The sequence below is a fragment of the Schistocerca gregaria genome, chromosome X (genome assembly GCF_023897955.1).
Source record: "Schistocerca gregaria isolate iqSchGreg1 chromosome X, iqSchGreg1.2, whole genome shotgun sequence".
NCBI lineage: Eukaryota > Metazoa > Arthropoda > Insecta > Orthoptera > Acrididae > Schistocerca > Schistocerca gregaria.
In genome coordinates, this window is record NC_064931.1 from 101,802,810 (window position 1) to 101,874,898 (window position 72,089).

At 42.1% G+C, this 72,089-nt stretch overlaps 1 protein-coding gene across 2 annotated transcripts; it reads left to right on the forward strand.

Annotated features, from left to right (window-relative positions):
• Positions 1–627: 627 nt before the first annotated feature.
• Positions 628–55,153, forward strand: LOC126298941 (pro-neuropeptide Y-like). 2 transcript variants are annotated; one of them, XM_049990541.1, is made up of 3 exons: positions 628–668; positions 50,020–50,221; positions 54,860–55,153. In XM_049990541.1, the coding sequence occupies exons 2-3, from the start codon at positions 50,028–50,030 to the stop codon at positions 54,966–54,968; spliced, it is 303 nt and encodes a 100-aa protein (XP_049846498.1). In that variant the 5' UTR covers positions 628–668; positions 50,020–50,027; the 3' UTR covers positions 54,969–55,153. The 2 variants fall into 2 exon arrangements, with proteins under 2 accessions (XP_049846498.1, XP_049846499.1); XM_049990542.1 differs by having other exon boundaries at positions 54,863–55,153.
• The last annotated feature ends 16,936 nt before the right edge of the window (positions 55,154–72,089 follow it).

The window sequence follows — 72,089 nt, forward strand, 5'->3', positions numbered from 1 at the left end:
TCCATCACAGGCATAGACGTACTCTCCGGTAGCATATGGAAGTTCCGAGACATGGTGCCAACTACATACCAAACAATGGCACGAGATTTAACTCATAACAGAATCAGTCGTTGACAGCGGGACACTTCAGACGCGGCTAGAAAACTGAGAAACATTTATCCAAGAATGTCGCCCGGAGGATCAATGTTCTCATATATGAAATGTGTTGTTTTCTAACTAAGTCATACCGATGGTAAACTGCAGTGGTCCATTTGTACTTTCTGAGGAACACGTGATCTATAAATACCACTGCTAATTCCGAAGTAGCACATTCTCCCTCATTAAAATATGCTACTTCTTATAGAACACCAAATGATAGCAGATCAAAAATTCAGAACCTTAACCATTGGTCCTCGGTTTAATACTATACCACCCACAGGAAATGACAAAGTTCGCTGACGGAATATCTCGGTGAAATTTATAAATTGTTTGCCAGTAGAATGAGTGATAAGGAGCTTAGGACGTGTCGGTGTGGAGGGGGCCTCGGGGCGGCGAGCGCACCAATGGCGAGAGGCGCGCCACCCACGCCGCCCCCTCCGCGCCGGAGGGCAGTATATAAGGGCGGCGGCAGCCGGGCCCAGCGTTCAGCTTCCCGCCTTCCCGCCCTCTCGCCGCTGCTGCTACCAGAGGTGAGTCTGCGGCGCCGCGCGCACTGCCCGATTTGCCCACTACCTTCAGCCGAGTATTACTTAGGCACTACGTACTCCACTCTGTATCCCCTCATGGAAGGCGTTCCCGGGGAAAAAAATGTATTACCTAGATTTTTCAGCTTGGCCTGAAATATAGTTTCCATTTGACAGGTAGGGGGCTCGAACCTTCTCGCTGTCGATACATCCGTGGGGCTATATTAGCACTGTTGGCTCTCACTGTGTCGTCAATTTTTCTTGCGCAAAGCAGTGTGCCTGCCTTTTCTCAAGTACGGAATATTTCCGAGCGTGAAAATCCCGCCTGTTTCCATGTAAAAACATGTCTACGCCCTAATTAAAATTTGCTGTGGTCGCAGGTTCGAATCCTGCCTCGGGCATGGACGTGCGTGATGTCCTTAGGTTAGTTAGGTTTAACTAGTTCTAAGTTCTAGGGGACTGATGACCTAAGATGTTAAGTCCCATAGTGCTCAGAGCCATTTTTTGAACCTAATTAAAATTAATATCATAGTTTTGACATTTGTAGAGATGTTGTAGAGATCTATGCGAATTTCAGAATTTTTGCGCGATTTTTCTATGATTTTTGTACAGACTTCAAATTTAATACTCGTTGTGAGTTAAATATTCTGTTTTCCGAAGCTTACACATAGATAACGCAATGCAATACGAAGGTCTGAAACAACCGGTTTCTGGCCGAGTCATTTTGGTAAGTAACATACAAAAAAAGTGTTTAATTGAGTTCAATAGTTTAGATATCATAAGTGTGATAATGTTTCCAGCACGTGAAAAATTTGTCCTTTTCTTAAAAGTAACTTAGCCCTTACCATAATTAAAATTTAAGAAAAAAGGTTTCGACCTTCTTGAAGATCTATATCACAGATGACTTTCAGATTTTTTTTCTCATCCTTTCTAGCACAAGGTCGTTCAGTAAATAATAAATCTATGCCTGATAGAAAATATATGTCGTCCTCACATTACAGTATGAGTTAAAATAGTTTGGTATTTAATGTTAAAAGTTGTTTACTTGTGACGCGAAGGCAGCAATCACAGCATTCCACTCTTCTTGGCGGCAGTAAATCTCTTTAAAGCCTCCATCTCCTACAAAAATCAAATAATTTTTCAACGAGACTTTCTTCAATCCGAAATATCTCGCAAACAGTTATACGCAGTCCCGTCGACTTAAATGTAAGAGTTAACTGTAAGTATATAGACGACTACACATCTCTTGTAGATAATTGTGTCCTGCAAGTTTGTTGCAGCCTGAGGTTCGATTAATTCAACGGGAGGGGAGGACCGCGAAGTCAAGAAAAAGCTTCCTTTACGTGACTGAGTTCCTAAAGTGGCGGTGTTAAAACCGACATTGATTGTTACAAAAACGAAGAATTAAAATGAAATAAAATTCATATTATTATTCCAGCCATTGTAATTTCAGCGTCACAGAGGTGAAATACCCTGGTTAGAGACGTGAGTAATTTGTGAAGGCCGTAATCTATTTGTTTAATAATTTTTGTCGTTGGTTAATTCAAAATGAAAGGTAATCAAAAGGTGCACTCGAAAACGTACTTTAAAAAAAGAGTGTGGATGGGGGAGAGGGGGGGCTGCTGCGAAGGGTCCAGAGTGACGGGGTTAAAGTAACAGATTTACACAAAACAGGGAATCCAGACTGCTAAGGGAAGACTGCGTGCCTATAGCCCTCTTACAAAAGCCCCCCACGATCTGACTTAAGGCGTGCTGTCTCACGTCCCAACCAAACCGGACTGGCACACTTCGCCGCTGTCAACTTCTGGTATTGTAATATGAATTTTAGTTCATTCGGCTTCTTATTTTTGTAACAAATTATATCGAAGTTAGTTAGTATCACTAATCCAGAAATTCCGATTAATTTTTGGTTTGTATAAGTTTTTCCTTGCCTTTGCGGTTCTTCAATTTCCTTAGAATTAAAGAGCCCTCAATCTGTAGAGATTTTTCTAGGAGAGATTTACTGTGCTTCTGAAGAGAAGAATGCTGTGACAGCTGCCCTCTGGAAGTTCTTGACGTGACAGCGACACAACTTGTAACCTGAAACGTCAGATGCCAAGTAATTTAAATCACACTATAATCTAAGGCGACAGATTTCTTCAATATCGGACGATGACTAAGTAGTAATCGAAAATTCAGGCTTTACTAGAAAGGGGTGCCGTATCATACATCATGTATTATCATTTCATACACAGCTGCAAGTAACGAATTAAACATCATTCTAGCTAAAATAGAAATTATACATAATATGTCCCATTTTATCTTCCACGACGCTGCGAAACCTACTGAAGGAGAATATGGCGCCCTTTGTAACGTGGTATGATGTAGTTGTGAATGACGTAGATGTTATGGAAATGGGTACCAAGTCCGACATTTGTTTATATGGGCGTTAGAAACCAGTTAATATCATACCCTTGCTGGCCGGCACTTTGGTACCCTTGTTCCAATGAATCCTAAATTCTTCTTAAGTAAAATATTACTGTCTCCAATCGAGCGAAATTGCTCAGTACTGAGACAGTAAAAGGCATGGATGTCGTTTCATTATCCAAATTATAACTTCCAACAAGATAAAGTAGTAACCAAAATAATACAATAATTTTCCTTCAGTTACAGTCTTAAAATGACGTCCATGTTGTTGAAATGTACCACGTTTTTAAAACATCTGCGATCCTAGTTACCATACTTTACCGTTTCTTTATTTAGAACTCAGCCATTTCAGCACTGATATTGAACAGTTAACTACCAGTTTCATCATTAAACTACTAGAATCCGTATATTTTCAGCGAAGTTGTAGCAATACCTGACAGATAATATCTCAGCGTGATAGGAACACTAAATCAGGGCGAACTACGGCAAGTAGAAAATGTAATGTGTTTATTGTGATTTTACGTTACAGTAACAGTATGTCTAGAGACAAAGCATAAGCTCAGTGAGATCTCTATTGGTAGGTGAAAAATGTTACTGTACATTTAAAAATAATTTTAAACTACAAATTTCAGCAGTGAACTTTCCATATTGTATCATCGGTCTTGTGCTATATCCCTAATTACTCTAGCTGCGATTGGTTTCTTCATTACAATCACAGTCAGTAACAATTTCTACAAACCTGTCTTTTAAACTGGTGCAATAAACGTGAATGAAATGAAACAATTACCACTGAACACGATAAAGATGCAGTCCACATTTTCCCATTACTGGAATTGCTAAATGAAATGAAAAATTGCTTCAGTTTTGTAGATTTTTGTACAGATTTTAAACATATCGGTCATACTTCGTAGGAATATGAGTAGCTTAACATGAAGACAATGGATATAGCCACTTTTTCTTAATGCAATCTGCCAAACACACTCTACGACGCTATGAGCAGCTGAGTGAAAGATGAGGTCGAGGTGTATCACGACATGTTCAGCCCTAGCACAGAAGAATGAACAAATCTCTCTGATAGACATCTGACAGGAAAAACCTACACGTCACGCTACATTTCGTTCATCGTAAGGTTAACACATAATTTAACCCAAAGAGGCATAATCATCGTTGCCCATAATTCTGAGCGCGGACATCCACGTGAGAATATCTATGACTACAAAGAGACTATAAAATAATGTAGATCGGGAACTAAGCAATAAATTGACTATTTCATTATTAAGGAACAGGAAAAATACCTGCAATTCTTGAACTACTCTTACCGGTATGGCTTAGTCAATTACACACTCTAGCTTGTACATTTCAATTTAGCAGTAGGTAAAACGTGTTACGTTCCTCTAACCCTCTCATACCCAGTTTTTTCTTATAGAACCCGTTTAATTTCGATTCACTAAACGAATTTTCTACACGTCTTTTTTAGATTTTTTACCGTTTCTAAAGATTTCATCGTCAACGGAGCTTAAAACCATCATCATCATTTATAGAGTATTTTTTTACTTCAGATCTTCGTTGAAGCAACAAGCATAACATTAGAATATTCCAAATGGTCTGGGATTCATTGGGAAACATGCCGCGTGATTTCTTTATTCGTACCACACAAAACATGGTCGGCTAGAACAGAGTAACAAATATCAATGGTTTTGCGCATTTTCTTGCTACTTCGAGTGCACTGAAGTGTTGGAGATAAAATTCCGTCATTTAATGGATCTTTACAACTTTCCTGGTTTTACAACTTCTATGACTGTAATTTTGTCGAACTTTTGATAGTGGAACCACTCTAGGCATCTTCACTAGAAGATTTCTCAAGAGACAGGGCTATTTCTTCAAACTGTTACCCGTTACAATAGGCATACTGAGTAATTTGTGAAGACCAGACACTGTCTGTTTAATAATTGTCATTGTCGATTAATGCCGCGTGAGACGAAGATCAAAAGAGACGCTTGAGAGCATTCTTTTGAAGGTGTGGATGGGCGTGCGCTGGGTGGTGGGAAGAGTGTAAATACCATTTCTTTAACAAAAGTAACTGACTAGACAATGCTAGATTGCACCGTTAGCTCTATAATATTCTGTCGGCCGATTTAATGACAGGGTTAAAGTAACAGATTTACATAAAATAGACTCTTCAGTTTCTTTAATGTCACAGCATTGATATGTGATGCAGTTTGTTAAGTTTCATTGCAGTTGTCCACTGGGCTTATCAGAAAGTAAGTATGGATTCCAGACAGCTAAGAAGAAACTGTGCGCCTGTAACCCCGCCACGATGCCACGTAATGCTCGTGGAGTGGCCACATCTCAAACGGGAACGGCAAACTTTTTGAATGCTAATAAGAATTTTATTTCATTCATATTCCTATTTTTGTAAAAAGTAATACCTAAATTAATATCAGCGCTCTAGAAATTCGGATTAACTTCAGATTCAGTTTATGTTAGCAATTTGTACCTGTATCCGGAGTTTTTCTTCTTGCTTTCGCGGTCCTCCACTCCTTTAAATAAACCTCAGACAGAAATAAGTCTGTAGAGACAACAAGATTACCTTCGAGATAGCTATAGCCGGTACCTCGTTACAGTTAGCTTCTACGCTTAAGTCGTCAGTGAGTGAACAGAACTGTTTGTGAGGAATTTTAGTTGAAAAAAGAACGTTAAAAATCCTATTACTGATTAAATCATATACTTTCCCCTTTCCCCTACCCAAGTCATAACCGATAAATAGTCTCTTGTCTTCCGAATTTGGTCAAAAAGTAATTTCCAGACAGTTATATATAAATGGGAAACAATTTTCAATTTTCGCTGTACATGAGAACAGTTATGAGACACAATGTAGCTGAACTTTCACTACTTTGTTGCATGTTATGAAAAAAATGACAGTATAAAGAAGAATGTTGCAAGCAAATTGTTATTCTCGTTAAGACACTAAAAGAAAAATATAGCATTAAGACAGCAGCTCTTCACTAATTTGCACAGGGTTACAGATGTGCTGATATATCTGTATGATATTTTTTGAGATATATTTGAAGTCATTTCTAATCATATACATTACAAATATGTATGGAGAGTTTTGCAGCACTCAAATGTAACATCACATTGAAATTTTATTTTACGTTGTTATTTTATGAGTATAAACATCATGCTAAATTGAAGATCAGTTTATATATCATTTTTTGTCATAAGAGAGTTTTCTTCATTATTAGTCGGAAACTCGGGAAATTTTAATTACAGTGTAGAAAGCATGAAATACGAGAGTTATTCAGAAAGTAAGGAACGATCGGTCGCGAAATGGAACATACAATGGAAATCTGATGAAGCTTTGCACCGATGCAATGGGCAATGTGTCTAGTACGCCCGTCGGTCGCATCATGTCACTCTTTTCAGTTCTCAGCTCACACTGAAAACGTAAATATGGCTATAAATTAGCGTGTCCCACCCAGTATGAGGGCCTGGCGAAAGATTTCGCCTGAAGCTATGCAATCCACATAACATAACTGTCATGCGGTTCGTTCTACACTACAATTCTCGGCTGCACTCTGCAGGGGCAATGAAGATGCTCCTGCAGCGTTTTCGATGGGATGTGTTTGGTCACCAACAATGCAGTCCGTAACGGGCTACCCCAGTAGGTTCACCTCTGCTCAAATGAACCGCTGGCTTCGAAGATAACATTTTGACACAGACAACGAGCTGCAGTACGTGGTAGAAATTTGTCGAAAAGCCCTCACAGCTTTCTTCTGTAACGAGGGAATTGAAAAGTTGATACAACGCTACTACACATGTCTACGTCTGAGCGGCGACTGTGTAGAGCAGTAGCTGGAAGGTGTAGCTAACCGTTGCAAATTAAACAGTTTTGATTTTCACTGTGATTTCCATTTCGCAACCTATCGTCCCTTACTTTCCGAATAGCCCTAGTAATTTCTACAAACGATTTAGTTCAACATATTTTTATTGTAGTTGTTGCTGCTAACCTCCAGATGAAATCCCTGGTTTCATTTCAGTTTAATTCTTTGAATCTTCACTGATGTGTCAAAACGTCACGACCACAGCCTACAGCGACATTGAAAGCCGCCTGGTCGCGCTGCGGGTATGTGACGCGGGAAGTAAAGTATATAAGCCCAGTAGAGCCGAATGTGCAATCTTTTTAATGATGATAGAAGCCTCGAATGGGAAAATCCACTTAAATGAGCAATTACAAAAAAGGACAAGTTGTTATAGCTCTGCGTCTAAGAACGAGCATATTGGAACCGCGGATCCTGGGCAGCTGTCTGCGTGCTAGTGTCTGTCATGTATGACAAGTGATTGAAGGACGGTGAAAATACGAATAAGCGACAAGCCTCACCATAGAACTTGAAGGTGGAAGACGTGGTCGCTTTGCAAAGCAGGATAGGCGGTGATCTGAGACAGATCTGACGAAGTAGTACAGTGCCGGTTCAGGCACAAATATTCTGAAGCACACCAGTTCTCTGCATGCTGTTGAACATGGGGCGCCACAACTAACGACCTCTACGTAGTCCCAACGTGACCCAACATCATCAATTACGATTGCAGTGCGCAGGCGATCATCGAGATTGGCCCGTCATCAGTAGAAACTTGTCGCCTGGTTGGTTGAGTCATGTTTCTTGTTACATCACGTCGATGACCGTGTACAGATACGCCGTTATCCAGACGAACGGCTGCGCAGAGACAAGGACGCAAACAGGTGGGGGCAGTATTATGTTAAGGGGGACATACATGTGGGCTTTCTTGAGCCTGTGGTAGCAGTCGTTGGCACCATGATAGTTGTGGTTTACGTGGCTTTTACTCTTCATGTTAGGCGCCTTCCCCGAAGGCGACGACGTCTTCCACCAGGATAATTCTCCTTCACAAGTTCACAATGGTTGTACAGTGGTTTGAGAAGCATGATAGTGAACTCCGGCTGATGTGTTGGACACCAAAATCATTTGATCTGAATGCACTGTCGGATATTAGATCCACGCCGACAAACCACCGGGAATTGTGTGATCTGAGTGTAGGCATCTGGCGCCCTATCAGGGACTTGTCCAGTCTAACCACTGCAGTATTGCGTTCCAAAAGTGGACCAACACGCTACAATTCAAGTGATCGTACTATTTACGTCATGAGTGAAAAAAAATTTTTTCACATCTTTCATTTAGATGTGTTACTTGCAGTTAATAAATGATCGACAATGAACTATCCTCAGCTTGGAATCTAAACTGAAGACGTACACGACCAGTCACATACTTATTGCGCATTGTGCTGATAAAACGATTAGCTGAAAAATACCACTATTAGAACACTGAACGTATTACGCATTAGCTACTCCGTCATCAAGCGCTGCGTATAAAACATTTCTTGGTTTTTTTACATCGATGTATCTTTATTTTCTCGGCCGCTGGAGAGATTGACGTACTGGGACATAGAAACAGGATGATACTTAACACCCAGGTACAGGCATTCATATAAAGCCTAACTTAAACTAAGATGCAAACTTTTGAGACCAATACTAATAATGTAATGTTAATATTACTTCTAAGTAAAAAATGTAAATGTGTGGCTAGGGCCTTCCGTCGGGTAGACCGTTCGCTGGGTGCAAGTCTTTCGATTTGATGCCACTTCGGCGACTTGCGCGTCGATAGGGATGAAATAATGATGGTTAGAGCAACACAACACCCAGTTCCTGAGCGGAGAAAATCTCCAACCCAGCCGAGAATCGAAAACAGGCCCTTAGGATTGACATTCTGTCGTGCTGACCACTTTCTTTTTATATTGTTCGGTACGTTTGGTCTGCGCGGGCGTAAAAAGACATTCATTCACGTTGATCGTTGATTCCTGTACTCAGTTTTTTATTACAGAGGGCGAGCAGCCCTGTGACCGAACACGCTGAGCTACCGTGCCGGCGTACTCAGCTACCGGGGGCGGACGTTACTTCTAAGTATGACTGAGCGATAATGTAGGAAACACTAATACCACATGAAAATGTTTCATTGCTCCATTATTTGTGAGTATGAAAAGTCACTGACATAAATTAACCTAGAAGCCCAAGTAACTTATGAATCATTAACGTTTCATAGCTCCGTATTATTTCGACTCAAAGAAGAGAAAAACGAAAAAATTGTTATGAGAACACTACATTTAATTGTAATTTTCATAAAATGCAGTAAGGCTCTAATTTATAGAGTATCCGAAAAGTCTAAACTTCGGTCACAACCGCTGTATAATGTGTAATTGTTTACGGATATGTACTGCAAAAGCAGGACTCGAACTGACGTAACTGGGCCATTTGATCGGCACCATGACAACTCCGCTGCCCGACAACCCCTCAAAGCTTCTACTAATTCCCGGCTCCAACTTACCAGGATGTATTATGCGTTTCGGTCGGATCCCACCCATATAAATTTTTCGCAGTAAGGTTTTCAACATGAATTTTAAATCAGTACCGGTGTACAGAACGCTTATCCTCCACCGTGCACCATATGGTGGCTTGCGGCTTACGTCCGTAGATGCAGATGTAGATCTTGTAATATTCAGCACATTTTGATTTAAAAAACCCACAGCCAAGTTAGGCAAGAAGAAGGAGCTGAAATAAGATGTCAGCCGGATATCATCCTCCATCAGACGATAAGTATTGAGTTGGCGGCAGCGTGAATGACGGCGCAGCCGCGGCATCCTGCCTGCTACTTCACGAAATATTTGAAGGAGGGATCCGCACGGCACTCTTGTTGGTTTGATGCTCGGTGTAAATGGCGATACTCCTCTGCCGTCCTGACGGCGCCGTAGAACTAATGTTGTATCCCTGTAACTTGGGGTATAAATTTCGTTGCTGGAGAGGCTCTTGCGCTACTGTATCTGATTAACCCTTTCAAGGCTGAACGTACAAGTTGCAAGTCATGAAACGTGTTCAGATGTAAACAGAAACTTACACTTTTCATCTCTTTAGCTCACAATTTTCATCCGTCACTCGAATTCAGACAGCGACAAATACACTCCTGGAAATGGAAAAAAGAACACATTGACACCGGTGTGTCAGACCCACCATACTTGCTCCGGACACTGCGAGAGGGCTGTACAAGCAATGATCACACGCACGGCACAGCGGACACACCAGGAACCGCGGTGTTGGCCGTCGAATGGCGCTAGCTGCGCAGCATTTGTGCACCGCCGCCGTCAGTGTCAGCCAGTTTGCCGTGGCATACGGAGCTCCATCGCAGTCTTTAACACTGGTAGCATGCCGCGACAGCGTGGACGTGAACCGTATGTGCAGTTGACGGACTTTGAGCGAGGGCGTATAGTAGGCATGCGGGAGGCCGGGTGGACGTACCGCCGAATTGCTCAACACGTGGGGCGTGAGATCTCCACAGTACATCGATGTTGTCGCCAGTGGTCGGCGGAAGGTGCACGTGCCCGTCGACCTGGGACCGGACCGCAGCGACGCACGGATGCACGCCAAGACCGTAGGATCCTACGCAGTGCCGTAGGGGACCGCACCGCCACTTCCCAGCAAATTAGGGACACTGTTGCTCCTGGGGTATCGGCGAGGACCATTCGCAACCGTCTCCATGAAGCTGGGCTACGGTCCCGCACACCGTTAGGCCGTCTTCTACTCACGCCCCAACATCGTGCAGCCCGCCTCCAGTGGTGTCGCGACAGGCGTGAATGGAGGGACGAATGGAGACGTGTCGTCTTCAGCGATGAGAGTCGCTTCTGCCTTGGTGCCAATGATAGTCGTATGCGTGTTTGGCGCCATGCAGGTGAGCGCCACAATCAGGACTGCATACGACCGAGGCACACAGGGCCAACACCCGGCATCATGGTGTGGGGAGCGATCTCCTACACTGGCCGTACACCTCTGGTGATCGTCGAGGGGACACTGAATAGTGCACGGTACATCCAAACCGTCATCGAACCCATCGTTCTACCATTCCTAGACCGGCAATGGAACTTGCTGTTCCAACAGGACAATGCACGTCCGCATGTATCCCGTGCCACCCAACGTGCTCTAGAAGGTGTAAGTCAACTACCCTGGCCAGCAAGATCTCCGGATCTGTCCCCCATTGAGCATGTTTGGGACTGGATGAAGCGTCGACTCACGCGGTCTGCACGTCCAGCACGAACGCTGGTCCAACTGAGGCGCCAGGTGGAAATGGCATGGCAAGCCGTTCCACAGGACTACATCCAGCATCTCTACGATCGTCTCCATGGGAGAATAGCAGCCTGCATTGCTGCGAAAGGTGGATATACACTGTACTAGTGCCGACATTGTGCATGCTCTGTTGCCTGTGTCTATGTGCCTGTGGTTCTGTCAGTGTGATCATGTGATGTGTCTGACCCCAGGAATGTGTCAATAAAGTTTCCCTTTCCTGGGACAATGAATTCACGGTGTTCTTATTTCAATTTCCAGGAGTGTACAATGCAAGAGTTCTACGGGAGCATATTGATTTTGTAGTACTTTCATACTAGTGCTTCTACTTTCTGAGAAACTGCCGCATTTAGAACGGCCTGTTCAGTTTTTCAGCTCAAATATAACAGTGTGCCTCAGCATACATTTTGAGTTATTCTTTAGGCGTGCCTACGAGATCCTCTGCAAGCGGAAAAATTTCTTCACGTTAGTTGTAGTCTCACCTATTCAACAGACAAAGGTTATTTGGAAAGTACAGAGGACCCAAAAGTCACTTATAAAGTACAAAATAAACAAAATATATGTGATAGGCAAGCAATATATCTTTCTTAAACCAGTACCCACACATCCAGTCCTTTTTACATTCTCAGTGATAAACTGCTTAAGGCTGCCTGGAATACACTCGTATACACGTAGTGACACCCTCGCATCAAAACTTTAGGGTGCTTACTTAGTGAACTCTCATCGAAACTTTTGGAGTCATCCTTAGCGAATTCTCACATATGCTCCACCTGATCTGATTTTTTTCCGATACACTTTTACACATACATTTATACTCCGCAAACCACCTTATGGTCTGTTTAACTGCGCTCTATAGGGTAATATCAGGTGAAAATGGTGGGATTTCAATAACATTCGGTTAAGATCATGATCGAGATGCAATGGTACTTGTGTTACAAACTGAGCGGAAACTGTATCGTTTTAGAACAGGAGTGTTCGAAAGTCACGGTATTCATCATCAGCTTTGGTATCACCCTCTTACGTCACTTCCACTACACATTTTCAGCGAGTTACCGTCAATAAACGTAGAATTTGTTGAAAATTCTCCCTTACATGCACACCAAGCTGACTCTGCACCAGCATGTTCTGAAACATCCATCGTACAGTAGAAATTTCACATCAGATTACCGTTCTTTTTTTCCAATGTTGGCGTTTGCCTGCGTGGAAATTGCTTTCTGTAGAAATTCATAAGGGGGCAATAAGGTGGTGATAAATTAACTAAAAAAATATTCCAGACACACATCAAGTAAAATAGAGTCTCACCCAGAAGGCTGATTTCAACATGGGAGTGATTTACTCAGCGTGATCCTATTGAATATGCTAAGGTCTAAGCATTGTGGGGATGGTTGCTGCTACGTCCAACCAGATATTCTAAACAGTCTCAGGAATTTTATGGGTTTTATAGGGTGATTTATCTGGCCATTCGAAGTGCGATATTCACCATATGGTGTATAGGTGGAGGGTACCTTTTACCACTACCAGTCATTCCCTTCCCTGTTCCACTCACAAACAGAGCGAGGTTAAAACGACTATCTCCACTATGTGACCTTAAGTATCCGGACATACGATTTTCATGTTATGTACATTGTGCTGCCACCTAGTGCCAAGTACTCCATATGACCGACCTCAGTAGTCACTAGACATCGTGAGAGAGCAGAATAGGGCGCACCGCGGAACTCATGGACTTCGAACGTGGGTAGGTGATTGGTTGTCACTTCTATCATACGTCTGTACGCGAAATTTCCAGACTCCTAAACAGCCCTAGGTCTACTGTTTCCGATGTGACGGTGAAGTGGAAACGTGAAGGGACACGTTCAGCACAAAAGCGTACAACCTGACCTCGTCTGTTGACTGACAGAGACAGCCGACAGTTGAAGAGGGTCGTAATGTGTAACAGGCAGATATCTATCCAGACCATCACATAGGAATTCCAAACTGCATCAAGATCCACTGCAAGTACTGTGACTGTTAGGCGGGAGGTCAGAAAACTTGGATTTCATGGCGGCTGCTCATAAGCCACACATCACGCCGGTAAATGCCAAACGACACCTCGTTTTGTCTAAGGGGGGGGGGGGGGGGGGGGGGGTAAACACTGGACGATTTAACAGTGGAAAAAAGTGTGGAGTGACGAATCACCGTACACAATATGGCGATCGCATGGCAGGGTGTAGGTATGGAAAATGCCCGGTGAACGTCATCTACCAGCGTATGTAATGCCAACACTAAAATTCGGAGGCGTTGGTGCTATGGTGTGGTCGTGTTTTTCATGCAGGAGGCTTGCACCCTATATTGTTTTGCATGGCACTATCACAGCACAGGTCTACATTCATGTTTTAAGCACCTTCTTGCTTCCCACTGTTTAAGAGGAATTCAGGAATGGTGATTCCATCTTTCAATACGATTGAGTACCTGTTCATAGTGAACGGCCTGTGGCGGAGTGGATACACGACAATAATATCCCTGTAATGCACTGGCCTGCACAGAGTCTTGACCTGAATCCTGTAAAACACCTTTGGGATGTTTTGAAACGCCGAGTTTGTGCCAGGCCTCGCCGACCGACATCGATACCTCTCCTCAGTGCAGCACTCCGTGAAGAATGGGCTGCCATTCCCCAAGAAACCATTCAGCACCCGATTGAACGTATGCCTGCGTGAGTGGATGCTATCATCAAGGGTAAGGGTGGGCCAACGCCATATTGAATTCCAGCATAACCGATGGAGGGAGCTACGAATTTGTAAGTCATTTTCAGCCAGGTGTCCGGATACTTTTGATCACATAGTTTATATGTCTTCAAGCGAGCCCTAAATTCTCTTCTCTTGTCTGCGCTGTCCTTACGCTAAATATACGTTGGTGGCAGTAGAATCGTTCTGCAGTTAGCTCCTAATACTGGTTCTCTAAATTTTCTCTGTAGTGTTTTGAGAAACGAACGCCTTTTTCCATCCAGGGATTCCCATTTGAGTTCACGAGTTCACGAAGCACTTACGTAGCACTAGGGTAATAATGGAAACTACTAGTAACAAATCTAGCAGCACACCTCTGAATCCCATTAATATTTTCCTTTATTCTGAAGTAGTAAGGATCCTAAACACTCGAGTACTGCTGAACAATGGGTTACACAAGTGTCCTTTACAAATGAGCGGCGCTTTCCTCAAGTTCGCCACGTAAACAGACGTCGACCATTCGCCTTTTCTGTTACAGTCCTTACGTGCGTCTTTCATTTAACATCGCCTTGCAACGTCCCGCCAAGATATTTATTCGACGTGACTCTTTCAAATAGGACACTTGTAATATTGTACTGGAACATTACAAGATTGTCTTTTCTACTCATCCGAATCAACATATTGTTTTCTATATTTAGGGCATGCCGCTATTTATCACACTAAACAGAAAATCTAAGTCATCCTGTATCGTTCCACAGTCATTCTACCCCGATACTTTCGTGTATAGTACAGAGTCATTGGCAAATAGTCTCAGACTGCTGTTCTCTCTATCCATCAGATTGTTTATATGTATAAAGAACAAGAGAGGCCTTATCACACTTGTCTCGGATGTACACTCACCGCCGAGGACAACATTTTGGGTTCTACTTTTTAAGAAGTCTTCGAACCATCACATATCTGGATATGTATTCCATATGCTCGGACCTTCTTTAACAGTCTGCTGTGGGATACGGTGTCAAAAGCCTGATTGTTTATCAGACAAAGACTTATACGTTCACCTCAGAACACGGTTGTTGTTAGTTTAGGAGACGGAAGTCTCCACAGCGTACTCATCATGTAGATACTGGAAAAGGTCAACAGTTGATCACCAAGAATGTTGAGATAAACAGCCTGATTTATGCGCACGGTAACCTGTAAGGATGCGCCCAATTCATGGTGAAAAAACATTAAATAATGGTTAGCTGGTAACATTATCAGTGATATCCCTACTTAAATATACGATCCCTCTGTAATGATCTCTTCGTCTACAGAGCGTTGAATCCTTCTCTGTCTCTTTTCTGAGTACACAAGTTACACAAAATCGTACTACTTCTGATACTTGTAAAGTAAGTGAGAAAAATTATTAAAGGTGTAAAGATAGAGTGCAATCTCCGAAGGTAAAAAACATGGAATAATCATTTCACAGAATGGAATGGAACATTTTCTTAAAAGTTTCAGTAACGTAGGACTCAAATATGGGAAAAGGAATTTATTTTGCACATGTTAAGAGAGGAAATGTCATTTGTGAGATCTGTTCAGCATGAATTATAGATGAAAACCGAAACAACATGACGTGTGGCTACTCTCTATCATAGATGCCATTGAGAAAGAGAAGGTCGATTCCTCTCACCATCCTCCAACAACGGATGATTCGTCCATGATGACATCGATTTCAACGAGATCTTCGTACTTCTCTACCTTTGGGTCTCAATAAAACCAGGAAGTGCTTGCACAAAACAGATGAAATAAAAATAAATGACGATAAAATAAATGTGACTCACTTTGCGTATGCCATAGCAGCACTAGCAGATGGTGATGAACAACCAAAATAAATACACTGATAAAATATGTGGAAAATTAGAACTGTGTATCAGGCAAGGACTCTAACCCATGTCGTAGCCTTTGGCAGGTAGTGTGCAACAAGCTGCGTCATCCGAGAACGGCTCAGAAACTGACTCCGGCCTTGTCACCAGTTCCTATCCATACCTCCCAAGCTTCCAAAATATTGAGAAGAGTTAGTGGCACATTGAGCCTGGAGGATATGGGAGGGCAACTCAATCTTTAAGGTGGTCTATGAGGCATGTTCGGATAGCGCACTTCTCGCGAAAAGCAGTTTCTAGATTTGAGTCCTGGTCTGCCACAAAGTTTTTCTTTCCCAAAAAAGTTTCATCTCCTCGTAGAGAGATAGAAACATGTCATCTCAATATTCTAAAGATTGGAGCCAGTATAATAGATAAAATACAACCTATAACTAAGAAGGGGCCCGCGCCTACTCGCCATCACCGATTTCGTCCAAATTAATGGTATATGCAGGGCTCGGACAGAAATGAAAGTGCTAGAAGCGAGAGCCCCAGACGGCCAAGTGTTTAGAAAAAATAATATTTTTGGCTCGGGTAGGGAAAGACATGAGCTGTTTATGTTCACTTATTTTCCAGATAGCGGCTGCCGCAGTGGAGGGAGTGCAGAAAGGTAATCCGAGTGTCGTGGGGTAGAGTCCCTAAGCGGAAAACTCTTTCTTTTTTATTTTCATTTTTTGCTGTACTTACGCTGCAAATAAACCAAAATAACACTCAGTATATTGTAGATATTAACAATTTCACAAAAGGCATGAAAAAGAGAGGCAAAGGAAAATTTGGGACTGTGAATAAATTTCGCGGAAGGGATTGAAAGGCGTACACGAGAACTTTGTATGATAAAGTTACCTATTCTTATTATCTTACAGTTCGTGATTTGCATGTGCTGCGGGTGATATTCGTCGCAAAAACAGAGGAAGCAGTAATTTTCGTAGCATGTTACACATGTTATAAACGCCGTATTTTTTTCAGTTACATAATTTTTTCAAAGATTCCCATTGTGTTCACACAATATTTTCGAAAAGTTCTTGTCAATCGGTCGAGTAAACTAGCTAATGAGATAGCGTGCGGGGAAAATTTGCTGGCGTGCAGGTGCCAAGGGCTGTTTCGGGGCCAAAACGAATACCGAGAGCGGTACACATTAATTACGATCCGTTATTGGAAAGTTATTTGCACATTCCTCAATGACGCTAGAAGTACGATCTTTTTAGGAACTTTATCTTAATCCCAATTTTTCCTTTGCCTTTCCTTACATGCTTTTTTATGAAAATATATATTTTGCATTATTCCGTTTTATTTCGAGTGTAGGTAGAGTAAAAATTGAAAATTAAAAAGCAAAAAGAATTCCCGGCATTCGCACTTGACGCCATCACCCTCGCCAGTTGCTACCTTAAATCTACGATCATGACTTGTCTTGGCCACCCAGAAAATCCGGAGCTCCCAGTTCTGTAGCTTTCATTCCTGACCAAGCCCTGCATCAGGGCGAAATCAGTGATGAGAAGTAGGGACGCTCCCCTCGTAAGATATAAGTGGGATAAAAGATTATAATAATTTCATATATTGTTTTTCAAATGTACATAATTGATTATATGCAATAATTTACTTATTAAGAGAGTAGTACACCGCTTTACGGCTGAAGTCAAGGCGAAACTGTAGGTGAGGGGTAATTAACTCAAGCAACATCATATTTAACATCTTGATGGTGTTAATGGGATGTAGAAAATTTAAGCATATGATTGGAAAAATATTACGGCTTTTGAAATTTGTTGTTTTTTATGAACTACAAAAATCATGGGAGGGTATTGTAGACAACGAAAATAATCAACAAATAGGACAAAACTAGGTTTACAGGAATTGTGGGATGTGTCGATCTGACACTCTTAAAGGCACTAAAGCTGAATAAAAACTGACCTGTAATGAACAGGGGGTGTGAGGATGTCCACGAAGTACATTCAACAATTTACAAACTACAAAAATCTAGCAGCTCGTAGCAGCTGAGTAGACCGGCTGCAGGCAGCGAACTGTGGCAAACGGCTGTCGGTACTGCTCACGAACCTAAAAGTTAACTAAGCATCAAAATTAAGTTTACAAGCCCTCATCATTAGGACATACGCGTGGAAACTTGAGGTATTCATTTGAAATGACGCGGCTTGTAAACCGAGAAAATTTTATAGAAACACGCCACTCCGACAACGTATCAATACTAAGATCTGCTAAGCTGTCTAAAACTATTTGTAGGGTGCAAAACACATTTCTCTATATACAACCAGGTTTTGTTTTCGATACATATGTCTACATGAAATGTATCTTCTTTGAAAGTACTGAGTGACATTTACAAGGAAAGAGAGTTGGCATCAATCTCTCACATTCCAAAATTGAACTAAACTCTGAAATTTAGAACAATTAATTTGCTTTTATTCTTATTATTTCACGTTCTGTGCTTTAAAAGTGGCTTGTCCCAGATAAATAATAATTATAACTCGAGATTAGTCTTTTAGTTATACTTCAGAAAATTGTTACTCTTCAACCTGTTTTTATTTTACTGGAGAACTTACATACACAGTTACTTTTTAACTACGTTGCAACCAGTAAAAAAGCTGTGTACCACTTAAAAACTATACTCTCTTCATGCAAGAATTCTGCCGTCTGCGCCACGCAGCTTGTTAATGCAGCAGCACAGTATGTATGAAAACAAGCGAGGACCTAGGGAAATCAGCGAACATATGGAATATTCACGTCTAACTCCAGCCCACACTCTGTTGAGAACTGAAACTGCTTTTACCTTCCTTGTATTTACCTTGTGCTGATTGCTAAAACTCTTTAAAGTTTAAGATCAACTGTCACCAACGGACACAGCTGCTACGTAACACTACGAACAAAATTTTTCAATGTTTCGGTTTAGATACTGTTATGCATATGAAATTAATAACATATTTAATATGAAGCTACTTTCTACTATCGAAATTACAGAACTGCGAAAGACAATGTGTTTCATAGAAGCCTATACAGGAAGGAAATACAAGTAATAAAACATAGTTCAAAATAAATGTTTACGAAAATCGTCGTTTTCAGTAACACACTAGTAATAATTCATAGCTCAAAATAATTGTTTACGAAAGCCGTCAGTTTCAGTAAAATATTAAATGAAAACCGAAATAGGCTTTATTACACCTGCCAGTGTTCAATGGATTACAGCGAAAGTATGATATTGCCACGAGAATTTAAACTGATATTCATTTAGACTGGAACAGGAACGTCACCAATAATTGCATATTCTCTCAGGAAGTCAATTATGGATGAAATTCACTCGATTGTTTCAGTTATAGCTCACGACTCGAAACCTCATTTCAAAAAATGCGACTGGACGTTTTTGGATGAATGCCAATTGCCGAGAGTTAAACGTATTTCAGATAAACGCGAAACTTCTTTCAGAACAGTTTGCAGAATTATGTTTTAACTAACATTGTTGCATTATTAATGAATTCCCCCGACAACGAGATGTCATTGTTGCGAGATTCTCGTTTTTAAAACTTAAAATCATACTAATATTCGGAGCGCTGGCGTTCTATTAAAATGTTAGAGCAATTGCAATGCTCTTGACTGTTAGAGTGGATGATTGCAGTTATCGTACCGAATTCTTTTACAATCTAACCTAAGTTTTTGCCACACTTGTTTTTTTTCCTGGGGTCCTAATTTGCACAGCATTCCAAGCTTCCAGCTCATTTTACTAAATGTAACTCTAATTTAATGAAAGCAATTGAAGTGAAGTTTCGAGCGAGTGACATTTCCATAACACGTAACTGCCTTTAATCTTTTAAGAATTCATGCGTCGTAGAATTTACTGCAATAAAGTATGTAAATATCAAACTGCAAGTAATCTTGAATTTTTGATTGTATATCTACATACGGATTAATTTTCATGTTCATAATGTTATAAGTATTATTTTATGAGTTTTCACACGAAGAGATAATGGTTTTATGCTCTGAAGTGTCTGTTGGAGTAATATAAAAGTAATGTAAGAGGATGACTTTGTAATCTCTCTAACTAAAATAGAGTCTGTAGATTACTGAAACCCTGCAAGTTGGTTAGTAATAAAGCCATTATGTGGCTATACACTTGCGCGCTGTGATGAAAACGAATTCGACTAGAAAAAGAATATGTGACACAATAAACAGAAACTTACAAACGGTATAAAGAAGGAATTCATGCCGAAATTTTTCAATCGAATGGTGATACCAGTAGGTATACTAAATAGTACTAAATCACGGTTCCAAACAACGAAAGAAACTTCACTCCTTGGGAAATCAGTTTCTCCAGTCATCTGTTTACGTCCATGGAGACGCAGAAGACGAAACCAAGATATGATCCTCGCTCAACATTTAAATCCTAGATAAAACCACATAAAAGAAAATTAGGGGCAAAGTCCCGTCGACGACAGGACTCATTAGATATGGAGTACAAGCTCAGATTGGGGAACGATAGGGAAATAAGCTGTGCCGTTTTGGAAGAACCATCCCGGCATTCACCTAAAGCGATTGAAGGAAATCACTGGAAACGTAAACTAACATAGCCGGCCAGAGGTTTGAAGCGCCGCCTTTCGAATGAGAGCCCTGTTTGTTACCAGCGCGCCGCCCTGGTCGTTTCAAATCATATAATCTGTCATGGATAAGTGACATGTGTTTCGCAGGTTCAGCGTACCATTGACGTCGTCGCCGACCGGATGGAAAGAACAAACGAAGTTATTTTTCCTAGTTTGACTGAAAAAGAACTGTTATAAGTCTATATAATCAATATAGATAAGAAGTAATGTAGCAGGGAAGAGCCAGTGTCTTCGGTTCCGCTGCTAGTAGATCGTGCAATATATGAAAACTCAGCTCTGTTTAGATATCTATCACATTAGAATGAGGGTAGTGTACTTGTCAGAAACTGTTCGATTAAATTTAACGATAGCGGTAAGGATTTTCATTTTCGGACTGCTGAACATCAATAAATCATGCAAAAAAGTATGGCTATTTCGTGACTCAGTCACAAACAGTTAAGAAGAAAAATGGTATGTAACATCATAATTACAACAGGGACTGACGAGGGCGTCCTCTTCTCTGTTTGCGTGCGAGATTTCAAACTTTATTTTATATCCAAACGGTACATTTTCTGACACGGGTTCCTTATCAAATCTTTATCCACTAAGTCCCCCCTACAACTTCTAGATGCCTGTAACAGAAATTGTGAAACAGTCTGTATTTTGCGGCTTCCCAAAAGCACTATCATTCAGTTCTCAATCACCTCGCTTCTAAAAGTTTTTTCTTTAAATTGCATCTTATATTACCATGCGACAGCCTTGTGATTCATAGGCACGACTGTGATACATTGAAATTTTTGTTTGTGCTCTTATCACAAACACAGGAGAGGAACTCTGCAGTAATGACTGTATAAAGTGCTAACTCGTAGAACCTGTTATCGGATGGAAGCTAACGCCGACACAATGAGGTGGACTCAGACACCTTCCTCGTTTTTCTGTAACTGCCATTTATAAAATTTACACCCGTACACTCATGGTAATTACATTTTGCAGCACTGCCAAATGTCACTTCACATTGATAATTTAACAATATTCCCGAATTCGATGAATGCTCTGGTCAGGGTAAGGCGCTAACTGTCGTTAATAGCCATTCATGGTGTTACCGACTGTGTAAAAGCACTTTTATGATCACCGACAACTGAATCGCTTCAGTTTGGTAATTAGAGAGATAGCACATTTATCGACTGCCTCTTCCCACCCACTAAAGTACTTTTGAGTATGAACTGCATTCCGTGCTTCTTATCTTTTCATATTTCCGTGCCCGTAACAGAAGAAATTTATGTGCGTAACATAAAACATTTACAAGAGTCTGACCTTTTCTCTCAGTTTACAAAGAAGTCAGTTATAGCAAATACTTTCTGTTAGCCGTTGTTCGCATTTAGACTTACAGTTAAATACATTGAGAATAATATGAAGAGAGAATATGCCAAACGTTCTAGGCCTCGAACTCCACATTTGTTAGGAAAATCTAAAAAATAATGTACATAACTTATTTTTATACAAAGAATTGAAACGTATTCTGATACCACAGAATTATTCTGCTCGTCCCATCACTGCCAAAAAAATGAGAGAAATTAGAAAATACGTAGTTTGTTAAGAACATATTAGATGCCACAGCATGAAACTGACTGGTTCTAAGCGCCAAAAAGGAAGTTTTTGTTTCAAGTGCGGTTGATGTTGAGGTGCAATGTTTTATTGGTGATAATACAAGAACAGAAATACAGCAGTAATATTTTAAGGAGTGGAGCTGTAATTAACGAAACCATTTCTTACAGATTTTACGCCTTTTGCAAGAGAATAACACTATTAAATTCAAGTATACGCTTCTGTTTCTTACACAACTGCATTCTTACAAACTTTGCTGTAGAGGTCCCTGTGCATTCGAGAAGGAAACGGCTTTTCGTTGCATTTTCCAAAGACACGTTGTTTTGCCTGTTCCTTTCTCCCACTTTTTTACTATTTTTGAAACCCAGATTATCTCCTTCCGTTACGAATGTGTTTTATTGATACGAACACAAGCTTATATGCACTCTGCTTACCAAGGAAATTGTGCATCATCTAAATGGGGGATAACTTTACGCATGGCGCCTGAAAGTCCAGAGGGAAACACTGCTTGGCGCAAAGGACGTGCGCCAACTAGTAATGAATGTTTTAGCATTTCCACTCCTCGTATCTTCTCTTTTGCAAGTTACAGCAAGCATACTGGACAAATTTTAGCACATATTGGCTATTGTATCTCATAGAACGCTGTATCTTTACTCATCCAAACTGAAAGAAGTCACTTTATGCAAGCAAAATATGAACCATTTCTGTTTTGCACATTTTCAATTGTTTTAAAAAGGGGACTTTCTCTGACCTCGACATAATGGAGTAAGCACAAACGTAAAATTATTGTAAGTTCTCCTTCATAATGACTAAAGTTATGCAAGAAAAATGCTGCTATACACATATTTAGAAAAAGATTGTGCTCTCGCAATATCAGTAGCCAACAGACTAACCACGGATCTCTACTGTTTCTTGGTGCAGAATAAACCATTGAGACCAAAGAACAAGAAGGATGTTCTTTATTTTGTTTGGAAAAGCTTTCACATGTACTCCGCTTTGTGAGAGAGATTGATTACATGAGCGGACGGGGATGAGTGCTCTGTCATTAGCGGAACAAAGATACAAGAATGCTTGTCGCAGTATTGAAGTAAATGTACGTTGCGACGTTTCGATGAAATATACTACCTGAACGCGAAATAATACTTCAACCGAGTCTTCTTTTGTAGTATTCCATTAAAAGCAAAGATAAAAAAATTGTCGAGATTCAGATAACGCCGCAAACGATGATGAAGTGAGTGAGGCCCAATACCAACAGTCGCTGATAAGCAATCGAGCAGCGTAAATGAGTAAAGCGCAATATACGCGTTTATATACATTTTCATAAAACTGTTGTTCAGTGCATGATGGATGTTGGTTCTTGAGGTTATTGTACGTACTCATGCCTGTCCCATTCGTACACGGAGGGAAGGCAAAATGACAACCTTCAAAATTCCGTATGTAGTTAAATCACTTATATGTTGTGTTCATGTTGCTTACACGCAATATTCGATGGAGGAAGCGGAACTGGTTCCCATTTCACCTGAAATACAGTTCTCCTGAATTTACCCAACAAATTTAGGCGAAAAATACTTTACAGTTCATTTAGTTATTTGAATTTGAATTTTATAAATATATCTAAATTTCATATCAATGAAACCGTCTTGTAACAACGTTACCAACACTCTTTTGAACTCTTTCGACAGTTTCTTTCATGACGACGTGATGCGGGAGTTCACAAAAGGATACTAAAGCATGTGTTATATATGATTAAAGAATGTGGTGTCGTCTACAGAAACGGTAGTCTTATATTCAACTATTAAACGAAGGACTTGGTGCGTATATTAGATCTTACTTCTGCGTTTAATTTGAAACATCTGCCCAGCGTTGACCTTAAATATTTAATTGTTATTATTGAGTTATTGAAAAAACAAGTATCAAAATAGAGCATTTAAGTTAAGAAGGTGTACTTCGTCACGCTCATTAGTATTATCAGAATCATAACGCAATTTACCTTTAATATAACGTTGTTGGAGAGAGATGGACGGTCCTAAAGTATTCACACGAAATGATGAAATCATTGTATCTGATATTTCTCGTATAGACATAATCCATAAAGACCGTTATGTGGACTTTGAATTAGTGATGCAGACATTTTCCGTGAAAAATCTAATGGCTTTTTCTGTTGAAGTTTTAATACACATTTACAAGACATGTGTTATTCTTGAAACAGTGATCTTCTGGAAGATTTTCCTCCCTCTCTTCCTCGTTATCCCTCCTCCCCCCACCACCCTGTCTCTCTCTCTCTCTCTCTCTCTCTCTCTCTCTCTCTCTCTCTCTCTCTCTCACACACACACACACGCACACACAGTACTCGTACTTTATTGTAGGTACAATTGATTCTCCATCTCATTTCTTGTGGAATGAGATTCAGTGTCAGGCAGTTATTCTCCACAGCTCTTGAACGTAATAAAAGTAAAATCCCAATACTTAAAAAGTGCACTTTCCGAACGTTCGTGTAAAAACTAAATGCGACAAACTGGCGTGCTAGCCACGGGTGTGCGTTTTAGTTAATGAATTCATTCATCTGGCCCAAAAGGGCTGCAAATATCGATCTTGTGGTGCTATACGCATTGTGGCGAAGACATCTGCCGCGGCCTAATGTTGATGAGGGCTGAGCCAGCGCTCTTTGTTGCGTGGCTGACGCAGGGGGGCGAACACAACTACGCCCACGAGCGTCTTACTAATGCATCCTCGTGCTCACAACAACGGGGTACTCTGCTATTTATAGTTACTTCTGAAAAAATGAAACACGCGCATTGACAATGCTTTTTTTTCTAAATGTGAGACTGTAAGAAGGAAAACACATGGCTTTTATCAGACTAACAGAAGGCGAACCAATAGAAATAACAGGCTAGAAAATCACTAAAATATATCCTACTGTTCACATAAAGCGTGCTCCAGATAAGATGTTTTTCTCTGTGACTTACAAAATAATCACTGAAAGGAATATTTATTTAGATAGGTAAACGTACTGAACATAACTGTTTCTTTGGATTTATGAACACAATTTAGTTATATTCCTGAGCGATATAGCAACGAACATGAGTAAAACAGAAGCTAGACGGGAAATTTATTTGAAAAATCCTAAATAGGTGTAATTCAAAAAATGGTTCAAATTGCTCTGAGCACTATGACACTTAACTTCTAGGGTCATCAGTCCCCTAGAACTACTTAAACCTAACTAACCTAAAGACATCACACACATCCATGCCCGAGGCAGGATTCGAATCTGCGACCGTAGCGGTCGCGCGGTTCCAGTCTGCAGCGCCTAGAACCGCTCGGCCACCCTTGCCGGCAGGTGTAATTCACGCACGAACGATATCGCTTATGAGACCTTCGATCTATCGGTTCTCCAGCATTACTGGTCTATCTGAAAACCTCGCTCAGTTAGATCTACGGAGAGAATACTCAAGATTCGAAGAAGAGCTCCCCGACTCTTGACGAGTTTGTGCAGTAATCTCCAGAGGCTTACGAACTCTGGAGATGCTACAAGAAATGGATGGTGCATCCTGGAATGTTCACTTTCCGATACGAATCATTAAATACACCATTATTCTCCAAATCACATTTCGCGAAAGGCGAACGACGGAAAAATTAGAAATATTCAGAAGCACACAGAAGGAAACTGTAAATTATCCATCCTTCCCACCAGGCGCAAGTCGAATAGGTACAGAGGGGAAGGAGGAATGTTGTTGTTGTTGTTGTCTTCAGTCCTGAGACTGGTTTGATGCAGCTCTCCATGCTACTCTATCCTGTGCAAGCTGCTTCATCTCCCAGTACCTACTGCAACCTACATCCTTCTGAATCTGTTTAGTGTACTCATCTCTCGGTCTCCCTCTACGATTTTTACCCTCCACGCTGCCCTCCAATGCTAAATTTGTGATCCCTTGATGCCTCAAAACATGTCCTACCAACCGATCCCTTCTAGTCAAGTTGTGCCACAAACTTCTCTTCTCCCCAATCCTATTCAATACCTCCTCATTAGTTACGTGATCTATCCACCTTATCTTCAGTATTCTTCTGTAGCACCACATTTCGAAAGCTTCTATTCTCTTCTTGTCCAAACTAGTTATCGTCCATGTTTCACTTCGATACATGGCTACACTCCAAACAAATACTTTCAGAAACGACTTCCTAATACATAAATCTATATTCGATGTTAACAAATTTCTCTTCTTCAGAAACGCTTTCCTTGCCATTGCCAGTCTACATTTTATATCCTCTCTACTTCGACCATCATCAGTTATTTTACTTCCTAAATAGCAAAACTCCTTTACTACTTTAAGTGTCTCATTTCCTAATCTAATTCCCTCAGCATCACCCGATTTAATTTGACTACATTCCATTATCCTCGTTTTGCTTTTGTTAATGTTCATCTTATATCCTCCTTTCAAGACACTGTCCATTCCGTTCAACTGCTCTTCCAAGTCCTTTGCCGTCTCTGACAGAATTACAATGTCATCGGCGAACCTCAAAGTTTTTACTTCGTCTCCATGAATTTTAATACCTACTCCAAATTTTTCTTTTGTTTCCTTTACTGCTTGCTCAATATACAGATTGAATAACATCGGGGAGAGGCTACAACCCTGTCTCATTCCTTTCCCAACCACTGCTTCCCTTTCATGCCCCTCGACTCTTATTACTGCCATCTCGTTTCTGTACAAATTATAAATAGCCTTTCGCTCCCTGTATTTTACCCCTGCCACCTTTAGAATTTGAAAAAGAGTATTCCAGTCAACATTGTCAAAAGCTTTCTCTAAGTCTACAAATGCTAGAAACGTAGGTTTGCCTTTTCTTAATCTTTCTTCTAAGATTGAAGAAATGTACGATGAAATAAAAGAAATTATTCAGATAGTGAAGGGAGACGAAAATTTAATAGTAATGGGTGACTGGAATTCGAGTGTAGGAAAAGGGAGAGAAGGAAACATAGTAGGTGAATATGGATTGGGGCTAAGAAATGAAAGAGGAAGCCGCCTAGTAGAATTTTGCACAGAGCACAACTTAATCATAGCTAACACTTGGTTTAAGAATCATGAAAGAAGGTTGTATACGTGGAAGAACCCTGGAGATACTAAAAGGTATCAGATAGATTATATAATGGTAAGACAGAGATTTAGGAACCAGGTTTTAAGTTGTAAGACATTTCCAGGGGCAGATGTGGACTCTGACCACAATCTATTGGTTATGACCTGTAGATTAAAACTGAAGAAACTGCAAAAATGTGGGAAATTAAGGAGATGGGACCTGGATAAACTGAAAGAACCAGAGGTTGTACAGAGTTTCAGAGAGAGCATAAGGGAACAATTGACAGGAATAGGGGAAAGAAATACAGTAGAAGAAGAATGGGTAGCTCTGAGGGATGTAGTAGTGAAGGCAACAGAGGATAAAGTAGGTACAAACCGAGGGCTGCTAGAAATCCTTGGGTAACAGAAGAAATATTTAATTTAATTGATGAAAGGAGAAAATATAAAAATGCAGTAAATGAAGCAGGCAAAAAGGAATACAAACGTCTCAAAAATGAGATCGACAGGAAGTGCAAAATGGCTAAACAGGGATGGCTAGAGGACAAATGTAAGGATGTAGAGGCTTATCTCACTAGGGGTAAGATAGATACAGCCTACAGGAAAATTAAAGAGACCTTTGGAGAGAAGAGAACCACGTGTATGAATATCAAGAATGTAATAGCTCTATTACACGACACACCTAACGTGTAAGTCTTCACTAGTACGCCAACATTCGAAACCACTTGCTTATTTAGATCGGTTACGTAGGAGAGTGCGAAAGTTGATATTTTGTAAAGATGCTATTTACTCATTTTGTAGCTACTGAGAAGTTTAGTTTCATATTTATTAAGCACCTATTATTATCTTGTGCAGCTATAATATAATTACGTTGAGGTATACAGAATTATGGATTTAAGTATTCGTTTTATGTCACGCTGATACAAGCAAACGGTTTATTTAAGACATGGAAAACGCACTTCTCTATGCAGCATTTGCCGTTATGGTATCCGCCTTAGCCGTTACGTGAAGGGCAGAACGGCATAATGCCAGAAGTAGGAATTGGGTTGGACCATGGCTGGGAAGAATGGAAATTTAGGAACTTCGTCAGAATGGATGTGCCTTATCGATCGTACATGACGAGATTCGTACAAGTGAATCAGTAATGAGGGAAGTTATCTCACAATAGTGCGAGCGCAGAGATACAGAACGGCTCTTTCAGTCCTCACTGATGACGGCCACCACAACAGCTCTGACTCTCGTCGCTATTCTCTCGGAACTATCTTTTCTGGCATGCTGAAATAATTCGAGAAATGCAGTCAAATCAAACAATTGAGGTACTTTCAGCAAGTAACGGTGACATTTACACTTATCGAAAGTAAAATGAGATGCACGTTTAAATAAAACGTATCAAATCAGAATTAAACATTTGCAGACGTACTTTATTGTGGTAGAGCGTACCTAGAGAATCATACAGACACCTCTCCTTGCTGTATGCCTCAATAAGAATGCTTACACTTTTTTTGTGTAGTCCATTTCTATAGTAAGAAATTGTGATTAGATGTACAAATTTTCTCAACGGTGATCAGTAAAAGATGATTATAATGTGTTATTACGTAGTTATGAGTAATACTTACCGAAAAATGTGTAGAATATCTCTTACAATAGCCAAAAGTGCCCTCAAGAGCTCGCGTGTTTCTCGGCTGTTGACCACACGTGAAAACAATAACAAGCAGAAAATCAGCTCCGCCGGCCCATGTGGCCGAGCGGTTCTAGGCGCTTCAGTCTGGAACCGCGCGACCGCGACGGTCGCAGGTTCGAATCCTGCCTCGGGCATGGATGCGTGTGATGTCCTAAGGTTAGTAAGGTTTAAGTAGTTCTAAGTTCTAGGGGACTGATGACCTCAGTTGCTAAGTCCCATAGTTCTCAGAGCCATTTGAACCATTTAAAAAACCTGCTCCAAATGCTGGGATCTGCACAGGCTCGCCTACACCTCTTCTATTGGGCACATGCGGATCCATGGCAGAATAGAATGGTTCCTATTTATCCCTGGCGGATAAACCGTCTGCTGAAATCATAGCTCTACCCATTGTGCCGGTAGGTGGCAGGCTGATTTTGGCGTAGGGGACCCATCGGATTAGGGAAGGATGGGGAAGGAAGTCGGCCGTGCCCTTTCAAAAGAACCATCCTAGAATTTGCCTGGAACGATTCAGGGAAATCACTGAAAACTTAAATGAGGATGGCCGGGCACGGGTTTGAACCGTAGTCCTCCCGAATGCGAGTCTAGTATACTAACCACTGCGCCAACTCGCTCGCCAGCCGTCTATACTTGACTTGAACACATTAGGTGTGTCGTGGAATACCGGCTGAATCTTCCACCCCACATGCGCTGGATTTGTTTTGGAAGAAAGCCATTTTCATTTAGCTAATTAGGGGTTAAAAATAAACGGTTAATAGCAGGACACTTTACAGCACGACTCAGTAATGTGCTATATAAACACTCATGAGAGCATTTCTGGAAAATCTCACAGTGCAGTCCCCAAAGTACGATGGGCGTATTGCAGGAATTGTGTGACGGCGGAGGTACGGGGACGATAGACAGGGCTGACGTGTTTACCCTCAGTTAGCCGGAAGCTGCGCGCCAGGGCTGCGTTCCCCCGGCACACAGCGCCGGCCTCAGTAATGCAATATCCGAGCTGAAAATTGTGTGTGTCGCCGGAGCAGCGCTTTGTGCGGCCCTGAGTTACGGCGCTCACCTGCCGCCGCCAGCCCAACACTCTGAAGTAAGGGTCACGGTCGAAAGCGTGATATGAGTGCGTGTCTTTCTAAGCTTCAGATAGCTGAATGTGTCCGTATTAGAAAAGAAACAGAGTAACTCACGCTTTACACGAAAGGACAACAGCCTCAAAGAGTGTGGGGACCTAGCAGCAATCGCTATTATTGTAAACTGTCGAAGCTGCGTTGGTAAAGTACCGGAACTTCAAGCGCTCATAGAAAGGACCGAAGCTGAAATCGTTATAGGTACGGAAAGCTGGCTGAAGCCAGAGATAAATTCTGCTGAAATTTTTACAGAGGCACAGACGGTGTGTGGAAAGGATAGTTTGCATGCAACCGGTGGTGGCGTGTTTGTCGCTGTTAGTAGTAGTTTATCCTGTAGTGAAGTAGAAGTGGATAGTTCCTAATACTTATTATGGGTGGAGGTTATACTTAACCGAGCTAGGTTGATAATTGTCTCCTTTTACCAACCTCCCGACTCAGCAGTATTAATGGCAGGACAATTGAGAGAAAATCTGGAATACATTTCACATAAATTTCTTCAGCATGTTATAGTCTTAGGTGGAGATTTCAACTTATCAGATATAGACTGGGACACTCAGATGTTTAGGGCGGGTGGTAGGGACAGAGCATCGAGTGACTTATATTGAGTGCACTATCCGAAAATTACCTCGAGCAATTAAACAGAGAACCGTGGAGATAAAAACAGATAACAAACAGACCCGAACTTTTCGACTCTGTAAGCGCAGAACAGGCCGTTGCAGTATTGCTGAATATGGAAGTAAATAGGAATATTAAAAAAGGGAGGGAGGTTTATCTGTTTAGCAAGAGTAATAGGAGGCAGATTTCAGACTACCTAACAGATCAAAACGAAAATTTCTGTTCTGTCACTGACAATGTTGAGTGTTTATGGAAAAAATTCAAGGCAATCGTAAAATGTGTTTTAGACAGGTACGTGCCGATGAAACTGTGAGGGACGGGAAAAACCCACCGTGGTTCAACAACAAAGTTAGGAAACTACTGCGGAAGCAAAGAGAGCTTCACTGCACATTTAAAAACAGCCAGAACCTCTCAGACAAACAGAAGCTAAAAGATGTCAAAGTTAGCGTAAGGAGGGTTATGCGTGAAGCGTTCAGTGAATTCGAAAGTAAAATTTTATATACCGACTTGACAGAAAATCCTAGGAAGTTCCGGTCTTACGTTGAATCAGTAAGTGGATCGAAACAACATATCTAGAACCACTGGGATGATAATGGCATTGAAACAGAGGATGACACGCTTAAAGCTGAAATACTAAACATCTTTTTCCAAAGTTGTTTCACAGAGGAAGACCGCACTGCAGTTCCTTCTCTAAATCCTCGCACGAACGAAAACAATGGCTGACATCGAAATAAGTATCCAAGGAATAGAAAAGCAACTGAAATCACTCAACAGAGGAAAGTCCACACTACATGTAGGGGTACCAATTCGATTCTACACAGAGTACGCGAAAAAACTTGCCCCCCTTCTAACAGCCGTGTACCGCAAGTCTCTAGAGGAACGGAAGGTTCCAAATGATTGGAAAAGAGGACAGGTAGTTCCAGGTTTCAAGAAGGGTCGTCGAGCAGATGCGCAAAACTGTAGACCTATATCTCTGACATCGATCTGTTGTAGAATTTTAGAACATGTTTTTTGTTCACGTATCATGTCATTTCTGGAAACCCAGAATCTACTCTGAAGGAATCAACATGGATTCTGGAAATAGCGATCGTGTGAGACCAAACTTGCTTTATTTGTTCATGAGACCCAGAACATATTAGATACAGTCTGCCAGGTAGATGCCACTTTCCTTGACTTCCGGAAGGCGTTCGATACAGTTCCGCACTGTCGCCTGATAAACAAAGTAAGCGAATACGGAATATCAGACCAGCTGTGTCGCTGGATTGAAGAGTTTTTAGCAAACAGAACACAGCATGTTGTTCTTAATGGAGACACGTCTACAGACGTTAAAGTAACCTCTGGCGTGCCACAGGGGGGTGTTATGGGACCATTGCTTTTCACAAAAAATGGTTCAAATGTCTCTGAGCACTATGGGACTTAACTTCTGAAGTCATCAGTCCCCTAGAACTTAGAACTACTAAAACCTAACTAACCTAAGGACAACACATACATCCATGCCCAAGGCAGGATTCGAACCTGCGACTGTAGCCATCTCGCGGTTCCAGACTGTAGCGCCTAGAACCGCTCGGTCACAAAGGCCGGCTGCTATTCACAATATACAGGGTGATTCAAAAAGAATACCACAACTTTAAAAATGTGTATTTAATGAAAGAAACACAATATAACTTTCTGTTATACATCATTACAAAGAGTATTTAAAAAGGTTTTTTTTCACTCAGAAACAAGTTCAGAGATGTTCAATATGGCCCTCTCCAGACACTCGAACAATACCAACCCGATACTCCAACTCATTCAACTCTCTGTAGCATATCAGGCGTAACAGTTTGGATAGCTGTTGTTATTTCTCGTTTCAAATCATCAATGGTGGCTGGGAGAGGTGGCCGAAACACCATATCCTTAACATAGCCCCATAAGAAAAAATCGCTGGGGGTACGATCAGGGCTTCTTGGAGGCCAGTGATGAAGTGCTCTGTCACGGGCTGCCTGGCGGCCGATGCATCGCCTCGGGTAGTTGACGTTCAGGTAGTTACGGACAGATAAGTGCCAATGTGGTGGCGCTCCATCCTGCTGAAATATGAATTGTTGTGCTTCTTGTTCGAGCTGAGGGAACAGCCAATTCTCTAACGTCTCCAGATACTGTAGTCCAGTTACAGTAGCACCTTCGAAGAAAAAGGGACCAAAAACTTTATTGGCTGAAATGGCACAGAAAACGTTCACCTTAGGCGAGTCACATTCATACTGAGTTGTTTCCCGCGGATTCTCAGTGCTCCATATACAGACATTGTAACGGTTGACTTTCACGTTAGCGTGGAAAGTTGCTTCATCACTAAACACAAATTCATCTGTTTCCATTTGAGCAAGGATAAAATCATAGAAATCGATTCTTTTAATCTTATCAGCTGCAGACAGTGCTTGAACCAATTTCAGACGATAAGGTTTCATAACTAACCTTTTTTGTAGGACTCTCCATACAGTTGATTGTGGAATTTGCAGGTCTCTGCTAGCTCTGCGAGTCGATTTTCCTGGGGTGCGAACAAATGCTTGCTGGATGCGTGCTACATTTTCATCACTCGTTCTCGGCCGTCCAGAACTTTTCCCTTTCCACAAACACCCATTCTCTGTAAACTGTTTATACCAACGTTTAATACACCACCTATCAGGAGGTTTAACACCATACTTCGTTCGAAATGCACGCTGAACAACTGTCGTCGATTCACTTCTGCCGTACTCAAATCACAAAAAGCTTTCTGTTGAGCGGTCGCCATCTTAGCATCAACTGACGCTGACGCCTAGTCAACAGCGCCTCAAGCGAACAACTGTACAACTAAATGAAACTTTATAGCTCCCTTAATTCGCCGACAGATAGTGCTTAGCTCTGCCTTTTGTCGTTGCAGAGTTTTAAATTCCTAAAGTTGTGGTATTCTTTTTGAATCACCCTGTATATAAATGACATAGTAGACGGTGTCCGAAGTTCCATGTGGCTTTTCGCGGATGATACTGTAGTATACAGAGAAGTTGCAGCATTAGAAAATTTCTGAAAAATGCAGGAAGATCTGCAGCGTATAGGCACTTGGTGCAGGGAGTGGCAACTGATACTTAACATAGACAAATATAATCTATTGCGAATACATAGAAAGAGGAATCCTTTATTATATGATTATATGATAGGGGAACAAACATAGGTAGCAGTTACTTTTGCAAAATATCTGGGAGTATGCGTACAGAACTATTTGAAGTGGAATGACCTTATAAAATTAATTGTTGGTAAGGTGGGTGCCAGGTTGAGATTCATTGGGAGAGCCCTTAGAAAATGTAGTCCATCAACAAAGGAGGTGGCTTACAAAGCACTCGTTCGACCTATACTTGAGTACTGCTCATCAGTGTGGGATCCGTACCAGGTCGGGTTGTTAGAGGAGATAGAAAAGATCCAAAGAAGAGCGGCGCGTTTCTTCACAGGGTTATTTGGTAAGCGTGATAGCGTCACGGAGATGTTTAGCAAACTCAACTGGCAGCCTCTGCAAGAGAGGCGCTCAGCATCGCGGTGTAGCTTGCTGTCCAGGTTTCGAGAGGGTGCGTTTCAGGATGAGGCATCGAATATATTGCTTCCCCCTACTTATACCTCCCGAGGAGATCACGAATGTAAAATTAGAGAGATTCGAGCGCGCAAGGAGGCTTTGCGGCAGTCGTTCTTCCCGCGAACCATACGCGACTGGAACAGAAAAGGGAGGTAATGACAGTGGCACGTAAAGTGCCCTCCGCCACACACCTTTAGGTGGCTTGCGGAGAATAAATGTAGATGTAGATGTAGAAAATGCTTTGCACCAAGTATATCTTCAATCCGAATGTCGACATTAATTATTTTCATATCTCGGAACCAATTTTTGCGTTCTAAGATGCGTCTTTCACGCCAGATATGATTTTCATAGTATTTAAAACTAGTTAGAAAGTTCTGACAAAATTACAAACCATTAAAATATACCGTAAATATCCATTTCGCGGCTTGAACAGCAATAGTGTGGCATAATATTTTTACTTACAATTTTCACGCGGGTCAGACGGAAATAAAACAAGACAATACGCCGACTAGCGTCATTAAAGTACTTACATCGATGAGGCATAACTTTATGACCACAGCCCACCATGAGCTGAATGCCACCTGGTAGCGTTTCCGGCACCTGATATGGTAAGGAAAGAATACGAGGGGCGTTCAATAAGTAATGCAACACATATTTTTTCTCGGCCAATTTTAGTTGAAAAAATGCGGAATTTGTCGCAGGATATCGTGGCTTCAGCCCCCATAGTTTCATAAAATCCCGATAGGTCGCGGCGCTACACGTAGCCTTCAAAATGGCGTTTGTAATGGAGGTGCGTTCCAATCATTGACTTTCTTTTGGCGGAAAACCAGAGCCTCGCAGCTGTTCATAGGCGTTTTGCAGAATGCCTACAGAATCCTAGCAGTGAACAAAAGCGCTGTGAGTCGTTGGGCGAGGCGTCTGAAATCGTCTCAGCAAGGTCACTCAGACCTCTCCGATCCCCCGTGTGCCGGCCGGCTGCATTCAGCTGTGACTCCTGCATGTTGGAACGTACAGACACTCTCATTCGAGGTGATCGAAGCATCATAATCAAACACGTCGCTGTACAATTGCACGTCGCTGTTAGTAGTGTTGACTCACTCGACAACCAGTTGGAGTACTCAAACGTGTGTGCCTCTTGGGTTCCTAGCCGCCTAGCGCAAGTCTATAATGGACAATGAAGGACCATCTGCATGGAATTGCTCGCGCGTTACAAGATTGATCGTGACAATTTTTTGTCGAACATTGACACAGGCGATGAAACATGGTTTGATACGTTCGAACCGGGAACGAAACGGCAATGCATGGAATGGCGCCAAAGTTCAAAGGTGCACCCTCAGTCGGTAAACTCGTGGAGACAGTGTTCTGGAACTCTGGAGGTGTTTTTCTGTTTGATGTCCTCCACCATGGTGCAATGGTCAGCTCTGACGTGTATTGTGCTACGCTCATGAAACTAAAAAATCGACCTACAGCTGTTAGTTGCCACAAAAATGCAAACGAATTTCACCATCTCCGTGACAGCAGAAGGCCTCCAACAAATCTGAGTGACTGAGAGGAGCTCACAATGCTCATTGGACTGTTCTTCCTTATCCACCCTACAGCACGGATCCCACACGTTCCAACTTCCAGCTGTATGGCCCAATGAAAGCTGCACTCCGCTGGAAGAGGTTCGTCGATCATATACAAGTTACTGATGCAGGGAGACGTTGGCTCACACGTCAACCAGTTGATTGGTACCTTGCGGGCATATAGGCCCTCCCTGTTAGCATAAGGCCATCACATTGAATAGAACTGCCCATTAAATTGCTACACCACGACGATGACGTGCTGCAGACGCAAAATTTAACCGACAGGAAGAAGATGCTGCGATATGCAAATGATTAGCTTTTGAGAGCATTCACAGAAGGTTGGCGCCGGTGGCTACACCTACAACATGCTGACATGAGAAAAGTTTCCAACGGATTTCTCATACACAAACAGCAGTTCACCGGCGTTGCCTGGTGAAACGTTGTTGTGATGCCTCGTGTAAGGAGGAGAAATGCGTACCATCACGTTTCCGACTTTGATAAACGTCGGATTGTAGCCTACCGTGATTGCGGTTTATCGTATTGCGACATTGCTGCTCGCGTTGGTCGAGATCCAATGACTGTTAGCAGAATATGGAATCACTGGGCTCAGGAGGGAAATACGGAACGCCGTGCTGGATCCCAACGGTCTCGCAATACCAGTAGTCGAGATGACAGGCATCTTATCCTCATGGCTGTAACGGATCGTGCAGCCACGTCTCCATCCCTGAGTCAACAGATGGGGACGTTTGCAAGACAACAGCCATCTGCACGAACAGTTCGACGACGTTTGCACCAGCATGGACTATCAGCTCGAAGACCATAGCTGCGGTTACCCTCGACGCTGCATCACAGACAGTAGCGCCTGTTATGGTGTACTCAACGACGAACCTGGATTCACGAATGGCAAAACGTCAATTTTTCGGATGAATCCAGGTTCTGTTTACAGCATCATGATGGTCGCATCCGTATTTGGCGACGTCGCGGTGAACGCACATTGGAACTGTGTATTCCTCATCGTCATACTGGCGTATCCACCGGCGTGATGGTATCGGGTGCCATTGGTTACACGTCTCGGTGACCTCTTGTTCGCACTGACGACACTTTGAACAGTGGACGTTACATTTCTGATGTGTTACGACCCTGTGGCTCTACCCTTTATTCGGTCCCTGCGAAACCCTACATTTCAGCAGGATAATGCACGACCGCATGTTGCAGGTCCTGTACGGGCCTTTCTGGGTACAGAAAATGTTCGACTGCTGCCCTGGCCAACACATTCTCCAGATCTCTTACCGATTGAAAACGTCTGGTCAATGGTGGCCGAGCAACTGGCTCTTCACAACACGCCAGTCACTACTCTTGATGAACTGTTGTATCGTATTGAAGCTCCATGGGCAGCTGTACCTGTACACGCCATCCAAGCTCTGTTTGACTCAATGCCCAGGCGTATTAACGCCATTACTACGGCGAGAGGTGGTTGTTCTGGGTACCGATTTCTCAGGATCTACGCCCCCAAATTGCGTGCAAATGTAATCACATGTCAGTTCTAGTATAATATATTTGTCCAATGAATTCCCCTTTATCATCTGCATTTCTTCTTGCCATAGCAATTTTAATGGCCAGTAGTGTATGTTGAAAAATATGGTTTTGTATCCAAAGGAGTGGAGGATAATAGGGTGTATTGGAATTCCGTATAAAACCAACCTGCTTTCAGAGAGAAAAATGTTCCATCACGTATTGACGTTCCCCCTTTAAATGGAGCAGACACGAATGGGAAGTCGTTCCAGCGATGAAACGGGTTGCGAATGTGGAATTCCACTGATATAAGCTTTTTTGTTTGTTATGGCTCGACGACTGGGAACAAGCGTCACAGAAAACGTTAAGTTGGTCGGCTGTTGCTGTATTAATGTCGTTATCATCCATAGAAAGTGGTTGATGGAACCATGAGTAAGTCACTTTGGATTGGACGACCGTATATCGTCACAGAAGGTGGAAGTCGGAAGTTTGCCCGCTCTTTACAGCAGAATAGGCAGATCTGTGAGCGTTTAGCGCACACTGTCGAATATGAGGCACCGCTGTAGACGACCGCTACGTGTTCGCAGGTTGATCAACGACATCGTCAATTGCAGTGAGCACCGGGGTTCTTGAGAATGGACCGTCGATCAACAGATAAGATTCGTCAGTTAGGATAAATCACATTCCTTGTTATACCTGGTCGATGGACGTGTCTAGAGATAGGTGTTATCCGAGCGAACGGATGCTCCAAACATGCGCCGCGCCACAGAGGCAAGCCATTGGGATCAGTGTTACACCACGAGAGTTATTCTCTTGGGCTTCGATGGACTTTGTGGCAGTAGTCGAAGTCACCGTGACAGCTGTGGGCTACATGAACGCTGTTGCTCACCACCCGCACTCCGCTAAGTTCGATCTCTTACCCCACAACGATGGCATCTTCTAGCTGTATAACTTCCTGTGTCAGAAGCCCAGAATCATGTTGCAACGGTTTGAGGAGCATAATAGTAAACTCACGTTGATGTCTTGGGCACCAAGTTCACCTTATCTGAACCGAGTCGAATGCATCTGGGACGTATCAGGTGCTAGCCCATCGGCCAGAAATTGTATTATCTGAGCATCGGCATCTGGTGCTACGTATCTCCAGAAACCTTACGACTTGTGGAATCCATACCACCCAGAAGTGCTGCTGTGTTGCGTTCGGAAGCTAGACCAACACGCTGTTAACTAGAGGCTCATAATGTTTTGTCTCATCAGTATATTTCAAGAGTTTCATGCATAATTACAAACAAAGAACTTCTCATATTGCGTCCTAACTGAATGAGATTGTACTGTATTCACATCCTATTAGATAAACGCTAATATTCTTAGGTTCTGTCCTATAGGTGTTATTAATGTATTTGGTAGATATCGCCATGATAATCGCTGAAAATGAAAAAAATGGAAATGTGAATTTGAAAATATATGGTAAATGTGAGTGGGACGCTAGTTAACGACGCACTTCTGTGCACTGTAAAACTATAACTGAAGTTTCTAGTTAGTCAAGATGTGTATATGGAAGGAAACTGTATGTGCTCTATAACATAAATGGTAGAGGAAATTCAGAGGCGGTTTTCTTCCAGAGAACTCGTTATTTCCACAAGATTCTCTTTCTTTTCGCAATAATATGATAGTGTGACTACAGCCAAATTGTTTCGTATGGTGATCTATTTTGTGAATCTGTACTACACCCGACAGTAACAGCGTCCGATGCATCTTACGAGAATTTGTATTCATTGTTAAATCTCGACTAAAGACTACTAGCAGAAACGTGCTAAGGGCAGGAATAAAATCAATAATTTATTTTATTCTAATTTTAATAAAGTACCTATTCTTGATACACTGAGGAGATAAAACGCATTATGCAGTTTCGTGTGAGCTAGGTACAGTATGTAATTCACTCGGAATTAGTATTGGTGAGTATTACAGCTGAAGGGAATACTTACATCAGATAGAAATATGATTAATTTATTGCATTTTATTTATTTCAGAAGATGTTTGTTTTATATCTTTTATGTACGTGCATACACTCTTTGTCATCCGTGTTATCCGTCCCTACACGCCGTAACATGTGCCACTGTGTAAAAAAACTCTCCATTTCTGCTTGACAAATATATGCCATCACGTTTTTTGCGCGGCGACAAACTGTCATCTTGCCGGAGATGGATGGTATTTGAGAGGTAAAGGTTGTGTGGGTCTTTATTCAGCGGGAGGGACGAGTCTCGAATAACTCCTTAAGAACCCAGGAAAAATATCTGCAGTGATATTTTAGGAAATGTTTCAGTAGTTGTTGCAGCCTACACATGAGAGGTAAGCAGATATGCGATTATGTCGCAGTTGGTGCAGCCCTTAATGCTCTTTTATGTTGATATCTGATGTCATAAAAAAATTTTCATAATTTTTCACTTTGTGCTAGTTCCTTCGGCTCTGACATTTCAGTCATCCCAAAGAAGGGAATGATTGAAGTGTTCTACAATAATAGAACAAGAACACATTTACCTACAAATTTCATGCAGAGTAACTTCTAATATAAATAACAGATCGTACATATTCTCTCCTTAAGTTGTTCCATTTTTAGGTAACATTTTAGCTTATTTCGTCTGTCAACTTAGTAAACTGAATTTTATATGATTAAAGCAAAAAAACTAATGCGAATATACGTGGTGTTAGCTATGCCATAATAACGATACTTATACAACAATTATTCAATGATAGATACGAAATATAAAATTGTGATAAATATTAAATTTAATATCATCAGTGACTATTATTTAACTGAAATGTTAACAGTTCGATACGTTATACAATAGATCTCTCAAATTATTGCAGTTGTGGAGTGACATCTATCGCATTATATAATTAATCACATTTACGAATTTATACAAATATGCCCCGGTGTAAATATTTCGCCTAACTATGTACAATTCTGCTTCCTCTCGTTACAATCTGAGGACCGTCGGCCAGTTTCGATTGTCCTTCCAATTACACACCATTATTGCTTCATCCCGTACCTTCGATACTGTTTTATCATAATCCGACCTTGCGTTCCTTTTATTTTAATGTTCTATTTCCCATACTTCTCTTTTTATTGCATCTCATTATCCTTTGATGTATATTTGGAAATGTTTCGTAAACACTGGATGATGTCGAGTTCTTCTCTAAAAAATAAAAGAAACACTGTTCATTACCACTTCTCTTAACATTTCATTGTACTCAACTACTTCATCATAAATTATTGATTTCCAATATTCGATAGCTTTTTGATGCCCAAATATCTAGCCTGTGTGTCTTACGTCTAGGTTTGTACTTTTCTTAATTTTTCATTGAAAACGTTACTTTTCAAAACTTCAATAACTCTCAGTCATACTATTTTAAAATAACTGTTATTTCACTAACATTGTTGTCTTGCTACAGAACGCTGACTGTATTTGTTTCATTTCGTAGTCATTATGTCCTGCCGAGAAAAATATTTCTTTCTCGAAATAAAGTTATACTCATTTCTAAAACACAACTTCAGCAGGTCTGTTTTTTTTCTTTTTCCTTTCTCAAAGAATAGAGTATATAGTTTACTTCGGCAGATGTGTTTGGTTTATTTTTCCTCAAAGTATCGTCTACACACTTTAAAGGGCAACTCTATAAACGCCGTTATTATATTACTGAAAATTTACAAAAAGATAAGATCTGAAGAAGATTATATAAACTAATTTCAGATGAAATACTTGTGACTGTCATCAAGCACAAAAGTAGAAGTATCTCATTGAAGTAATGCAATTGGCAATTCGTAAGTAAATGTATGGCTGGTACTCAGATTTCATTGCTGATTATAGGCTGAAGATAACGATAGATTCCATTATAGAACAATTGGCGGACAGGACTGAGCTGTTGTGTACTAGATTTTCTAACAAATTACAAAACAACATCCGCGGAAAAGATAAATTCATGAAAAATGTACCAATGACAATAATTTACTAAACGCTTTGGAACTAAAGGTACTCATCAAGTCAGTGCGAAAGACTAGTCAAAAATTAAACGCAAATTGATGGCCACTTAACTTTATAGACACATCATAGAGAAGTAATGTGCTATCATTAAGCAAGTGATTGTCTTCTCCTAAAATGCTTATTTTCTTTTTGATTTCTTAAAAATTATAAAAATAAGAAGCCCTGTAAACACGTGATGAAAAACACAACGTCTCTACACATGTGGCATACTTGATGTCGTCTGTTGTGATATCGCTCTTTTATCGACTCCGTGCACTTCCTGTTCTTCAGTTGCCAATGATAGATGACAGACTCCTAGGATGGAGCTACCGGCAGCGACTACTAAAGCATGATATGGGTACATTTTCACCTCACTACGTATTTAGTACATCACACCTGGGACAATCACAGTCATTTCTTACAAGATATTAGTAAACACATTGAAAGTTATTCAGTTATCATAATTCCAAACTAGAGTACCTCCAGATATTATGTTCTATTCTTTGTCGACAATCCCCGTATCGACTGTCGCTAAGTTATAGCTTTTGTGCAGTCACCTGATATAAATTACAACATCTACGCTCCTCTGAAGTTAATTCTCACTCGCAGTTGGAGCTACCATAGCGTCTTGAGGTCAGTCGTCATTTACAAAACTATTTTTCCTAGTGCATCTTTTTAAAGTGAGTAATCAAAGTATCCGTAATTCACTGTTTTGATAGTTGGCTCTGTTAAAATAGACCTAGTGATTCTCTTTGGTATCCTCTGTATTCATGGAAATTGCCTCTACCTTTGATTTCAAGACACTTTTGGCATACAAATGGATGTACAGGTAGGAATAGCACTGCTTTATCTGGTTGCATATTCGAAATACAGATATTTGGCATAAATATACATTGTACTTATAGGTATCGCTGTTGCCTCTCTTATTAATTTCGTGCACTTGGTGTTCTTAAATTACCAATGAGAGGTCGAGAGAACGGAGATACCTCTAACGAGGGAAACATACGCCCAAAGGTTAATCGAGTCTGGTCATGTTTGGCACCGCCGGAGTACATATTTACATGAAACGAGTGCTGTTATAGTACGATTGACTTCTCAAGGCTTTCCAAGAAATCGATGTTCAAAGTTTTACGAGGCTTTTGAGTACCATACATTAACGGCAATCGACGAGCAGGAACTTTACTGTCTAAGGCAACAGACTAAGACTCTGCCCGTGCTGCGTTCGATTCTCATCGTTTTGTTGATAAACTTCCATCAGACACTTCTATCACCATATCGAATCATGTTTCTTCGAAAAGTAATGATAGTAGTAACAATAATTAATGTGGTACATTCGAGTCAAGTTATACTTAAGAAAGCGTCATGAAATCAACACTTATTTACCTATAAATTGGTGAGCGTAAAAAGTTAAGGCGTTTGTGGCAGTTCACTTACATTTGTTCCTCTCAGTGGTAGGTAGGCAGCATTTTAGCTGCTATCTATCAGGGGCGATCAAATAGTTAATGTTCGAAGGACACACTTACTCCATGCCTACAAGTCTGTGCTTGCATACCCACATTGGAGTCGCGCTGTTGTGTATATACGCTGCAGCAACGCCTCAAACGAAAACATTTTGAACGCCCCTTGTATCATAAAAGCAGGAAAACATAGTGCATACTGACACCAAACCACTTTCTGACACGCCCTTTTGATTTTTAATAATTATATTCGAAAACATGCATTATTGATATCTAAAAATAATGGCGGTCCTCAAATAATTTTTGTTGCGAACCCTGTGTATTTCAGCACACATACGAACATAGGAGCTGTCAACTGATTTAGTACCAGATAATGAAAAATGACATAAGTTCCAAGATTTGACATTTCTCTCAGGCCCTGCAACAATGTAGAAGCATTCTCCACTCGCTTCACAAAATGTTTAACTTACCGACAATAGTGTACATAGCAAAATTGACACAACGGTCATCATTTTGGGTTGTATGGTTCTGAATGTATACGTTGTTCGTCTGTTTTCATCTTGAAAGATTTCTTGATACGAAACAAGATTTCCCTGTTGTAGCAATATAGGTGGTTCGCAGAGGACTAAACAAATTACAAGGACTTGAACTCAGTAAGGTTAGACTTATACTTCACAAACACTAATGTGCTAACGCCGCAACTCAAGGGCTAGCTCTTATACAAAAGCCTTGCAAAAATCTTAACCTCCATTCCTCGAAAACGCTTAAGAAGCGCGTCGTACTAGATTGTATTTGTTATATCGAAAAATGTAGTGTAACAATGAGGAAGCCTAGCCAGCTCAATGACCTGTTAGACGTACACTACCCTTACTTAGTCAGTTTGTTAGTTCACTTCCCATAAACAATTTGAACGATTGTTTTGTCGAAGTGATGAGGAACGAGCAGTTTTCGGGATATGTTTGCAAGATTAGTTTTAACGTTCACTGTCACATTATGTTTTTAGTCCTACTTGTGCAACTGCACATAAAAACAAGTTTTTTTCTAATATTTTTTAAGTATGAATTCGTCAATACAGTAGGACTTGTCTGGGAGAAATGATTGTAAGTTAAATTTAAAACATGCTTTGTTACCTATCAGATATTTTGTGTTATTGGGCAAATGATGTAAAATTTTTGTTACTTCATATCGAACTCTGTTCTGAACTTCAGACAGCTTTAATAATGGCAGTTAAAAGTTATTTTTCCCTCCACTGTTATAGGCATGGACATCAGCGTTCTTATCAAACTGTGATGCATTATTTATGAAGAATGTTTTTAGTGAATGTGTGTATTGTGACGGTGCTGTTAAAATGAATAGCTCCTTCAAGAGGTACCTACACGACGTGAGTGGGTGGAAACCACACATTATTCTTATTGCTCACTTTTGTACTTTCTATGTGATAAGCTACCCCCTTAAATTTTGATATTATTGAGTGGAAATACGCAAAATATGTCAAGAGCTTGATTCTTTTGTTTCCAATTTAACTGTTTAAGAAGCTCAGTAATATGCCTCTTCAGGTTCAAGTTTTCATCAGTATGTACAGCCAGTAATTTGCAGAAGCCTATCCTATTTACTGACTCCTGGTTATTTTCTACATCAGTTGCTGATATGACTCTGTTTGCTATACAGAACTGAATATAGTGTGGCTTTTTCTCAGAATTTAAGAAGCTTCAATTTTCTGAGAAAGACTTTATAATTCTTTGGAAAATCTCATTTACCATCTCTTCTGTTCTTTTCTCTCTAATGGGATTTATTATAATACTAATACAGTCTGCAAAGGCACCCAGTCTACTTGTTGAATGGTAAGTGTAAGGTCATTCACGTATATACAAAATAGCAGTGAATCCAAAATTTGGCCGACCGCTGTGGCCGTGCGGTTCTAGGCGCTTCAGTCTGGAACCGCGCGACCGTTACGGTCGCAGGTTCGAATCCTGCCTCGGGCATGGATGTGTGTGATGTACTTAGGTTAGTTGGGTTTAAGTAGTTCTAAGTTCTAGGGGACTGATGACCACAGATGTTAAGTCCCATAGTGCTCAGGACCATTTTTTGAGCCCAAAATTTGTGCCTGAGAGACACTCTTTGTGATTTCTCCCCCGTCACTAACGATACGCTTCCGACATTGTTTGAATTATTCAGCAAAACCTTTTGCATTATGTTTTTATGTATGTTTCAAACATACTGTGTGTAAAGTTATCAGCTCCATAAAATAGGAATTTTTCTCAGCGAGTAACATGATATGCTCAACTAAGCGCCTCGTAAAGGCCATAAAAAATACTAACTGGCGATATTTTATTGTTTTATGCTAGTATTACTGGATGAGTGAATGTATTAATAGTATTCTCAGTTGAACAACCCTTCTGGAATCGAATCTATGATACATTAAGTAAACTGTTTCCATTTTACATTTTCGAATGTTTTGGGAAGAGTTGTCAGTAAAGAAACTGGAAGATAACTGTTTAAGTCTTTCTTATCACCTTTTTTATAAAGAAGTTTAACAATACCATATTTTAATCTGTCTGGAAAAATTCTCTATGTCAGTGATGTGTTGTGCGTATATGACCAAGGACATTACTTATTAACTTATAAGTTAGTAGTTCGTGACTGCTGCTGCGCTACTACCTATGTTACACATTTCTTCATCTGAAGAATTAGTGTTTTTATACCATTAGCACAAGCTTGCTTTGATCATGTGACTGATTTTCGTCCTACTGTAATACAACTGTTCCAGACTTCTCGTCTGTCCCTTATTACGAATTCACTGTAGATGTTACTGAAGACATAGAAATGAATCATCTCTTATACAGAAAATGACATAGTTCCTTGTACAATTTAACATTCTTGCTCACAGTGGTCTGACGGATATTATACTTTTCACAACGGGGCATAATTTGCATTTAAATAAGTCATTCTGGAACACGTACTAACATAACGATCTGTGCCAAGGAGTCGGAATATGAAACACAAGTATCAGTAGTACTGTTATAATCGAAAAGATTGTCGGTGTTCTGACTAGCCATGGTCAATAGGGGCAGTCCGTTTATGTCGAGCACAAAGAGCTTTTCTTCGGCAACTGATAAATTACTCTTCAGTTCCCTTATTTTACTTTTTCCGTCAGTAAGAAAAATAAAATACAATACTCTTCACATTCAGATTAAAAATCTTGGAGTCCACGAGGTTAAGCTGAGTTCTTAACGCAGAATGTACCACTAAAAACGATCAGTGTTCATTGAGACTGTACGTTCATTATAATCAGTTTAATTCTAAGTTTCTCATGCATCTTGACGCACTCCGAAAGCTAACTCTTCGCGCGTTAGCATGAATGATATACAGAAGAATCACAGTCGGATCGAATCATCGCACCCGATAAATAACTGTTCGTTTTTAGCTGGTTTATCATCGATGCCTACTCCAACGCTGAGTTAGTTCCTCATATTCACCAGAAGAACACAATATAGTGGGTGTACCTAAACGTTAGGACAGTGTGGCCTGGAGACTGACTACCAGCCACGGAAACGCGTTTTGGTGGCAGAAGAATTCAGGTCGCAGTGAGACAGAGCTCTTGCTATGGAGGTGATTTATAACCTTGGAAAACGGCCTGCAGAGAGGGCACTCATTTCCGCTGTTTTGATAAGGTTTAGGTTGCTTCCCTGCCACATCTCTGGTGTATTCACGCCCCGAGGATCGTTCACTTTTAGCACGAGGGCTCCCTTGGCGAAAATTAATAACTTCTGAACTAAGTGTAATTACTATTAGCAAAACTACGGACAATGACACTGCACTGAAGCGCTACTACCGACTATTTGGTATCTTCTGTTCGCCCCCACAATACACAAAAAATCACAAATCAGATTACAGTCAAAATTAATTAACATCGTCACTAGTCTCAAAGGCTCATTAATGTCTAGTTTATTTAATTGGTAATTGTGATGTAGCGATCATAGTTCTTCGCCCCTGGAGAATGTGAGTTCAAACCCTCCTGGTAATCACACCAACCAGCTCCCAGGGCGACATTTACAACGTGCAAGTTAAAATCCGTCTCAGGTTTCTGTCTTCATTGGTGTAGAAGATAATGTCTCGTGAAATCGAATGAATCTTTCTGAAAAGGCGCGTTATGAGTTGTTAAGAAAGGTTGTGGAGTAACAAAGTTCATGTTGTTGTTGTGGTGGTCTTCAGTCCTGAGACTAGTTTGATGCAGCTCTCCATGCTACTCTATCCTGTGCAAGCTTCTTCATCTCCCAGTACTTACTGCAACCTACATCCTTCTGAATCTGCTTAGTGTATTCATCTCTTGGTCTGCCTCTACGATTTTTACCCTCCACGCTGCCGTCCAGTGCTAAATTTGTGATCCCTTGATGCCTCAGAACATGTCCTACCAACCGGTCCCTTCTTATTGTCAAGTTAAGCCACAAACTCCTCTTCTCCCCAATTCTATTCAACACCTCCTCATTAGTTATATGATCTACCAATCTAATCTTCAGCATTCTTCTGTAGCACCACATTTCGAAAGCTTATAATCTCTTCTTGTCCAAACTATTTGTCGTCCACGTTTCACTTCCATACATGGCTACACTTACGGCGCGGCACGTTTCTTTTTACCGCCCTGCCACTGTCCAACAATGTTCATTTGTCTAGCTAAAAGCTGTAGTAGAAAATACTAGACCACTACTGTCTACTTCAGGCTGTAACATACATAGAATTGTCCGGTAAACGAGATATGGCTAGTACTGAAATAAAAGTTTTAACTTGGCAATGTACATTTTCAGGTGTATATTTACGATAAAGATCACAGTTAATACTGCCAAGTCCGTACTAAGTGATACACAATGTAAAGTTCACCCGCAATCCGCAATCACACACGTAGCCAGTTTATGATATTTACACCCGTTACCGCAGTTAATAGAGTTCACTGGATCGTTTAGTTATGAAAATGCTCGCTCAAATGTTGTGCACTCTTCTCTACACGTTGTAACATTGCAGGACATGTTGGGACATATTGAAGTGTTCGATACTGTAGACTTTTGGGGGATGTCGATACAGATATGCAAGGTGTAAAGGGAAACTTTGGTGATGTTTGAATGTTGTACTGTGTCAATATTAGGACATTTTGCACGGAAAGAGCGAAAATAGAATTAGTGTAAGTGTGTATTGGTGTTGGTGACCTATTTTCATTCAGTTTTGTAGTTGTGTTTCGTTTTGTGAAGGGGGGACTCACTGTTTGCTGTAGCTCTGATTGGTTGTGTGGATTGTCAGTTTTGAGCTAAATTGTTTCGTGTAGTTTGGGCGGGATGCTTTTGAGAACTCGCCAGCTGGGGAGAGGGTCTGTGGATGGATGTTTGGTGCACACTTCTGGAGCTTTCTATGGAGAGGTTCTGTATTATGATCGCAAAAATGCGAAGACTTGTGAGGGCTGTTTCATAACCTGGTTTCGAAGGACGATTTGTATCAAGAAGTATTGCTGGAGAGATTTATTTATGTTTTGAAACACGATTTGAATCATTTTACATATAAGTGGTTGTTCTGAATCACTCAAGAAATGTCCAGAATCGGGTGTCAGAATGTTTCTGGAAACATCGGTGCAAATCTGGTGAGGGTTGTCCAGAGGCTGGTGGAAGGATGTTATAAAATCTATTTGGAAGTTGTGCTTATGGGAATTAATATGTACTGATCCTTTTACTTGCTTTGGTCTGTACTAAAATTCGGTAATGTCTAGTTTGGTTTTGGGTCGTGGATTGCTATCGTGTTGTGGGCGAAGCATTGTCAAGGGCTCTCATTGTTTGGAGGGATATTGGTGCACCTAGGAGTTGTCAGTTGCCAGTTCGGATATGCAGTGCGGTTAGCTCTGAGAGTCAGTTGTTGAGTCTGTGAAGTCTGTCAGTTCTGTTTGTAAATAAACGTCTGTAATGAAGAATTACTTGTTGTCGTCAATATGAACTCAAGACCTTCTGCAGGAAGCAGACACCTCCTATTGCAACGTTTTAATTTGGTTGAGGAAGCTGGGATCGCTATAAGTGCAAACAAATTGAAGTGGAACGTTTTAATTTGGTGTTGAGGAGCTGAAATGTTATAACGTAATACCTGTTCCAGTTTTAGATCGCACAACACACCACGCGGTTTTAACTAACAGTCAAAAGCAATAATTTTGATATATATTCCCTCCGAAATTCCACACGACTTCCACTATACCGTTCATTTAAATACGCTTTGTACTACTTCGCGAACTCGTAATTAGCAGTTTTTCTCGATTTTATAGTACTTTCGTCGAAGCAGCTTTCAATGACATGTTACTAGTTCGAACCCTCAGCCCCCGACTTACTTAGATCACACAAAAGGCTTTGTTCCCAGCATAGATTGGCGCGAGCCTGCATTTTTTTGATTGGCTGATATCAGAAACAGCAAATCAGGTTGCAGTATTATCCCGCGCTAACCCGCACTTTACTTCAGTGACCAATCATAGTAATACATTTCGTTCTATGGCAATTGCTAAAAAAATAAATTTAGAAAAGTATCAAATATAAAATTACTTCTTCTGAAATTACCGATTAATTTGTGATCTACTCACGATTTATTAGTACCATAAACTGACTGCACATTTAATTATAGTAAATCCCCTGTATAGTTTAACTGGTACTTCGTGAATAAACAAAACAATTTTCATTTATTTCTGTTCTTCTTCACTCACACAACACTCACACTGCTAATTACTACACATATAAAACAATTATAATTATGCAAATACATTAATTATCAGTAAAATATAACTTTACAACACTGTTTTGGCTACGATTGCTATCACTGTCCGTCAACTGCTGACCTCTGCCGCCTACTATTACAACTACGTGCACCTCTGTAACTCAGGTCCATGTCAGCTGGTGACATCTGTCGATGACTCATGCCTATAACGATATCGTCCTAACAAGTAACAGGAGCGATGCGAAGGCGCTACGCCTCACACTCCATACAAATACTTTCAGAAACGACTTCCTGACACTTAATTCTATACTCGATGTTAACAAATTTCTCTTCTTCAGAAACGCTTTCCTTGCCATTGCCGGTCTACATTTTATATCTTCTCTACTTCGACCATCATAAGTTATTTTGCTCCCCAAATAGCCAAACACCTTTACTACTTTAAGTGTCTCATTTCCTAATCTAATTCCATTATCCTCGTTTTGCTTTTGTTGATGTTCATCTCATATCCTCCTTTCAAGACACTGTCCATTCCGTTCAACTGCTCTTCCAAGTCATTGCCCTTTGCTGTCTCTACAAAGGTCATACAGCCACAGACAGAAATGCTGATTTAAGACTGACCGATTCCAAGGGAACGAGGTGATGTACAGAGAGTGTGTGTGGGTGTTGCAGGATTCCAGATGTCGTTGGTTCGCGTGGTGGTGATAGCGCTGGTGGTGCTGGCGGCGACGGCCCCGCTGAGCGAGCCGCTGCCCGCGGGTGCAGACGCAGGCCAGCAGCGACCCGAGCGCCCGCCCATGTTCACCTCGCCCGAGGAGCTGCGCAACTACCTCACGCAGCTGAGCGACTTCTACGCGTCTCTCGGCAGGCCCAGGTGCGTGCCACAGACGTACTCAATTTCGCAGGAGCCTAAGACTGGAACTAATGAGTGGAAATTAACGTTCAGTTCTTTACTAGTGTAAACAACTTATACTTTATAGCATCAGTCGTTCCAAGCGACAGCTTCCAGTCTCAGTTCACCAGCTGCGACATAATACACTACTGACCATTAAAATTGCTACACCAAGAAGAAATGCAGATCGTAAACGCGTATTCATTGGATAAATATATTATACTAGAACTGACATGTGATTACATTTTCACGCAATTTGTGTGCATTGATCATGAGAAATCAGTACCCAGAACAAACACCTTTGGCCGTAATAACGGCCTTGATATGCCTGGGCATTGAGTCAAACAGAGCTTGGATGGCGTGCACAGGTACAACTGGCCATGCAGCTTCAACACGATACCACCATCAAGAGTAGTGACTGGCGTGTTGTGACGAGCAAGTTGCTCGGCCACCATTGACCTGACGTTTTCAATTGGTGAGAGATCTGGAGAATGTGCTGGCCAGGGCAGCAGTCGAACATTTTCTGTATCCAGAAATGCCCGTGAAGGACCTGCAACATGCGGTCGTGCATTATCCTGCTGAAATGTAGGATTTCGTAGGGATCGAATGAAGGGTAGAGCCACGGATCGTAACACATCTGAAATATAACGTCCACTGTTCAATGTGCCGTCAATGTGAACAAGAGGTGACCAATTGCACCCCATACCATTACGCCAGGTGATACGCCAGTATGGCGATGACGAATACAAGCTTCTCGTGTACGTTCACCGCGATGACGCCCAACACGGATGCGACCATCATGATGCTGTAAACAGAACCTGGATTCATCCGAAAAATTGACGTTTTGCCATTCGTGAATCCAGGTTCGTCGTTGAGTACACCATCACAGGCGCTACTGTCTGTGATGCAGCGTCGAGGGTAACCGCAGCTATGGTCTTCGAGCTGATAGTCCATGCTGGTGCAAACGTCGTCGAACTGTTCGTGCAGATGGCTGTTGTCTTGCAAACGTCCCCATCTGTTGACTCAGGGATGGAGACGTGGCTGCACGATCCGTTACAGCCATGAGGATAAGATGCCTGTCATCTCGACTGTTGGTATTGCGAGACCGTTGGGATCCAGCACGGCGTTCCGTATTTCCCTCCTGAGCCCAGTGATTCCATATTCTGCTAACAATCATTGGATCTCGACCAACGCGAGCAGCAATGTCGCGATACGATAAACCGCAATCACGGTAGGCTACAATCCGACGTTTATCAAAGTCGTAAACGTGATGGTACGCATTTCTCCTCCTTACACGAGGCATCACAACAACGTTTCACCAGGCAACGCCGGTGAACTGCTGTTTGTGTATGATAAATCCGTTGGAAACTTTTCTCATGTCAGCATGTTGTAGGTGTCGCCACCGGCGCCAACCTTCTGTGAATGCTCTCAAAAGCTAATCATTTGCATATCACAGCATCTTCTTCCTGTCGGTTAAATTTTGTGTCTGCAGCACGTTATCGTCGTGGTGTAGCAATTTAATGGGCAGTTCTATTCAATGTGATGGCCTTATGCCAACAGGGAGGGCCTATATGCCAGCAAGGTACCAATCAACTGGTTGACGTGTGAGCCAACGTCTCGCTGCATCAGTAACTTGTATATGATCGACGAACCTCTTCCAGCGGAGTGCAGCTTTCATTGGGCCATACAGCTGAAAGTTGGAACGTGCGGGATCCGTGCTGTAGGGTGGATAAGGAAGAACAGTCCAATGAGCATTGTGAGCTCCTCTCAGTCACTCAGATTTGTTGGAGGCCTTCTGCTGTCACGGAGATGGTGAAATTCGTTTGCATTTTTGTGGCAACTAACAGCTGTAGGTCGATTTTTTAGTTTCATGAGCGTAGCACACTACACTTCAGAGCTGACCATTGCACCATGGTGGAGGACATCAAACAGAAAAACACCTCCAGAGTCCGAGAACACTGTCTCCACGAGTTTACCGACTGAGGGTGCACCTTTTCTTCGAACGAGAGGTGGTGTGGCGCCATTCCATGCATTGCATTGCATTCAGGGATCGAGACGTGGCTGCACGATCCGTTAGAGCCATGCGGATGAGATGCCTGTCATCTCGACTGCTAGTGATACGAGGCCGTTGGGATCCAGCACGGCGTTCCGTATTACCCTCATGAACCCATCGATTCTGCTAACAGTCATTGTATCTCGACCAACGTGAGCAGCAATGTTGCGATAGGATAAACCGCAATCACGATAGGCTAGAATCCGACCTTTATCAAAGTCGGAAACGTGATGGTACGCACGTCTCCACCGTACACGAGGCATCACAACAACGTTTCACCAGGCAACGCCGGTCAACCGCTGTTTTTGTATGAGAAATCGGTTGGAAAGTTTCCTCATGTCAGCACGTTGTAGGTGTCGCCAACGGCGTCAACCTTGTGTGAATGCTCCGAATAGCTAATCATTTGCATATCACAGCATCTTCTTCCTGTCGGTTAAACTTCGCGTCTGTAGCAGATCATCGTCGCGGTGAAGCAATTTTAATGGCCAGTGGTGTAAATAGTTTGAAAGTGGTTGTATGAACCCTTTGCCACACATTCTGCGGGGTAGACGTGTAAATGTGGATGCAGATAAATGAATGGTTCCGCCACAGTAGCCGAACGAATGCCGGCAAGATAGCTCAGCGAGTTCAGTCCGGGGTCTAGTCATGCTTCGAAAAAAGGTCATAGATAAGGTGGGCAGTGTTGACAACTCCCATGTAGAGGACACTCTGTGTCATGAAGTCAACTGGGAAGCTTCATGACTGACAAGGGGACGGCGCCTACGCATTCCACCATTTCGTCCAGATTTATGGTTTATCTAGGACTTGGCCAAAATTGAAAGTGACAGAATGGGAGCTCCAGACTGTCAAACTCTTATAAAAATGGCTTTTTTGGCCCTGGTCGGGCCAGACATGAGCCATTTATACTCAAGTAGTTTCCAGGCAGTGAATGGCCCGGCAGAAGCCCAACAGAATGATAATCTAGAGGCCGTGGGCACTACTTCCCATGCAGAAACATTTTTCAGTTTTCAATTTCTACGTTACTTGCACTGCAAATAAACCAAGATCATGGTCAATATATTGTATTTGTTGTAATGAAATCCTATGAGAAGGAGAACAAATTTCTTCTGTTAACTGACTTCTGGTGAGGACAAACAAATCCACAATTATGCGATGAGATTTTTCAAGACAAAGAAAGACAACCATCTCGCAACATCCCGTACGCTTACTGCAGTATCATCAATGACCACACCGCGGAGCACAGCGTTTCGCGGCCAGGAATCAGACGGCTTTCATCTCACAGCCGGTAGGCGGGGGCACCACCGTCACTCAACAGCGCAGGCGCAGCCACACCTTAGCCGCTTCCGCGGTAATCCCAGCAACGCCAGCCGGTGTACGTACAGAAAATACCAGCCTACCGACTACAAGCCAATCACGCCTTGCCGTGGCATCACGGGCTGACCGGCAGCCTGTGTACTCCTGCGAGCTCGGACTAGTTAAAGGCGCACACCCCTCCGCGGATGGCAGTGCATAGTCAGGCTGCAGTCTCTCGAAGTATTTGGACCCACCGCTCGTTACTACGGACCTATCTATAGCGACTCCCAAGTGACAGTGTTGTACGATTGTGATAGGGACTCTGTGTACAATTCTGCCTGACGGTGTCTGTATTCAGACGTGTGAACTTCAATTGAGAGATTAAATTTGTTTTCCCGTTCACACCCCCAGTCTTTGTTTTCCGCACTTCCCGGATACAACAAATGCTGGGTGATCAAAAAGTCAGTATAAATTTGAAAACTTAATAAACCACGGAATAATGTAGATAGAGGGGTAAAAATTGACACACACGCTTGGAATGACATGGGGTTTTATTAGAACCACAAAAAAAAGTATTGCCAGACGCGTGAAAGATCGGTGACAATCGTGTGCTCAGCCGCCACTTTCGTCATTTGGCCTCCCAGGTCCCAAGACCTCAGTCCGTGCGATTATTGGCTTTGGGGTTACCTGAAGTGACCGACCGACCATCTCTAGGGCTGCTGAAAGGCAACATTCGACACCAATGCCTCACCATAACTCCGGACATGCTTTACAGTGCTGTTCACAACATTATTCCTCGACTACAGCTATTGCTGAGGAATGATGGTGGACATATTGAGCATTTCCTGTAAAGAACATCATCTTTGCTTTGTCTTACTTTGTTAGGCTAATTATTGCTATTCTGATCAGATGAAATGCCATCCGATGGATATGTTTTGAACTTTTGTATTTTTTTGGTTCTAATGAAACCTCATGTCATTCCAAGCATGTGTGTCAATTTGTACCTCTCTACCTACATTATTTCGTGCTTTATTCAGTTTTCAAATTTATACTGACTTTTTGATCACCCGATTGTCTGGGAATCGTATAATCGTACAACACCTTTTACTTATGTGCAGTTCATTACATCCGTAGCTTACAAATCCTCGAACCTGCAGACGGGCAAACTGACCACTACATAGCATCCCCAGGCTATGTTCAGTAGGAGTGTTGCCTTCAGAACGGAGATACTATAAGAGACAGAGTGAAGTGACTAAGCGTGTTGTGTCTGGCAGCAGGTTCGGCAAGCGCGGGTCGGCGGCTGCGGCGGCCTTCCGAGCGGCCAGCCGGCTGCCGGTTCCTCCACCGGACGCCTACGAGCAGCTTTTCCAGTACGACGAGTGAGCAGCCCGCACACCACCAGTAGACGCAGTCTCCGCCTCACTTCTCACGTTTACCTGCCAGTTCGTCCCATAATTGTCATCGTAATCTTTTGTTTGTGTACGCATTTATTCGTAACTGGTCTGTGCGAATCACATTGTTCTTACATATCTCAAGAAAATGCACATTAAACGTACATTTTAAGTTCACGTCTTTATACCTCTTATTATTTTCCACAACTCGGAAAGCACAATGTTGCTCTTTTGACTCCCCAGATATCACCTGCACTAGTTCGTAGATGTATCCACGAGAGACGAAAACTATAGTACCTCAAAATAACGTTCATTTACGTTTCAATACACTGAAACATACTAAAAGGCAATTTATAGATAAATTGTTTCCGCAGAATTTAAGGTGAAGCACTTTTTTCCATTGGAGCTGTATGATGCGACTGCCGATACAGAATGGTATAAATCTGTCTTTTTTCCATTGGAGCTGTATGATGCGACTGCCGATACAGAATGGTATAAATCTGTCTTTTTTTCATTGGAGCTGTATGATGCGACTGCCGATACAGAATGGTATAAATCTGTCAATGTAACAAACATTTACAAAATCTACAGTTATGAATGGAGTTGTCGGGTGTCCCTTTTGACTGCAAATCTATCAGGTAAGAGCAGCAAGACGCCCAGCCGGATTTTTTTAATTACAGACTGTGCCCTGGATGTGGCATGAAAGGACAGATGCGTGGCTCAAAACTTATCCCAGATAAGCGAACGTTCAATTTTCTCTCTTTATCTGTGTTCCTTTATTCAGTTGTTGGTTGTGGCGAAATTCAGTTTAAGAAAGTACACACATCAAAAACAGTTTTGCGTCACCCCCGTTCCCAGAACTCCTGAAGATAGACGTTGGCTGTGGGTATTGTATCACAGACACAGTCCCTTTGACTGTCGGAGACGTCACTAAACCCGCCCAAAGATGCATGGAGGAGGAGGAGGAGATTACTGTTTAACGTCCCGTCGACAACGAGGTCATTAGAGACGGAGCACAAGCTCGGATTAGGGAAGGATGGGTAAGGAAATCGGCAGTGCCCTTTCTAAGGAACCATCCCGGCATTTGCCTGAAGCGATTTAGGGAAATCACGGAAAACCTAAATCAGGATTGCCGGACGCGGAATTGAACCGTCGTCCTCCCGAATGCGAGTCCAGTGTGATAACCACTACGCCACCTCGCTCGGTAAAGATGCATGAGCAGCACCTATTAGACGGAGGGGTTCCGACAGCCGATCAGTTCCAGTCATTCCATCAAGAATGAGGTACACGTCTCTTGTTGTCTGTAGTTCAACCATACCTAGACGGCCAATACCACGGTTCGATCGTGTCCACATTGCTACTTTTTGCCATGAAGGGCTCTCAACAACGAAAGTGTCCAGGCGTCTCTGACTGAACCAAAGCGACATTGTTCGGACATGTAGGAGACACAGAGAGACAGGAACTGTCGATGGCATGCCTCACTCAGGCCCCCCAAGTGTTACTACTGCAGTGGATGACCGCAACCTACGGATTACGGCTCGGAGGAATCCTCACACCAACACCACCATGTTGAATAATGCTTTTCGTGCAGCCACAGGACGTCGTGTTATGTCTCAAACTGTGCGCAATAGGCTGCATGATGCGCAACTTCACTCCCAATGTCCATGGCGAGGCCCATCTTGGCAGCCACGACACCATGCACCGCGGTACAGATGAGCCCAACAACATGCCGAATGGACCGCTCAGGATTGGCATTACGTTCTCATCACCGATGATTGTCGCATATGCCTTCAACCAGACAATCGTTAGAGACGTGTTTAGAGGCAACCCGGTCAGACTGGACGCCTTAGACACACTGTTCAGCGAGTGCAGCAAGGTGGAGGTTCCCTGCTGTTTTGCGATGGCATTATGCGGGGCCGACCTACGCCGCTGGTGGTCATGGAAGGCTCCGTAACGGCTGTACGATACGGGACAGCCATCCCCCAACCGATAGTGCAACCATATCGGCAGCATACTGGCAAGGCATTCGTCTTCATGGACGACAATCAGTGCCCCCTTCGTGAACATCTTGTGAATTACTTCCTCCAGAGTAACGACATCGCTCGACTAGAGTGGCCAGCATGTTCTCTAGACATGAACCCTATCGAATATACCTAGGATAGATTGAAAAGGGCTGTTTATGGACGACGTGACCCACCAACCATTCTGAGGGATCTACGCCGAGTTGTCTTTGAGGAGTGGGACAGTCTGGTCCAACAGTACCTTGATGAACTTGTGGATAGTATGTCGTGGCGAAAACAGGCATGCATCAATGCAAGAGGACATGCTACTGGATATTAGAGGTACCGGTGTGTGCAGATATCTGGATCACCACCTCTGAAGGTCTCGCTGTATGCTGGTACAACATGTGTGGTATTCATGAGCTATAAAAAGGGCGGAAATGATGTGTATGTTGATCACTATTCCAGTTTTCTGTACATGTTCCGGAACTCTCTGAACCAAAGTGATGCAAAACTTTTTTTCCTTTAGTATATATGAAGGTAATACGAAATATGTATCACATATTATCTCTCAGATAGTCGGAACGAAAGCAGTATGAGTGTGAAAAACGAAAATGGTAAAAGGCAACACATTAACAGGCACAGCCGTTTACAAGTATTAGTCGGGCTTACGAGCGTGGTATGTGTGGTAAACTTCCTTCTACTGACTCCTATTCTTCTACGAGGATCCTCAAGTGTACACCCATCCTGTACTCGTCGGTGAAGAGAGCTCAGCATCACTGATCCACGTTCGATTCCATGTGTTCTCGAAGCACCACTATTTTTGGAGTCATAATGAACGCTTAGATTACGTATTCGGTCTCGAATCTCGTTGGATGCTGTAGAATGGTCTTCAGTGATGAGTCCCACATCGATCTGAGCCACAACGAACAGCGAAGGCATGTCTGAAGATGCTCTGGACAGCAGCAGGATAGCAGCCTACTGTCCTCCGCCGAACGGCCCGACATCCATGAGTGATGGTCAGGGGTGCCATTTCTTTTCACAGCAGGACCCCTTTGGTTGTCATTGGGGCACCCTTATGTACAGCGGTACGTCGACGATATTCTGCACCCCGTTTTGTTGCCCTTGACGGCGCGCCATCTTCTTACATTAGAGCAAGATAATACCAGCCAGTACACGGTGACAGTTTGTACTGTTTGTCAAATCCTACCTTGACCAGCAAGGTCACCGTTTCTCTCCCCAATTGAGAACATTTGGAGTATTATGGGTAGGGCCCTCCAATCCAAGCAGCTCGGAGTTTTGACAATCTAAAACGGCAGTTGGACAGAATTTGGCACGAGAACTCATAGAAGGACATCCAACAACTCGATCAATCAATGTCAAGGCGAATAACTGCTTACATAGTGGCCGGGGTTGGACCAACACGCTATTGACTTCCTCAGTTTGTGGAACTTTTACTTTCGAATCAGTCATCCAATTTTTCTGAAACTGTAATCATTTGTATGTCTGTAACTGCACATCACATCCTTTTTTATCTTAGAGTGTGTCTCAGACAGGTCCTAGAGTCGGCCGTGGTGGCCGATCGGTTCTAGGCGCTTCAGTCCGGAACCGAGCTTCCCAGATAGCGATAGATACATTATTTTAACACACAGTGATAAAAATAAGGCACAGTCATTGTTCAATGGCAAATTAGGGATATCACGATACAAAATTTAATATCTTCTTGATCTGATGAATTACGATAGTCTCTGCTAGTTCTTTGACCTGTGACAACAAAACACTAAAATGTGTCCTGTTCAGATTCCCAACACTGCTGAGAGTTTATCAGTGTAATTCTAACTGTAGACTGACGTTTATCGCTGAAGATGGTTCTGAGTAAATTCGTAGTGTTGAGTCGTCTTTTACGAATGTAAGAGCGCGTAGTCCTCTAGTCGCCACCGGCGGCGGCCGGAACTGCTGCTCCAGACCTGTGCGCTCACTTAAGTAATGTTCAGGCGGATGTATATGGATCGCGCTGCTTGCGGGCATATGACAGGCGGGAGCAAGTAGTACCATGTCTGGCGCACCTCTGGTGGTCATCTGAACACCTCTTATAGCGAAGCGGGCGTCACTCTTCTCAGTGGCGAATGTTGGAATTTCACACGAAAACAAGTTGGTCTTGGCGTCGTGAAGAGTGCAGACGTGTGATCTCCCAAAGTAGCGTTTCGTGTGGGCCGGTGCGTCTTTATACCCATCTGTATTGTTGGTGGATTATGTGTCCCGACACGGTATATATTTTGTCACTGCTCCCACTGTACCCACTCCCTCCTGATATCCTCGTCGGACAGCAAGGTCTGTTTATACGTTACTTCAAACGACGGAGAGGGTACCTGGATAAGAATCCGATTTCACTTCAGTGTCTTAAACACATGGTCACATCGGTCAGTGTAAGATTACAAAATCATCTGGAAAGTATTCGATTGTCAAACTGAACATGAAACTGAAGAGAGAACTGCCATAAGTAACTGGAAAACTGCTCGTCACATCGATAGATAAAAAAATAAATTCAACTTTTGGAGCAATGAAATACATGTACTCATTGTGCAAACCATGTTATTAATATAGGAAGGATACGACTGAAGCTATGTATTCACTGATGAGCGAAAATGTGACCACCACCTACTTATCAGCGTGTTGGTCCACCTTTGGGATATATTATACAGCGGTAATTCTGCGAGGCATGGATTCAGCGAGTCCTTCATAGCTTTCCAGAAGTATAGCACAGCAGGCTTCTCTAAGCAGATCACGCTAATCACATAAATTACGGATTGGTAGTTTGTGAGTTTATGGGATCGGAGCAGGCGCCCGAGGCGTCCGAGATGTGTTCCATCGGCTTCAGTTCAGGCTAATTTGGTGGCTAACATCAACATGAGTTCACCATTACGACTCTCAACCATTATAGCACGATTCTAGCCTTGTGATACGGACAGGTGCAGTCACCGTTACAGAAGACATCAAGCCTGAAGGGCTGCAGGTAATCCACAGCTATCAAGTGACTTAGATTACTGTCACAGGTCCCATAAAATCCCAGGTGAATGCCTGAATTCCCCCCATTGCATAATACTGCCCCCACCGACCTACATCTTTGGCGCGATGCATGTTTTGAACAATCGTTCGACTGGATGGCGACATGTCCAGATACAACTTGGGGTTAGTATGAAACATGATTCATAGAACCATGTGACACGCTTCCATTGATCCACGGAGCAATCTCGGTGATCCCATGCTCACTGTGATAGTAAATGACAATGTATTTGGTTCAAAATGGGATTTCTTAGGGGTCATCTGCCCCAAAACCTCATGTTCACCATTGTTCGCTGAACAGTATGCGCCGAAACACTTAACCCTATACCAGCATTGTACTCCGCCGTTAGCTCTGCAGCAGGTCATCATTCATTCTTCTTTACAGAACGAGCAAGCCTCCGATTTCCTCGTGCTCTCATGGGGTGTGGACGTCCAAAGCATTGTCGCATACGCCTGGTTTCGCAGTCCTTCATCCACTGTTCATACATACTCACAACAGTAGATCGCTAATAGCCGACCAGTTTCGCCGTTTCCGAGATACTTGATCTGAGGCGCCAGGTCATATCAATCTGACCTTAAACAAATTCGCTTATGTATTGCCACGTGCCAGTCAATCTCACGGTAGGCAGTGGACATAGTGTTTTGGCTTATTACCGTTTGCTGATAAAGGAACAACTCGTAAGATGGTCTTTATAAGATTCTGCAAGATTCACACCAAATAAATTACCATAGGATTCTAGGTTCTATGCAATGATGGCTTCTTATCGACTATATTTCTTGAACTAGGAATACTTTGAAATCTTAACAACTTCCTGTCGTCGATATGTAATTGTACATGACATTTAATTCTCCAAAGCCTTAAGTATTCGTCTTCTTTTTCGACAGTTACGTTTCTAAAATATAAATTGTGCACATGATATAGAGATCTATGAGTCAAATGCTAAGTAGAAACTTAGAAGAAATATGAAGGCTTCATTTCGATTATAAATCCGAGCGAGGTAGCCGAATGGTTGAGCGATGGGCTCACATTCGGGAGAACTGATGTTCAGATCCTATTCCCACTGTTTTCCTAAATTACTGAAGGTGAACACCGGGATGGTTTCTTTGAAAAGGCAAAGATTAACCCTGTCATATTTTTGTCCTATCCGAACTACCGACATAGAGTCCTTTCCCTGGTGGCCTTGTCGTCGACGAAATATTATACTTTAATCTTCGTTCCTTCCTGGAACTCTAAATTTGGATTTGCACACAAGCAATTACAGTTTCTAACATACCAGTCCGTGCTGTAAAACACCTAATATTTTTTCTATGTGTTAAATTTGTTGAGCTTGTGCAACTGTGATGAAGACGATGTTTCTGTGATATGTTTTGTGTGACTGCAGATTCTTTGGTTTCTGATCAATTTATTGTTGTATCCCATCGCTATTGCTCAAAAATAGTTCAAATGGCTCTAAGCACAATGGGACTTAACATCTGAGGTCATCAGTCCCCTAGACTTAGAACTACTTATAACCTAAGGACATCACACACATCAAAGCCCGAGGCAGGATTCAAATCTGCGACCGTAGCAGTAGCCCGGTTCCGGACTGAAGCGCCTAGAACTGCTTGGCCACAGCAGCCAGCTCAATATTGCTATTCATGTTCTTAATAACTTTGCAGTGCCCCACATAACGAATTGCAGCTATATGTATTATTTTTCTGGGCGTTTAGGACAGCAATAACTCAGTTTGCACATGGTGTCCCAGAAGAAGTTGTCAATATTCAAAGTTATGAGAGGAAAGATCATTTGAAGCAAAAACTTCAGATAAACGTGGGCTCTAAAATACGTAACTTACGAGCTATGAGCACTTGGTCATCATGGCTACTGTGAAACACACTTCTTCTACTGGGCAAGTGTTCATAGCTCTTAAAGTAAGTATTTTAGACCCCACATATACCAGATAATTTGTCATTTTGTGGTAAGTTCGTATTGATAACACTAAGTCGTATGACTCGTGATGCTGTTTTCCAGAAGTGAATTTTCCGCATTTTGCATTTTAATCTAGTCGCGGCGGGTGTCAGCGAGTCATTGTTTCGTATCAAGGAGTCAAGGCTTGTGGCAAAAATCTTGCACACGCTTTTCTCTTATTCAAAACATCTCTGCATAATGTTTTGAACACTTGATTTAGATGTGTTCAATGTGTTGCTCCGTTCCGAACTGCCATAGACCAACGTTGATACACTACTTCACACAGCCTGCTCACAAATGACTGGTCGAGGATACATTGGTTGTTTACAGTTGTTAGCTCAATCTGGCACCACAGTTACAGCGCAGACGTCTCTTATAAGCCAGGAATAAATCTTTTTAGAGGGTCAGTGCATTATGCACTCCGCACGTGCTAAGAGAACTCGACGTGCGGCGTACCAGAGACCTGATGTTGCGTTTTAGATACGAAATGAGTGTGAAATTCCATGCTGTTCTCATCGTCGTAACTAATCAAGCGGTCACCGTGTGGATTGACGAGGCTCAAGAACATTTCGCTGGATCGAAACTCGGCGAAAACTAGTGCATGCACAATAATAAACGTATTTTCCACCTATTTGTACAATAATTGACTCAAATTCTTTTCCAGTCAGCAGTCATAACCATGTTATGTTTGGAATGGGTTTTGAATAGCCTCCCTCCTGAACATAATTCTGTACCTACCATTGTGAGAACTCGCACGGTATCAACAAATGGACGCAGATGACCTCACTGTGCGTTCGCGTATTGTTCATCTTCGAGAATCGATGATGGATTAACGGTGGCTCCGTTTTATGCTTTGTAATGTTCCTCCATTCAAGAATCCCTCCATCATTTGCCTGAACGGTTCTTATCACCTTCTGCCAACATCGTGTATCCACATATACCGCAACTCATTAGTCTGTCTTTCAGGAATTTAGTTGCCAACTTGTGCCCATGTTAATCTCAGTATGCCGTGATGAGTAGTAAGCAAAGCTACATATATGAGGCTGTGGCTTTTGAATCCTCCAGTGAGGACGTGGTACAGGATTCTCTAGCTGATTACCGCTAGTTATTCAGAACTGAAATGTTCCCCATAGTTAAAAGTTACTACAAGATGGTACACTCGCTTACCGCTTCTTATTGTTCAATAGGTAACTGTTATCTATAGCGAAGAGATGCTACAGGACGATATGACGATATGTCTGCTTACCACATGTTGTTGTCGAGCATGGAATCATTTCCAATATGAAGGATTTTGTACAGAATGAAACGGCTGATTATCACTTATTGTCCACCAATGAATTGTTCCCCAAAGTGAGGAGGTGGTACAGATTGGTATGGGTTGTTACCACTTCTTATGAAGCACTCAATTGTAACCCATAGAGAGGAGTTAGTACCATATAGTATGGCTACGCATCAGTGGTTGCTACGGAACACTGAATTGTATCGTCTAGTGAGGAGAAGGTAAAGGATGATAGGGCTGTTTAACACTTGTTATTGTCGAGCACTGAATTAATACCCATAAGGAGGATATTGCACAGGATGGTATAGTTTTTAACACTTGATGTCCAGGACTTAATTCTAAGCCACAGTGGTAGTACTGTGCAGGATGATATTGGTGTTTCCTATATGTTTTTGGCTACCGCTGAAGAGTTCCCTGTAGCGAGGGGGTAGTAAAAAAATGGTATGAATGCTAACCCCTTGTTGTTGCAAAATGGAATGGCTGCTTAACATTTGTTGTTGCCAAGTGCTGAATTGTATCGTACAGTGAGAAGGTCGCACGGAATGGTATGGCAGCTTAACACATGTTTGTATCGAGCACTGAACTACACCATATAGTTAGGATGTTGTGCAAGTTCGTATGGCTTCTTAATTCTTACTGTAGTGCACAAAATTGCACCCCATAGAAAGCAGGTGGTATATAATGATATGGGTTCTTATTCGTCGATCAGCACTGAATTTTACCCAAATGAGTGGGTCGTACAGGAAGACATGGTTGCTTAATACTTGTTGCCCAGCACTGAATTTTACTATGTAGAGCTCAGGTGCCTTAGGATAAGATCTTGTCGTTCTTGTCTAGCACTGTATTGCACGAAACAGGGATGATATAGTATAGATTTCTATCGCTGTCTAACGTTAGTTGACGATCACTGCGTTATCCAACTCAGTGGGGATCTGATACAGCATGCAAACGAAGTTCACTACTCCATATTACAGAGAACTGAATTTTATACCATAACCAGTAGGTCGTACAGGACGGAACCGCTGCTTAACACTTCTTGGCCAGCACTCTTGTACCCCACAGTGAGCAGGCGGCACAGGATGGTACGGTTTCTTAGTACTTGTTGGTGTCAAACAATGTAATGTAACCCATAGAGACATGTTGCTACAAGATGGCATAGATCCTTAACACCATTCATTGTAAAACACTGAATTGCAAGCCATAGCAAGGAGGTGACATAGGATGGTATGGCTGTTTACCATGTTTATCATATTTTGTTGTAGAGCACTCAATTGTATCCCATAGCACAAAAGTGGTACACAATCGTTTGGCTACTTAACACTTCTTGTTGCACAGCACTGAATAGTACCCCATTGTGAGGGGTACTCGCGATGTTGTTGAGCACTGATTAATAACCCATAGTGACGTGGCTGTACTATTGTCGAACACTTAGTTCTACCCTATAATGAGTAGGTTTAAAAGTAAAGTATTCATGATTAACACATATACTCCAGCACTCAGCTGAAGTGGCAAAGGATATTATGGGGGCTTCCTACTTGATTATGTCGAGCACTGAATTGTGCTCCATATAGAGTAGGTGGTTCAGGATGATGTAGCTGCCTAATATTTGCTTTTGTCTAGCACTGAACTGTAACTTACGTATAGGAGGTGGTACAGGATGGTGTGGCAACTGAGCACTTGTTGTACATCACCGAACAGTATCCAGTCACAGAGAAGTGGTACACGATTTTATTCCCCATTAACGCTTGTTATTTTTAACACTGAATTATAACCAACAGGAAGGAGGTGGCACACAATGGTATGACTGCGTATCACTTGTTGTTGTGGAACAGTGAGGAGTACAGAATCTTAGGGAGATGATTCATCACGTTATGACTACTTAACAGTTTTAGTTGTAAAGAACAGAATGGTGCCTGTTTGTTTTTCAATAGGATGCTTAACGCATTTGTTGACAACTGATTACACTTATTTGTATCTCATAGTGAGAAACAAGAAAAACAAAAGCGAGGATTTGGTACAGGATGGTATTGGTACTTAACAAGTCCAAAAATGGACCTGAACACTATGGGACATAACTTCTAAGGTCATCAGTCCCCTAGAACTTGGAACTACTTAAACCTAACTAGCCTAAGGACATCACACACATCCATGCCCGAAGCAGGATTCGAACCTACGACCACAGCGGTCGCGCGGTTCCAGACTGTAGCGCCTAGAACTAACATAACAAGTGATTGGTTCCCCATCGACAGGAAGCTGTACAGGATGTTATGGTTGCATAATGTTTTTTGTTGTCGAGCACGGAATAGTAATTAATAGTTGGGGAGGGTGTCTATGAAATTACTGGCGCGTACCACTCGTTGTTGTAGAACACGGAAGTGTACCCTATGACGAGTTGGTGGAAAAAGATAGTATTGATGCATGCCACTTGCTGTCCAGCACTCAGTTTCGCTTCATAACATGGACGTGGCACGGAATCGTATGAATTCTTAACACTCGATTTTGTCGAGCACGGAACTGTGGCCATTACTGGAACCTGGTAGGGGCTGGTATAGCTGCTTCACACTTGTCATTGTCGAGCACAGAACTGTAACCATATTTAGTGAAGAAGTGATTTAGGATGGTATGGCTGCTTAACACTTGTTGTGAATGATCACTGAAATTGTACCCTTAGCAAAAACGTGGTGCGAGATTGTACAGCTTCTTAATACTTGTCGCTGTAGGGCAATGATTGGTATCCCATCATGAACAGGTTACACAAAATGTAATGGTTGCTTAACATTTTTGCCTGCCGACGGCTGGATTGTAACTCCCAATGACGTGGTAGTCCAGGTTGCTATCGCTGCCTGACGTTTATTCTTGTAGAGAACTGTACTGTAAACCACAGTTAGACAGTATTACAGGATGGCATAGCTGCTTAACACTGGCTCCTGTCCAGCACTGAATTGTAAGTCGTAGCAAGGAGGTAGTAAAGGGAGGCATCAGGGCTTAGCACTTGATGTTATAGAGCACTGGATGCTACATCATTATCTAGTGGTTGTACAAGTATATTTGGCAGTTTAACATTTCTTGTTATCACGTACTGATTAGTAACCCACAGTGCGGAGGCTTTAGCTGATAGTTGGGTACTTACCACTTGTAATTACTGAGCACTGAGTTTTGCCTTGTAATGAGTAGATGATAAATGTTTGTGTTAATGCTTACCACTTGCTTTCCAGCACTCACTAAACTTTACAACGAGGAGGTGGTGCATTATAATATTGGTGGTTACCACTCAATGTGTAGTGAACTGCACTGTAGCCCATATGAGTAGGTTGTACAGAGTGGTATAGCTGCTTAACAGTTGACGTCGTCGAAAACTGAATTACAACCCATAGTGAGGAGGGGTCCAAGGTGGTATGGCTTCTTAACACTTTTGTTCTCAAAAACTGAATTGTAACCTGTTGGAAGGAGTGGTGCAAGTTGGTACGGCTGCTTAATACTTGCTGAAGTAGGGCACTGTACGGTAATCCATAAGTTCGTACAGTTACCTAACGTTTGTTATTGTAGAGCACTGAATGGTACCCAATCGTGAGGAGTTATTACAATATGGTATGGGTGCATAACTCTTGCTGTTGTCAAGCACTGAATCATAAAACACAGTAAGGATGTGGTACACAATGGAGTGGCTTCTTAACACTTCTTGTTGCTGAGAAGGTGCTTAACACTTGGTGTTGTAGATAACTGTGTTGTAGCCCATAGGTTGGAAGTGGTATTGGTTGGTATGGATGCTTAAATCTTCTTGTTATAGAGCTTAGAATGGTACCCCTTTGTGAAGAGCGGTTACAGCTTGGCATGGCTGCTTTACATGTATTGTCAAGTAATGAACTGTAAAAATATGCAAGTAAGTGCTAAAGAACGGTATGGATACTTAAAAATTGTTTTTGTGTAGCACTGATTGGAGCACTATCGAGAGGACAAGGTACAGGATATTATGGGTGCTTAACGTTTTTTGTTGTTGTCGAGCACTGAATACGTCGTAAACCATAGGAGATAATAGTATGGGCGCATACCTGTCGTTGATGTCGAGCACTGAGTTGGACTCTTTAACGACTAGGTGGCAAAGTGTAGTATTGGTGCTTACCACTTATTGTCCAGTACTCAGTTCTACTTCATAGCAGGGTCGTGGTAAAGGATAGTAGGGGTGCATGTGAGTCAATGTTGTTGAACACCTAACTGTGGCCATTATTGTGTAGGTGGTGGAGGATGGTACAACTGCTTCACACTTATCGCAATCGAATACTGTGGTTCAAATGGCTCTGAGCACTATGGGACTCAACTGCTGTGGTCATTAGTCCCCTAGAACTTAGAACTACTTAAACCTAACTAACCTAAGGACATCACACACATCCATGCCCGAAGCAGGATTCGAACCTGCAACCGTAGCAGTCGCACGGTTCCGGACTGCGCGCCTAGAACCGCGAGACCACCGCGGCCGGCATGAATACTGTATTTTAATATGTATTACAGAGGTGATGCAGAATACTATGGGAGCTTGACACTTCTTGATATCGAGCACTGAATGGCACCCCATTATGAGATGGTTGTAGAAGTAGTAAAGGCTGATGAACAATTCGCTTTTTCTATCACTGAGTAGTACACTCAGGTGACAAAACTCATGGGATACCTCCTAATATCGCGTCGAACTTTCATTTTCCCAGCTTAGTGCTCCAGCTCGACGTGACATGGACTCAACAACTCGTTGAAAGTTCGCTGCAGCTGTGTTGCATCTATAGCAGTCCATAACTACGAAACTGTTGCCACTATAGGATCTTGCACAGCAACTGGATTCTCAGTTATATACCATAAATATTAGATTGGATTCATATTGGGATGATCATATCATTCTCTCGAATTCTTCAGAATGTTTTTCAAACCAAACGCGAAAATTTGTAGCCCAGTGACATGTCGCACCGTCATCCATAAGAATTCCATCGTTGTTTGGGAACAAGAAGTCCATGAATGGCTGAAAATGGCCTCCAGTTAATTAATCATAAACATTTCCAATCAATGATCGGTTCAGTTGGACCAGAGAACCCAGAGCATTCATTGTACACACAGCACACACCATTATGGACCCACCACAAGCTTGCTTAGTGCCTTGTTAACTACTTGCATCGATGATTTCATGGGGTCTGCTTCACACTCGAATCCTACCATCAGCTCTTACCAACTGAAATCGGGATTCATTTGACCAGAGCACGGTTTTTCAGTCGTCTACGGTCCAGCCGATATGGTCACGATCCCAAGAGAGGGGCTGCGTGCGATGTCGTGCTGTTAGCAAAGGCACTAGCGTCGGTCGCCTGCTGCCATAGACCGTTAACGCCAAATTTCGCCGTATTATCCAAAGAGGTACTTTCGTCGTACATCCCACATTGATTCTACGGTTATTTTAAGCAATGTTGCTCGTGTGATGAAACTGAAAACTGTGAGCACACGCCACTATTGTCAGTCGTTCAGTAAAGGCCTTCGGCCACTGTGCTGTCTGTGGTGAGAGGTAATGCCTGAAATTTGATATTCTTGGCATGATCTTAACACATTGGGGCATACTCTAGACACATTGGATCTAGGAACACTAAATTCCCTTACGATTTCCGTAATGGAATGTCCTATGCGTGTCTCTCGAACCTACCTTCCACATTCGTAGTCTACTAAATTCCGGCATGAGGCCATTATCACGTCGGAAACCTTTTCACGCGAATCACATGTGTACAAATGACAGCTCCGCAAATGTACTGCCTTTTAAGTGTTGTGTACGCAATGATACCGACATTTGTATGTGTACATATCGCTATCCCATGACTTCTGTCACCTCAGTCCAACCCATTGAGACCCAAAGTGGGAAAGATACATGGTCTGGTACGGCTACTTCACACATCTTGTTGTTGAAGACTGTATTGTATCCCACAGCAAGAAGATGGTAAAGGGTATTATGTTTGCTTACCAGCTGATGTTGTCAATAACTAGCGTGTAACTATTATCTAGAATGCTGGAAGGAATAGTGTAGTTGCTTAACACTCGCAGTAGTCGAAAACTGACTTGTAACGAGGAAGTGATAAAGGACGCTATGGTTGTGTAGCTCTTGTTTTCGTCATGCCCCATTTTGTAGCCTGCAGTGGTATGGCTGCTTAACACTTTGTGTTGTAGAGCACTGTTTTGTAACTCGTAGGCTGGAAGAATAACTAGTTGGTACACCTGCTTAACACTTGATGTTGCAGAGCATTTCTTTTTAACCCAGAGATAGGAAGTGGTACTGTTTTGTACTGATGCTTAAATTTTTTTGTTTAGTGAACACTGTATAGCATCCCACAGGTATCAAGTGGTCTAGGTTGATATGCCTACTAAATACTTTTATTTGTACAGCATTGAATGGTACCCAATTGCAAGGAGGTTGTAATAGATGTTAGCCCTTCTAGTGCTGTCGAGCACTGAAAATTAATGCAAAATAAGAAGGTGGTAATTGATGGTACAGAGGTGTTACAAGTGCTGTAGTACACTGAACGCTACCCCATTGTGAGTAGGTTGTACAGATTGTTATGACCGCCAACTAATGTTGCACGCCAGAAAGTGTGCCACAGTGAGGTTGTTGTAAATGATAGTATGGGTGCCTCCACTCATTTTAGTCAACCACTGAGTTATACTCTATGACGAATAGGTGGTATAATTTGCTATTAATCCATACTAGCTGTTTTCCGGCACTCAGTTGTCCTTCGTAGTGAAATCTGGTAGCATACACAGCATGGAGGTGATACACAATGTTCTTGCTTACTGCGTCTCCTTGTGGTGTAGACCACTGAATTGTAACCTATGTGATGGAAGGGATACTTGTAGTGAGTGCTAATTAGTAACTGCTGTTGTAAACCACTGACTGTTACATCATCCCAAGGTGGTGGTACAGAATGGTATGGATACCTGACACTTGTTGTTGTAGAGCACTGAATGGTATGACACTCAGAGGAGGTGGTACAGGATGTTACGGTTATGTAACACCTGGTGCTGTCGAGCACTGTACTTTAATCGTTGGTGGAGCGGTGGTACAGGATGGTATGGATGCTTCTCACTTGCTGTTGTAGAGCACTGATTTGTACCCCATTGTGAGGAGGTGGTACAGGACATTATTACTGCTTAGCACTTAGCGGAATCTCTGTGTTTCACTTATGGTTTCGAGAAATGCATTGTAACTAACAAACCGATAACAAGGAGGTTTCACATGATAGTGTATGTGCAAGCCATTCTTTTGTAGAGCACTGAGTCGTATCTACAAACAGTAGTTTGTAAAGGGTAGTGTCGATTTTTATCACTTCCAGGCCAGCCCTTAGACATACTTAATAGTGAGGAGGTGGTATAGAATAGTGTGGCTTCATGCCACTAAACGTTGTCTAGCACGGAATTTTAATCCATATTGAGTAGTTAGTGCTGGACAGTATACCTGCTTATCACTTTTTGTTGACGCTCATTGAAGTATAACATGTTGTGTGGAAGTCTTACAGGTTGGTTAGCCTGCTTAACTCTTGATGATGTAGAGCACCGTTATGTAAGTCATATGCTGCAAGTGATACTGGTTGGTATGGCTATTGAACACTTGTAGTTGTGGACCACTGAGTGATACCCCAAAGCAAGGTGGTTGTATGGGATGGAAATCCTGCTGAACACATGCTATTGTAGTGCACTGAAAGATATCCTATCAGGAAGAGATGTTACGGCGGCTTAACACTTGCTGCTGTCAAGCTCTAGACTGTAACCCATACCAAGGAAGTGGTGCAGATTTGTATCACTGCATAACGCTTGTTTCTGTTGAACACTATATTCTAAGAAATAGTGAAGATATGGTATAGGATAGTATCGCTGTCTAACATTTATTGTCGTAGAATGTTGGGGTATTACAAGATGGCGTCGTGACTTGAAACTTAATGCTGTACAGCAGTGCATTGTAAGCTATGGTATATGTGCTTAAAACTTGTAGTTGTTATTCACTGATTTGTAGGCTGTATTTGTTGTTACAGATACATAACGCACTGTATTGTAGAGCACTGTGCTGCAACCCCCAGGTGGGAAATGTTTCTGATAGACTTGACTGATTAACAGTAGTTGTTTTAGAATATGGATTGATATCCCATCGAAGGACGTGGTACAGTTGCGTAACACTCTTTATACAGCTCTGAATGGTACCGCATCGTGACGGGACTGTACAGGTTGTTATAGCTACTTAACAGTTGGTGCTTTCGAGCACTGGATTGTAAGTCAAATCGAGGAGGTGGTAGAGGACAGTATGAATACGTCACACCTGTTGTTACAGAGCACTGGTACGCCAACATTGGGAAGTTGTACATTCTGTTCTAAATCCTGAACATTTCTTTTTTTGGAGCACTAATGACAACCCATAGCGAGAAGGTGTTACAGGATGGTACGAGCTATGGCTATATTACACTTGTTGATGTAGACCACTGAATAGTATTCCATCGTCAGGATGTTGTATGGGATGTTATAGCAACTTACCATTTCTTGATGTTGAGTACTGAATAATAACCCATAGAGAGGAGGTTTTACATTATAGTATGTGTGCATACCACACGTTTTCAGTTTTCACAGATCAGAGAGTTGTACAATATAAACTGTATTTGCTGAATGATGGGACTGATACTTAGCATGTGTTGTCCAGCACTCAGTTGCACTTCATAGCGAGGATGTAGTACAGGGTAGTAGATGCTGTATAGGTAGTGGGAAAAGTTCTTACGCTGGTACAGCTGCTTAATACTTGCTGTTGTTGAGTACTGTATTGCAACCCAT

Coding starts and splice junctions, on each gene's coding strand:
- LOC126298941 (XM_049990541.1), top strand. CDS start 50,028: ATGTCGTTGGTTCGCGTGGTGGTGATAGCGCTGGTGGTGCTGGCGGCG. Junction 50,222..54,859: donor GCGTCTCTCGGCAGGCCCAG/GTGCGTGCCACA, acceptor TGTGTCTGGCAG/CAGGTTCGGCAAGCGCGGGT.